The sequence below is a fragment of the Thalassophryne amazonica genome, chromosome 3 (genome assembly GCF_902500255.1).
Source record: "Thalassophryne amazonica chromosome 3, fThaAma1.1, whole genome shotgun sequence".
In the NCBI taxonomy this organism is placed as follows: domain Eukaryota; kingdom Metazoa; phylum Chordata; class Actinopteri; order Batrachoidiformes; family Batrachoididae; genus Thalassophryne; species Thalassophryne amazonica.
The window spans coordinates 109,617,707-109,689,795 of NC_047105.1; the positions used below are offsets into that span (position 1 = coordinate 109,617,707).

Below are 72,089 nucleotides of genomic sequence, written 5' to 3' on the forward strand. Positions count from 1 at the left end.
GGGTTCAAAACCCAAAAACTTGCTGAAAGATACTGCAGTCTTAACATTCTTTGACTTTAGTAAGTGTGTAAATGCGGGGCAACCTACAGCCAAAGTCTTACCTGTTATGCCATTTCAGTCTGATTCATCATTACAGCCTGATGAAAACTTATCTACATAACGCGTCCTGATTGTGGAAGACGATGTCTGAAAATAGTCCCTTGTCATGACTGAAGAAATTTAGCATTTTAAAAGAAGTCCCTCTGTGTTTTCATCCTTAATCAGAGAATGCTTCCACAAGAAAATTAACTTATTTTAAAAGTTGCTGAGTCACAGCTGCACCTCAATCATTCACGTGATGTCAGCGTTTATCACAGCCATCAGTCACCTCTTCCCGTGATGAAAATATATCTCATGTTCCACCGGCAAAAAAAAAAATGAAATGAAATCAACAAATGTTAAATTACTCTCTTTGCTGTCCGTGTAATAAGTGAAATAGGTGCAGAGCTTACGGCCTCCAGCTGTATATAAGCACATTACCCTACACACTTACTTCACGCTACCGGCCTGTAGTGTTGATTTATTTTTACGGAAAACATTTATTGTGATAATTATTAATAGAAAATGCAAATTTTGAAAATAACTGAATAGTACTTTTATTTACCACTAGGATGATACTATTATACCAAAAAATTTACAAGAGGTCCCTTTTAAACACCCCAACCTGCTTTCCAGTTTATTGAATTCACCGTTGTCCACATTACACTTTTTCACACCACATTGCTCTTATCTTACAAATGGACAAAGGGAAAGAATTAATAGAATGTTTCATCGTGGTGTGCTGTGGAAGGCTTTGAGAGTCACTCCTTCAGTCTGCCTCCGTGGCTCAGGATGCCCTGTTGAACCTGAAGTGGCACAGTTGTTGCTGTGTCGTGGTCAGTGTGTGTTAGTTCAACGCAGCAGCTGTGTCAGTGCTCACAGTCACCATACCGCCTCACCTGTCCACAGAGCACAGCTGCTGCCTGCTGTCCTCACACGCTCGCTGACAGAGACACAGACATGACATCCCCATGCTATTTTCACAACCATCTGTGTAACTGTTGGAACAACAAGACCCATTCATTAGGTTTTGCTTAAGACTGACATGATTCAGGTTTTATGAACATGACAAGGTGTCTTATGTTGCTGTTGGCTTCTATTTTTTGGTATTTACATCTGCATCTGTTAACATTACACATAATTTTACTTTGTGTTAAGGAACCTGGCAGCTTTCATATTTGATTACTTTGAAACGAACAAAAATACTGAAATGGAAGTCTTTCAGGAGACAAGGAAAAACTCACTTTTTCAGTGCTTGTGCACACATTTGGTTACTAGCCTATAAACTGAAACTAAACAGGATGTATTTATTTAATTTTGTTTTTTTTGGGGGGGGGGGGGGGGGTGTCTGTAGAAAACCAGAAAATAGTACATTACAGTAATCAGTTCTAGATTAAACAAAGGCACAAATCAATGTTTCTGCATCTACCGTAGACAGAATAGCTCAAATCTTTCCAATATTATGCAAGAACGCATTCTTTGTAAATTCTCTGAGTAGGTCATAGTAGTGTGCCTTGATAGTGGTGACATGATGAGTCTGGGGAAAAAAAACATGACTCATGTTGCCATCTTAGTTTCAAAATAGCATTTGCTGTTAATCTGTCTGCATGTAAATCCAGCTATTTTTTTTTATTTATTTATTCACTGGAAATGACGGGTTGCTGTGTATTTGGAGACACAAATAGACAAAGCAAGGGCTTCAAGATGTACAAATTCCCTTAAGATCCGAATAGAAGAAAAATTTGGGAAAATAAAGTCAGCTGTGTGGGATGGAAGCGACTTCATCATCAAAGTTTTGAGAGGTAAATTTATTGTTCAGTCCCATGTACAGTAAAACCCACCTAAACTGTCGTTGTATAAACCAGATATTCCCAATCACTGGACAAAAGAAGTCCCAAAGTTTTAGTATTGTTTTCCATATAATAAGCACCGTATATAACGGATTTTGTACAACGGATTTTTGCTCACATCAGATAAAATGTCCCGTCCAATTGCAATGTATTTCCATTAAAAACCCTGAGCAGTCTGGACGTGCACAGTAACAGAAGTCTAAATTAAAGTTCAGCGCTCTGACACTTACCGATTTGGGGAAAGTGGGACCGGAGTCATTTCTGTGACTAAAAGACTGACCGTTTATTTTTTCAAACCATGCTCAGACTCGGACCTGAAGCCTGACTTGTACCTGTTAAATCAAACACAAAAGGCTGTGATTTGATACATTTCTCCTTTCAATCCTTCGTCTCCCATCATATTATATAGTGCACACGCTGATAAATGGATCAGAAAAGTACACACATTTACAGCATGAAGTCGGTAAAAGAGGAAATTGTCCAGCTTACCTTTGATTTGGAGGTGATGATTGTAGAAAGAAAAGCTTGTTGAGGGTCAAATTAGTCCAGAATAAAGCATAATCCAGAGATGGAGAACTTTAAAACTGTCACACACGGAGTTACAGCTGTGCAGCTGCATAAATCAGGCTTTAATTAATTAAGTAAATCATCATAAATTGTAAATTTGATAGCTTAACTAGTTTTATATTTATTTTGATAGTACCTGTACCTGGATGTGTTGCTGTATGTGGTTAAATTATTTTTAAAAAATGTTTAAAACATTAAAGGTTCAGTGCAGTTGGGCCCCAACTGGCACCATGTTCTGAGTTGACGCCACTCTCTCTATCAGGGCACACAAGGTCAAAGGACGGCGTGGGATTAAAGATCATCCTGAGATTTTTTTTTTATTATTATTACTGTGATGAATGACACATGCAACCAAAGTTAATATTGTTGGACAGTATGTCTCATGGCCAATTTGCTACTTTGCTAACTTCATATATCCTTGTACAAATAATAATAACTTCATATCTACTCTGGAATGCCATGATTCATACTGTTCTTTTCTTCTATGCTACACAGTTTTACTTTTACACATATTTTAAATAATAAAACGTGAGCAGTCACCACATATAAAGGTCAAATGCAACATCTTTCAACCAATCACATAACTTTACTGATCCAGGGTGAGGGGAATGACCTGCCCATCTGGGTGCAGAGCTGGAGAGCAGGCGGATCAGTTTTTGAATATTAACTGATCAAATTAGTGTCTGTTTCATGGGACCAATGAATTTTCTAAATTTAACAGTATGAAATTACAGTGTGTCCAGTTTTTCACTGATGGCAGACAATTCCAAAATTCTATTTTTAGAAAGATTTGCATGTAAAGCTGTGTCATTAACATAACAATGAAATGTAATTCCATAGCAATGCAGTATCTGTCCAACAGGTGCCATGCAAAAGAGAGAATTGCAGAGGGCCTAATACAGTACCGTATATTTTACAGATGCGAGATGTGACATGTTGAGACTTGTTAGATAAATTTGATGTCAACCATGATAAAACTTGACCATTCATTCATTCATTCATTTTTTTTATACCCACTTACTCCAATAAATTGTCACAGGGGACTGGATCCTACCCTAACAGTCATAGGGCGTGAGGCAGAGTACACCTTGGACAGAATGCTAGTCTGTCAATAATACATGTTTGTACTCCAATGTGCTGTCATGTCAAGCAAGATGAAAAACTAATTACACTCCAGAGTCCTAATTTATACTTAAGATATTGCAGGTGTTTGTTGAACCAATGCATTTGTAACTTGGGGTTATGAGATTTAACAGTAAGTGGAGCAATTAAATCCAATAAATTAGTGAGTGCTGTATTCAGGTTATCTGTGAGACTGTCCACTGAGTGACCATGTTCAGAAAGAGACTCCAGGATCTCAGGTAATCCAACCCTAAACGCACTTACATAGAGGAACTAATGTGATGCATTGATGATGTACAGGTATCTGGTGTCATTGGGCAGGATAATGATACTTCAAACTAAATGACTGAATCATCTGAAATTGCAGACATAAGAGTGGCTATGTCAATTTCTGAAATGTAATACCAGGAGCCAGAATCAAATCAAAGTCCTACCACTGCAGTGAGGTAACCCGTAGACAGATGGACTAAATCCAAACATTTCCAAAACATACAAAAAGACTTTGCTGAAAGCGAATTCATAACTGCTCCATGCAGCCCGAGAAGGACAGAGAATTAGATGTTTGAATTAGTTAAATTTAGCACTCCTAACTAACTAAAATCTGATTTATAGATTAAAGCAGGAGTAGTTCCCGGGAATCTGGTGCCAGATAACAGCTGAGAAAGAGAATGAAGCTCTTTAAATGTCCAGAGGAATAGAGCTTTTTAAAGGAAGACACTGGAATATAAAAGTGTTGCCTGGGAGAATTCAGCTTGAGCAGGAACACTGTGATCTCATATTCATGCTGTATTCTGTTCCATGTGGATACATTCGGAGAGGACATACCTTACAGGCTCTTGTGTTTAGCCCGTTGGGCTTGAATGTTAAACTCCTGTCTGATTTGCATTTGTGTGATGCGCGCTGCAGAGCGGCTGCTCACTTTCATTGCACAATTCATTTACGAGGTCTATTAGATAATAAACCGACCCTTTTATTTATTTTTTTTAACTATATGGATTTGAATGACGTGCGATTACACCAATCATGCTTGAACCCTCGTGCGCATGCGTGAGTTTTTTCACGCGTCGGTAACGTCATTTCCCTGTGGGCAGGCCTTGAGTGAGATGTGGTCCAGCCCTCTCGGCTGAATTCCTTTGTTTCACACGCTGCTCGAGACGGCGCGCGTTGCTTTATCAACATTTTTTCTGGACCTGTGAGGAATATCCGAGTGGACACTATTCGAGAAATTAAGCTGGTTTTCGGTGAAAAGTTTAACGGCTGATGAGAGATTATGGGGTGTTTCTGTCGCTGTAAGGACTTCCCACAGAGCAGGACGTCGTGCAGCGCTTCCAGGCGCCGTCGTCGGCCTGTTTCGACCTGAAAACATCCTAATTTAAGGCTTAATTCACCCAGGACGTCGTGAGAGAACAGAGAAGATTCAGAAGAGGCCGGCATGAGGACTTTATGCGGACATTCCACTGTTTAAGGACATTTTTTAATGAAAGACGTGCGCGCAAATTCGCCGAGTCGTTTCCGTGACGACTCGGCAAATCTGTGTGCGCCGCGACAGGAAAAACACCTCCGTGTTGAAAACCATTTGTAAAATTCAGGCGGCTTTTGATGGCTTTCAACAAGTGAGTAACTGAGAAATTGTTTAACAGCTTGGGCATGTTCCAACTTGCCCGTTAAGGTTTCCAACGGAGGTGTTTTTCCTATCGCGACCCCCCGCGGTCGGGTCCGGCCCGACATGCGACTCTGCCCGCACGTTCTTTCATTACAAAATGTCCGTTAACAATGGAATGTCCGAATAAACTCCTCATGCCGACTTCTTCTGAAAGGTCTCTGTTCTCTGACGATCAACAGAGCCTGAAATGTGGACGTTTTCAACTTGAAATGGTGAGACGCTGCCACCTTGAAGCGCAGGTCGCCGTCAGGCGCCGTGGGCCGTCCTTACGGCGACACTACCAGACCAAAATCTCTCATCAGCCGTTAAAATTTTTACCGAAAACCAGCTGAATTTATCGAATGGTTTCCACGCAGTTGTGCCTTACAGTTTTGAAAAAATTTTGATCAAACAAAGCAGCAGTCTCTGAGCCATTCCTAAACAATGAAAAAACGACGAGAGGGTGGGCGACTCCTCACTCAAAGACTGCCCACAGGCGAATGACGTAACCGACAGGCGATATGGCTCCCAGAGTACTCATACCAACATGCAGATTCACTTTCTTACACAAGGTTTGTCAACATCTTTCTCAGCAATGTTTTGTTAACATCTATTTTCATCCTGTCTGGTCTCCTTTTGAAGCAAGTCTGTGATCTTTTCCTGTCATTTTGCTTGCAGGGTTCACAGTGGAATGTGATGCTGTCCAGTGTTGTTGTACCGGTACGTCGTGACACATCTGAGCACCAGATGTTTGATCAGTTACTGCTCGTCTTCATCCAGAGAGGACACTGATCTCAGGTGTGTTCTTTGTTTTACTGATAGTCAATGACTGTCACTCCTCTTCCACCCATTACTTTGTATTAAATCACTAATGCAGGGATTTTTGTAGAAAAATGTAGAAAGAATGGAGCGACCAAGAGGGCGGTCTAAAAACAAAAAGACAAATCGGACCGTTTTTAAACTGTCTGACGGCCTAAAAACAAAAAGACAAATCGGACCGTTTTTAAACTGTCTGACGGCCTATCTACCATGACTGGAGTAAAGTTTCTAAAGATCAGACACATTGTCATGTGGTGTTTATGTGACATTTTCTCAGGGAAAAGATCTTTTTTTAATAATAATTCAAGATTTGTAATTTTTTTAATTCATCTATTGTAAGAGCCTCAACTTGACCCAGTTTCATTATGTTGCTGTATTTCCTGTCATTTGATGTTATATATTCATCATAAATTATGTTTAAAATGTTAAAAACACAATATCAGATGGACATAGCGTTTGCTGCCAAGTTCGAAAACTTACACACAGTGGCTTTAATCTCTGAGCAGCAGAGAGCTGCGTCAGATGCTTTAACACCTTGAAACAGAGTGTAAATGTAAACTATTTTTTCATTGCATGTTTTTTGAATTGAATTATAGGTCTTGTCATTAGTGTTGGATGCATTTTCTCTGCAGCACTTTTTTTCTTTGACTAGTTCCACCAGACTGCCTTTAACATTTTGCCAATTTTAAGTTTAATTTTTGCACAAATTATGGCATGTTATAAATCAGTGGTGGGAAACTTGTTACAGAAAGGGCCAAGAGGGTGCAGGTTTTCTTTGCAGCCACTGACTCCACCAGGTGATTTCACTGATTAATATCACTTTGAGCAGATGGAATCAGTTAATCACTCTGTACAGATGCAAAATTATTGTAGGCAGCATCTCTATTTGAGGAACATCCCTTCCGCGAAATCTTAGACAGATTCATCACATTGTCTGTGTAAAATCACACATGCAGGGCAGTCTGGTCTAATACTGAAACTGTCGTTAACTCGTACACTTTGGCTTTTATGTTCCCAGTTTAGAAGAAAACGGTAAGCAAACAAATTCCATTTATTTTTTCAAATGTTCAGAGTGATGCAGGCTGCCACAGTGCCACTCTAGTTTTTCTTCAGTTTATGCGCACACCAGGAGCTCACTGTCTGCACTTCCTTAGGCGCCTGTGGAAGAGCAGACTGGAGCAGAAGTGTGGTTTGCCGGGAGTACAGCCACGGACAAGAATCATTGGCTGCCCCATCTTGAGAAGATAGCCACCTCCTGCTGTCTCAACCGATCTAGAGCCATACTCTCTGACCTCTCTCACCAAACACATCACCCATTTACCCTGCTCCCCTCAGGCAGGAGGTACAGGTCAATCAGAGCCTGAACCTCCTGGATGACAATTTCTTTCCCTGGGGTGTGAGAACATTAAACACTCATGTGCAATAACTAAAATCCTATACTCATACCAATATGTGCAATCTAATTTTCTCTGTGCCTTATCAGGATGTATATTTATTTTGTTTAACTAGCTTTATATATATATATTAAATTTATTTATATACCTATATTTTTCACTTGGTCTGTGAAATTACTTTACGAGTTATAGATGATGGGTTCTTTTTGTCTTTCTATTCTCAAACTCAGTTCTGGAGTGGCACCCCTAATATCGTTGTATGTGTATGATGACAAATAAAGCGTGTGTGCGTGTGTGTGTGTGTGTGTGTGTAAGAGGGCCCGTGCCGAGAGTAAGGGGTGCAGCACCCCTGTTAAGGCACCTTCACACTTGCACAAATTTCATCCCTGCACTTATTGTAAACTGTGCGTGAACTGTGTGCGGTTGTGTGCCAGTGTGCAAAGGAAATTTTGAAATGTTCAAAATTTCTGGCACACATAAATTTCGTGCAACTTGAGTGAACTAGTTGTGAACATTGCTCAACCTATTCGTAACACTGCATGTCAATGTGTGTCAATACATGTCATAGCGCTTGGGGCATCTGAACATGAAATTAGATTATGAAGAGATGTTACATCTATAACAACATACCTTATAGATACATTATCTAACTCATAAGAAGGAATCAAAATGCAACTGTTTTACCAATTCATTACTAATATATATATATATATATATATATATATATATATATATATATATATAATATATATTCTCTGCTGCACGACGTGCATGAGACAACCTGCAGCTGTAGATAATTTTCTCTGATTCTGGGAGGGAGAGAGAATGGTTTCATCAGTCAAGTTCTGAGAGCAAATGTGTCATTGGCTACGAAATTATATAGCACAGGTTTTATTTTATATAGCATGGCATCAAGCGGGACAGATTTGGCACGATGACTTGTGTAACAGTGTGGGGATTAAATCTGTGCAAGTGTCAAGGTGGCTTTACCCAGTTTAAAAAAACCCTTTCTTCTGCTCTTCCCATTTTAATGGATACAAGTATTCCATGCACTGAAGTTGTCTTCTTTTCTCTGCAGAAATGCTTCTCAAACAAAAGCTAATGGAAAAAAGATTTCTGAACTGGTTTATGCCGTTTCTAAATCTGGAATTGATGACTGTAATGCCTTATTGTCTGGCATGCAACACTAGTATCGGCAATGTTCAACTAGTTCAGGCTCCTGCTGCGAGAGTTCCATCCGAAAGAAGATCATTGGACCATGTTACCCTAACTTTAACCTCAGTTAATTGGCTTCATACATGAGAAACTGAAGGAGCTTCACACGCTGTGGGCTGTTTGAGAGGAAGTCTTTAATCCAGGCGCAGGCGATGTATAATCAGATTATAAGGTTTCTACTGTTCACATATGACATTCTGAAGAGCCCAGTGTTTGAGCTGTTGGCTAATCCTTCATTCTGAGGAAAACAAATTAAAAGCAGTTGGTCTCCTGCTAATATGAGGCGAAACAACAACAACAAAAAAGTCTTACTCAGTAAAGTCAGCTGGACAGATTAATGCAGTTATCACCTGTCTCAGGGATTTTTGCAATACAACTAAGAGATGAGAAATGTCCATTTTATAACGAGAGCGAAAATACAGCAGGTCACTCAGGTGGCATTTATCGTCATAGCTCTGCAAAGAAACCATCTTGGCAACAGTTCCATGATGTTGTGGATGCAGCAAAGTGCAGCACCAGCACATCCTCCTACACTTGACTTCTGCAAACAACAATTTTCTGGAATATATGGCTGTTACCCTTTTCTGTCTGTCTGTCCACTAATCTTGTAAGTGCAACTCCTCATAAACTGTTTGGATTTCTATAAAACATCCTACAATGGTATTACACCATATGAAGATGTGCATGCGGGAAAATAATTTCAGTCTGATATCTCCAAGGGGAGATAATTGTGATTTTGTATTTAATTGATGTATCATATTGTATGATACTGACTTCATAAGCGCAACTCCTCCTAAGCTACCTTATGGGGTTCAGTGAAATTTTACAGAATGGTAGTACAACACGTGATGATGTGCATGAAGGAAAATAATTGGGGTCTGACATCTTAAAGGGAAAATAATTGGACTTTTGTTTATTTTTATTACTATTTTATTTGTCAGTTACATATATAGAGGTTCGTCAGTTTGTTAATTCAAGAATCGCCAAAGATTTACTGCAACAAAGTACATGCAAGCACCTTGTATGGCACCGCTGGGTGGGATCAGGTCTCAGTTTCATTACTTTAATGAGCTCTTTGAATGGAGAACTGGTTTCAAATATAGATAACATTACTCTGTTACAGTACAATAGTGTCACTTTCTCTGTATTGATCCTTATAATGTAAAATGATTGAGGTCAGGTCTAAATGCTTGTCCTGAGCCATGTGTTATCCACATGGTCGAGGCAGACATCTGGTCCATCCCCATCTCTCAAAAGTGACCTTCTCCCTGCTGCAGCCAGGTGATATGTGGGTGGCATTTTGGCCTTCTTTAGCCGCTGGGATCCTCAACACTGAGTTATCTATATGTAAAAATGTCGTAAAATGCTATAAAAATAATCCCTTTTTTTCAACACAGAGCAGTCTCCATATGGCAACTATATCTTGTCTTCACACATAACGAGGATACACAGTGTTCCGTGTAGGTGGTAAAGGGCTTCACTGTGTGGTTGTGCAGGATTCACATTTGTGGCAGGTGGTTGTAACACTCCAACATGTATGTGTGAAAGGCTCAAACTTGTATGCTAACAGGAGGTCAAGACTGCAGGGTGTTTGCACAGTTAAAGGCGCAAGTGGTTATCGGGTCACATGCAGGACAGAAAAAAATGCAAGATAAGTGTGTCAAGAATGTTGCCAAGCAAAACAATGCTTTTAGTAGTTTATCTCAGGACAAATCCCCACCCGCTCCCCTTTAGTTAAGTGACTGTGTGTCAGAGGTTTAAGAAAGCACACATGGCATGAGTTCACAACAGAGGGCATTGTGCTGCCCCAAAGAGTGAGTTTTTATCATGTTTGTTTTTTTTTCTTCTGTTCCCCACAGCGGCCTGCTGGGACCACACCCAGACTAATAAAATACCTACCTAATTTTTCTGTGGAGTGTGCACTTGAAAGGAGTTTTTCCATGGCACGATCCCCCTGACTGCCATGTGATCAGAAACACACAACTGCGCAAATATTACTGACATGACTGCGCAATTGAATATTTGCAATTACTGCTGCAGCCCATCCCACCCAGGGATCAACCAAGAAAGAAGACTAAAGACTTCTTGAACATTAAGGCGATCATCAAGGAGGAGGAAGTCCTTAGCCATATACAAAGAAAAGACATCGTTGAACAACTCGGCCAAACCCAGAATCTTGAAGAAACTCTCGTTACCCTTGAAGGCATGAAAAACAACATAGCTCCCAGGGAAGACAACATTCCTGTTGAGGTCTTTAAAGAAGGAGGTCCCTTTCTCTATCAGAAACTCCACAAACTCATCAAAATCTGTCTCAAAAAGAAATACTCGCAGACCTGAAAGACTCAATGATTGTCACCATGGACAAGTGGAAAGGAGACAAGTCTGACTGTGGAAACCATTACGGCATTTCCTTGCTGTCTACTGCAGGAATGGCTCTTGTATGGATTGCCAACAACCGTCCGAGATCACTAGCAGAAATCATCCTTCCTGAAACCCAGAGTGGCTTCCGGACATCATGTGGGAGAACAGACATGATCTTCACTCTCCGCCAACTGCAAAAAAAAGTGTTGAGTGGAACATCAACCTCTGTTCCTTGCCTTCATTGACTTGACAAAGGAATTCGACATCTCATGCCTACTTCTGTGGAAGATCCTGAGCAAAACGGGCTGTCTGGAGAAATTCATAGCTTCTCCACGATGGCATGTGCACCACAGTTCTGATGAATGCCACAAAAGCTGAAGCCTTCAGTATTCAGTCATGAGTAAAGCAGGATTCGTGATTGCCCCTGCACTCTTCATCATCTTGTAGCAACAATTTTCCACCTGATTGAGGACAAGGTGCCACTATTAATTGATATCATGTGTAGAACAGATGGAAAGCTCTTCAGTCTGAGCTGACTGAGAGAGCCAAGAGGAAAATCACCACTACTTTGCTCCTGGACTTCCAGCATGCCAATGTCAGCAACATGGCATCCTTTACAGAAGAAAGTCTTCAGAAAATCCTTGAAACCTTTGACTAAGCCTACATGAAGTTTGGTCTTCACATCAGCCTGAAGAAGACACAGATCTTGTATCAGCCTCCACTGAACATTGTCAATCCAAATCTTTGTTCTGTGAGACTACACGGATGGGACTTGGAGAATGTGACCCACCTTCTATACCTGGAAAGCCTTGTGCTGTCAAACACTGACATCAATGATGAGATTCAACACAGACTCAAGTGTGTAGGAACTGTCGTCATTGGAGACATTTGGCACGTGATGACAATCCTTCTCTACATGCTGTCATTATGTCATTATTAACCCCGGTGTACAGATCTAAGTGCTGGACCACCTACCGCTGCCACCTGAAGGCTCTCAAGCGATTCCACCAATGTTGCCTGAGGAGTGTCCTCTGCATCAGTTAGGAAGACTACCATACCAACATCAGTATCCTGGCTGGAGCCAACCAAGCTCGATAGCATTGAGGTTGTTGTCGTCGTCATCATCAAGAACCAGCTTCAGCGGGTGGGTTATGATGTCAGGATTGATGACAGCCAACTTTACAAGCAGATTTTCCACACAGAGCTAAGCAAAGGAAAATGGTCCAGATTAGGGCAGGAGAAATGCTACAAGGAATCGCCAACTGACTCAGTTCTTCGCACGTTCTTGGAATGCAGCCATGCCAGCTGCTATAACAGCGATGTGTGACATCACATGGGTATGGAGGTTCATAACTCCACCAGTGTTGCTCTTCAGTATAGAAGGGACAAAGCACGCAGATGAGGGTGACTACCGCCGCCAGGTCGACGAGTTGGTGAAGTGGTGTGCCGAAAACAACCTCGAGCTGAATGTCGCCAAGACAAAGGAGATTGTAGTCGACTTCCGTAGGAATAAGACTCCAATTTCACCTCTGGTGATAAATGGCTCTGAGGTACAGTTTGTAGATACATTCAAGTTTCTCGGCATCCACATCTCCAACAACTTCACCTGGTCGGTGCATGCCGAGCACTGCATTGCGAAGGCCCGATGCCGGTTGTTCTTCTTGCGGTGGTTGAGGGGATTCGGCGTTGACAATGGTCTTCTCCTGAAATTCTATCACTCTGTCATCGAGAGCGTCTTGGCGCTCTCGATTACAGTGTAGTACGGAGGAGCTACCATTGAAAACCATAGTCTTTTGGATGCCGTGGTTTCCACAGCGTCAAGGATTGTGGGAGTGGAGCTTCCTCCGCTGAATGATCTATACTTGCAACGCATGGAGAGGCGAACTGGAAAGATTCAGGCTGACAAGTCTCATCCCGCCAACGAACTTTTCAAGCTACTCCCATCAGGTAGAAGATACCGGTCATTAGCAACCACTTCAACCAGAGCCTACTCTGGATTCTTCCCCTCAGTCGTCCGCCTGCTAACAAGCAAATTGCAGTAGAGTATTTACATATGATTTATATTTATTGTAAAATCATCTCGTGTCAATGTGGTGAATGTATTTATTATGTAATGTTGTATTTTATTTTCCAAGAGAGCGCATAGGACCAAAATGATTTCCACATTGTATGTATCTGTATATATGATGAGGCGAATAAACGATGAACCTGAACCTGTAAGCGTCAATCAACATCCCGGATTGGTATTGGAACCCGATACCGATCGGAACCTGAGTCCCTCACAGCAAGAAAGTCATGGGATTGAGTCCCACCTATGGCCTTTGTGTGGAGTTTGCATGTTGTCCCTGTGTTTGTGTGGGTTTCCTCCAGGTGCTCCGGTTTCCTCCCACATTTAAAGACATGCAGGCTAGATGAATTGGAAACTTTATAATTGTCCAGGCATCACTTGCAAGAGATGTCTCGAGCTCAATGGGACTAACCTGGTTAAATTGAATATTAAACAAAGTCCCTCTTTCTGGGGCCGAGTGTTGATGAAAAACTGATACCCACTCTCTTTCCTCAAAGGTTGTTGCAAAGAGAAAATAGTCGCTGGGGTTTTATTACATCCGCCAAGGACATAATAAAATCATTGCCATTTATTTATTTGTCTGTCTGTCTGTTACCAGGATTACATCAAAACTACTGAATGGATTTTGAGGAAAGTTTCACCACAGATGGATATTAAGCCATGGAAGAACCCATTACATTTTGGAGGGGATCTGGATCCAGATTCTGTATCAAGCTTCATTTTGTATAGGCTTTGAAGGATTACTGTCAGGATTATGTGAAAACTACTGCACAGATTTTGATGAAATTTCCACCACAGCTACATATCAGGCAGTGGTGGGCACTGTTCTGCTAATCTGCTAACCACTAATTAGCAAAGCTAACTTTTTTGTTAGCTATCTTCGAAAACCATCCGTGGACCAATTAGCTTCCACTAAATTTAGTTCCGCTAACTTTTAGTCCCCTAACATTTTTTGCTGGCATAGTGAGTAAAGGCAAACAGTCAAAAACATTTCTGAACCCTAAAATCATACATGTTGGTTCATGTATGTTATGTGTTTTGTAGCAGTCAGACAGCTATGAGGAGCCTAGCTCAACCCTACCCCAGCAGAAGGGGCCAGGTTGCCAGGCTGCTAGAAAAAAAGGCATTTACATTCAATATACACAACATACAGTGCCCCAAACTGTGGCAGAAGACATCTAAAGCAAAGCAGTTTTGACTTATGGTTTTGATTTATAAACTAAATTCCAGACAGTTTATTGAAATTGTCAACTCTGTCATTTTTACAAAGTGAAAATACCATGCATATCTTTTAGTTTTAAAGTAATGCGCTAATTCTGAAGGTTTGAGCATTAACAGAAACAGATGCCAAAACCAACACACACATTACAGTAACTTGTGTGTTGGTTTTTATAAATAAATAAACCAACCGACCAGTTATAAGAGGAGTCTCATTTTCCCATACTGCCTTTTGACATCTGTGTGTGTTAAAGCTAAAACCTTCAGAATTAGCACATTACTTTAAAACATACGTGCGATATTTTCACTTTGTAAAAATGACAGACTTGACATTAATGTTGATGAACTGTCCGGAATTAGTTTTGTTTATTAATCAAAACCATAAATGAAAGCTGCCTTCCTTTTTATGTCTCCTGCTACACATCGGTACTGTTCCATGTTGAAAGTAAATGACACTTCCTTACAGTAGTGAGCAGGGCGCACAAAGACAGACGCTCTGAATCATTGTTTGCGATCACTTTTGTTTCGGTTGCATCGGTGGTGCTTAAACTCAAAAGTGGCTTGTTGATAGCTGACAGTGTACCGGAGTAAATACTAAAAGTTAGCGGTTAGCTGTAGCTTCCGCAAAATGTTTTAGCGGACAGAACTGAGGTACAAACTGTTTAGATGCTTCAAACTAAAGATAAACTCCACCCGTAGTCAGCTACCAGTAAACAGCTTCTCAAGTACCACCTAACCTACAGGGTTTTTTTTTTTTTTTTTTTTTTTTTAATCTCTCCCTGTTCTGCCACATGCTGATGAGCTCTTTCAGGTGTCTTTTAGTACTTGGACGGCTGAGCACCCCTTGACTCTGCTCTTTGTATCCTCTCTACCCTTTCACTTTTCTTCCTGCTAATGTACTGATACACATGAGCTTCTGATGTATGAAAGTTCAGGTTTCTCTTCTATGCATTATTAATATCACTTGTCTGTTCTCATTTTCTTTCTGAGGGCAAATTAATTGGTTACTAATTAGCGCATAGTGCTAATTTTAGGTTGGAACTTGCTTTCAGACTGAATTAATGCTTGGCGAGGGGTGGGGGTGTATGTGGGGGGAGACATGTTCAGAGTGTTGCCTCAAGAGTTGTTAAATTTGAAGTTGGTTTGCATGTATAAAGAAGTTGGATTTAATTCTGTTGTGTTTGTGATGATTTGTGTAGATTATTGTTCAAAGTATTTTTTATTTTTTTTTGTCCAAAGTTTTAGTTCCACGTGTGTGAGCAGTCATTCTGTGGTTTCCTGTAACAATACCTGGGATCATCTGACACAGTCGAGATGTTCTGTCCCTGACTTAAAGAAATGCAACCACTGATTGAACACCAGAAGAAAAATTATGGCTGATGTTTCTATGGTGAGAGGGAAAACACTCTTTTATCGTACTGTGATTTGTTTTAATGCATCTGACATGTTAATAAACCCCAGTGTCTCTTAATGCAGGGTGGGCGTGGCTGAAAGTGAGAGTTGTAAAGTCCTCAAAATTACATCGCATGGAGGTCAAAGGACATTTGATAACATCCATGGGTTTGGGGGCTCCAGGTGAGTCATGACTTTTCATAATGTTTGGCAAATGAAAGCTATCTTTATATAACCCCGGGCGCCTAATGGTCCCCGGGCGCCTAATGGCGACTTCTGCTCCTAACTGGCAATTAGGATGGGTTAAATGCAGTAGACACATTTCATTGTGCAGGGATCATGTTCTTTTGTGCATATGACAGTAAAATTCTTTTGAATCCTTTGAATAACCAATACTAATGTTTATTTCAATATTGCTCTTAGAAATATCTCTCCATTGCTTCCGGACTCTTTGTCCTCCAGTCTGCACTTTCACAGGGTGTTGTTCTCTATGCACATTCCACTTGGCACAGTGCAAACACTTATCACATGTGCACAGGCAGTTCAACCATGGGAAATAATTATATATACGCACAGTAACACTTTGACTGCTCAGTAAAATCTGGCCTCATTACATATTTATTTCTCTGCACTCTGGTGCTGCGTATCAGCCACAGATGGCACAACTGCTGCTTGGCTGTGTAGATAGATGCGCACACTCTAAAGTGTGCAGTGTTCTATGGTTCTACAAAATGCGTGTTTTATTTATACAGTACTGTTACATTGTACCATTGTGAAGTGTGTAGCTGGCTTTAGTCTAGGCAGTCACTCGAGGTTTTACAGTTGTGTTGAGGAGGGCAGAAGTTTTGGTTTTTAATAGAAGCTTCACAGAGCAAGTGGTTTATTTTTGATGAGACGTGCAATAAAATGCACCCTCAAAATTGTGACATTTCATCAACATAACACTTTTGAGGTTGGATTTTGATTTTTTTTTTTCTGACAAACATTTACTGCATATGGCTAGTTCAAGGACTGTCGAAAATTTTAAAACTTTAATGATAAATTCTCTTTAAGGCCCCTTCACACATAGTGCAAAGTTTGGTTGAATACGGCGAAACAGTGCAAAACGGTTCTAATTAGCGCACCACAAAACATTGCGCCGACGGTCAGGCGTGCACGATCCCGATGCGAGGCTTCGTGCATGAGACGGTGTTTTTCGAGCAGGAACACAGTGCGAGGTGCACCACATCGCATTGCTTATGTGGAATAAATAAAACATAAAAACCAGCTGGTTCCTGTGGAACCACATCGCGCCGCTGATGTGGAATAAAAAAAAAACATACCAATCACGGTATTCGTACCTGCAGTTTACTGATTGCCAGCCCGAAACTTTACCACTGAGCTACCATCACTGGCCTGTAAACGGTGTGGGGAAATGCCTGAAATCAACAAAGAGATGGACGTATTTAAAAAACAGACACAGACATACAGTCATGAAATGACATGTATGAGAAGCAGTTTGCTCTTCTCATGTCCACATGTCCAGCCGGCCCGTGCGTGTCCTGCCCGACATGAGTGTGTTGTGGATGGCGCGCCAGAACTGACACCTCGTCATATGGAACAGAGCTCACGTGGGTGACGTGAAAGTCAGATTGCCTGCTGCGTATTCTGATCTGACGGTCCTTTCAGCCTGGGGGGCAGCCTGTCAATGGGCTGCAGCGAGGGAATGCCCGCACGCTGCAACCCACAGCATATACTGCCACAGCGATATATGTTTTTATTTTGGTCCACATGATGACTGTAAACAGACACACACGCGTTACAGTGGGCAATTGTTAGTCCATGTCTATCCAAACACAGTACGTGTTATCCAGCTGGGATGTCCAGATTGACAGATCTCCACAGCCACTTCTGTCAATGGCCACACCTCCTGTCAGTTCAGCGCACACACCAAAGCCACACTCGTGTGGGACTTAGACAAATTTCACTGCCAGCACGACAGTGATTGTCTGCAGACTGTTGTCGTGCCAAGAGTAGGAATGGGCACACATTTTCTAAGTGCCAAGCAAGCAGTGTACATGCTTTGTAATGCACAAAGCTTGTACAATCAAGATAAAAATGAGTGTTATCTTCCAATGTACACACAGTATAAAAAGCTCAGTATAGGTTTGAGCTGTCACTTCAGAAAGGATATAAAAATCAGTTTGACTTGAGAAAAAGAATTTTTGATGCCTACAAAGCAGGAGAAGGATATACAAAGTTATCACAGCGCTTCCAAGTTTCAAGAACTGGAGTGTGAAATATCAAGAAATTCAAAGAGAGACACATAGTACAGAACAAGCCTGGCAGAGGAAGGAAGTGAAGGATTTCAAAGACTCTGGAAAGAAAACTAGTGAGAGGTGTTGTCTAAAGAACCAGAAAAACTGCCAAGTCGGGAATTGTAGTCTCACAGAAGATCATCACTAGAGCCCTGGACAGGATTGGACTGTTTGGAAAAAGAAGGGAGAGGCGTAAAACCCAAAGAACACCACTGTTTTGTTTGTTCTTCACGTGATTTGGCCCTGTAATGTCTGACACAGCGAACTCAAAGTGCCTTTTATTTTGTGCAGATGTTGAAGGCTGCCAGGACGGTAAGCTGCAGGCTGAACGTCTTGCTGCTCTGCAAGAGAGGAGACAGGCCCTGGAAGCTCTCCTCAGCACCAGAGTGGGAGAGCTCAAACAAATCTGTTTGCAGGAGGCGGTCAGTAGCTCTCACTTTGTTTATGTGTTAAGCACCACATGGGCAGTCACACAGCAGGTCGCATGTAACTATTATTTAAATACAAAACGTTGATGTATCTATCAGCTTGTTAAGGGGCAAAGAATTATTTTTTCACAGATTCGTCTGCATATTCAGTTTTTATTAACAGCTGTTTAAGACATGCTTTTGTTTTCAGCCAAATGTGTCACTTAGAGATTTGCTGCTGTTACAGATTTTGAGGTTTGATGTACACTTTCAGAGTTATTTTGTATCTGCAGCACTATGTCTGCTAATACTATTTCATAGCATTTAACTATTGAGCAGACAGTTATATTATTTTATTTTTTTCATTAATTTATTAACCTGTAGTCATCTGGCATCAATCTGTGTTGTCATGTTATGCAGCACTTTGGAGCTGAATGAGACGACTGCCTTTAGTTAAATAAAGGGTAATGAATGTCCTCTGCAGGAGCTGACTGGGAAGTTGCCAAGTTCCTATCCCCTGGAGACGGGAGAGAAACCCCCGCTGGTGCAGCGCAGAGCTGGCCTGCCGCCCACCAACAAGGCAGAGGTACGTCAACACCTTGAATATCAATTATGTTTACGCAGCAGCTGTGTTTGTGAGTGTAGTGTAACGCTGCTGCGTGTCCCTGCCTGCAGGATGAGGCTGCACAAAGGAGGCAGATGAAAGCCATCTTTACTGGAGCTTTGCACAGACACACAGAATTAGAGCGAATTGTCCCCAACAGCAAGCGGACTGTCCATCGGGGGTGTCACACAGGTATAACTGAACAGGTCACATGTTACACCACATGGGCAGCCAAACATTTGTTGAAAATGGAATAAATGCATGCCGGTCAGGCTGTGTTTTGTGCATTATTTGCTCAATACTGTCCAGCAAACATTAAAATGTGCATCACCTGTGGGCTGAATGATGATGTCTTCCAGAGGACACAATCATGTCCGAGAGTACCAGTTCCATGTCAGATTCTACATCACATGATAACGGTGAGTCAATTATAGACCTATTTGTGCTTTCCAGTCAAAACGTCTGCACCCATAATGAGCTTAACGAGTGGAAAGTCTGCACTGTTTTAAAACAAGCAGCAAAGAAAGATTCCCTGCAATTTGTTTTAAGATTTGGAATGCAAAATCACTTTTAAATGCACAAGGCAGAATTGCCTTCTTGAGCTTTAAAAGTATATAGCCTTCGTTTTTTTTAAAGATTTAAGTCGGAAAAAGAATTTTCTTTGGCACCACTATAATTTTATTTATTACCCTTTAAATAGGTGATTCATAATATGACATTTCCAATACTAGAAGCACTCAGAGAGTGCAAACGTCCGCCAAGGCCATGGGGTCACTGACGCCATAACATCTACACGCTGTGGAATCATTGAACCTAAAAAAGTCTAACAATGATGTTTGCTCAGTAGTAAAAAAAAAAGTTTCATCTGCTGTGACTGGATAGCATGTATCCTTAGCGCTTGGCATCACAGTTTATTGCAACTTGCACCTTTCCCAGAAGCTACTGTCATCTGAGCACTGATATTGATATTGCATGTGCTTATAGACAAAAACAAATAAGAGACAGGGTTAGGGTTAACCCTAACACTTCTCTAAACAAGGCCATAGGGTCACTGACCCTAAAGAGATTCCCTCCTTGGCACAGTGATCTATTTCTTTTTGTTTGTTTCTCTAAAATTGTATATAATAATCATTAAATTATTAATATATAAACAAAAATAAATTTAAGAAATATTACAATTTGAAAACAAATGCACCCGAACGTGATGACAGCTGCAACTGCTTAATGCTAACTTTTAACATTGAAAATGCCATAGACATGCTAACGTGTTAGCATCGGGATCCAGATCGTGATCCAGATCACCACTAAAATTTAATCACTTGTTCCTCTTGTCATTTCCAACCACTCCACAAAATTTCATCAAAATCCGTTCAAACGTTTTTGAGTTATCCTGCTGACAGACAGACAAACAAACAAACAAACGCGACCAAAAACATAACCTCCTTGGGGGAGGTAATGATCAAAATGCACATTGCCTAGAAAAAAAATATATAAATTGTTCCCCTAGAGGGGAAAATTTCAAAACAACAGATGGGCTTGAACTACTTACAGTAGCAACACATACAGTCTTTGATAGCGATGGTATAGATCACATGGGGGCTTCCCCCAACTTGCACGAGGGATGCCGGGAAGCACATAGCAACAGCCAATCAGAGTAGACATGCACGTTGATGGCTGCTCTCTCGAATAAAATAATCCAACATAGCGCACTGGAACGGCTTATTTTGGCATAAATCTATTTCTTGTATATGTATTTTGTAAACGTTAGCAAGAAATAAACACTTCTAAATCTAAAAACTCTGTTTTTGAAACCAGATGACACCTCTGAAGTGATTTACAAGACATCTTATGGATGTTAGCATGCACGCCCCATTTATGCGCATTGTGCAAGGTCAAAGGGAACTTCCGGTAATTTCAAAACCTTATGTATGCACACACGCACGTCCTCCTTCAGACAGCGTTACAAGGAAAAGAAAATATTCCTTATGGAATTCCCTCAAGGTAAACATGTTCTCTTTATTAAAATGAGCTGTATAGGCCATGGGGCAAAAGCTGTATCTTGTCACTTCATGGTGACTCAAGGGGCAACATAATTTCTTTTTTATTTCAGAGAAAATGTGATTTTCAAGCAATTTTCAAAAAGTTCCCTCGTCAAAAGTTACTCTGAAATTTTTAATTAGCCCTTTTTAGTCTTACCAGTTAGGCTTAGTTTAGACTGTGGATAACAGGGGTCTATCTTAGTTCCCTTTTCCCACTGTCTTATTTCTCATTTTCAGCTATATACAGAGTATCTCCAAGCTTACTGAAACACTTGGGAAAGAAAAATGCAGAGCACTTCTTGGCTTCCACACATTCACTGGATGTGACTCAGTGGGTGCCTTCAAAGGAAAGGGCAAAGTAAAATCCCTTGACTTACTCCTGAAATCAGATGACTTTGTAACCTTGTTTGCCAAGTTGGGCACAGAGTGGGAGACTTCAGAATCTGTACTGCCAACCACTGACATTTGTTTGTGCAATGTATGCCCAGAAGGAATGTTCAGATGTGAATATTGCCAGGTATAATTTGTTTCGGCTAACGTGTACATCAGGTTTGCTGACTCCCAACCAGAATTGTCTACTGCACCATGTGAAAAGGGCAAGCTGTCAAGCAGCCATTCATTGTAGGTCCCTTCTGCCATACATCAATGCTTCATCTCCAGATGGTCATGGTTGGAAGATTGAGGGTGACACTTGTCTTTGACTGGATGTCAGGTGATCCAGCTCCACCCCCTGTACTGAAAACAGTGCACTGCAAATGCCAGAAGGGTGTTTGCAAGAGTGTGTGCTCTTGCAGCAAAATTAATTTGCTGTGCACTGACTTGTGTAGTTGTCTACCTGAGATTTTTAGTAATAGCAAACCAGAAAGTGAGACAGCATCTGATTCAGATGATGATGATTGAAGACATGGTCAAGAGGAGCAACTGCAGTTCTTAATTGTGTTCATTACTCAACAGCTCGGCACTTAAAGATTTGCTAATTTCAACTTAGTTTACCATTCCGGTCCACCTCTTGAGAGGGTATCTGGCTTTTTTTGGCAAACTGTTTCTAGCAGAAGCTATGTCCTTTTCCATTGATAACTTCTTGATACAATGTTTTTCTAACATTTTTGTCTTGGAACATTCTTGTGATTTGGTACACCACAATTTTGTCCAGGGGCATTTTGGAGCATATCCCTGATTTCCAATAATGTAATGTCCACCTTGCTTCAAGGTCTGTGGAATTAGATGTCTATTGTCAGTTTAAACCAAGGTCTAATGCATTTAACATTTACTAATAATTGGGAAGTCCACTGTGTCCTTCATGATATCACCACCAGGCGGCAGGTGTTATGATACATCGCTACAACACTTCAGTTACTTTAAAATGTGAATAACATGTTATCTATTGAGTCAAAATCATTCTTTGTATTTTTTTAGGCATTTTCGCATCTCATGGATATGCCACTAATTAACGGCTAATTACTATTTAAGGAGCAACTATTTTTGCGGGAATTGTGCATTTTCTGATAGTCCCGACTACTGCAGATCAAAATCAAGTGGAATTCTCTTGCCCCTTGAAACTCACCACAAACTCAAAACCTAAGCTCCGGACAGATTTTCCCCATGGCCTAGTAATTTTGAAATGCGTTTCAAAAATAAACTTACATTATAATGTTTGGATTTCAGTAGAAACCAGATTTTGTCAGTTTTGTGAAATTTGAAAGGCCGTCCAGCTTTAAGGCCTTGTTCATACTGCCAGTAAAAACCCAGTTTGTGCATATCCATTTTGAATCTGATTCTGAGCTGCAAATCTGAACATTCAAAAGTCGCATCAAATCAGTTTTTATTTTTTAATCCGTTTCAAGCGTCATTAGTAGGTAGTTTTGCAAATATGTGGTTATTCATTTCTCCCGCTGTTCACAGCCTCAGAGCCAGGTGACAGCAAATAAATAAATGATCTTGAACCTGAAAATTACCTTTAAAAATAACACTCAGCTAACGCCTCATGCCTGAAACATATTAAACATCATCTTGAACACACGTGCATCACACCTGCAGGAGTCTCGTGGGTTTGTCTATTTACCCAGCAGCTTTTCAGCTGCTGCTGTGCTCAGTCTGTCCACATTATATGTCTTTGTTAAAGCGGTTTATTGCAAATTGCATTTTGTGTGACCGTTTTTGGATGTGATATTTACAGTGCACATTCAGTGCGGTGTGTGGGTGTCTCTCTGAGATTTTCATTATTTTGTCACTTGCTATATATAAGACATAACTATACATAACATTGAGAATATATAAAAGTTAAAACTTTATTAAAAAGTATTGATTAATCCAACAACACAGCACAGGGAACAGTTTTTGCCAGCGCAAACTCAGTTATCCCTTGTAAATCTGTCCCTGAAGATGTGAATATGCAGCCTAAATATTTGACAAACAGGTCAGTTACAGAGCAGACACAAGATTTTATTCAGCTTATCTACTAACTGACACATGAGCCAAACCGTGCGAGAGGGATGGGTGATATATTGCATGGTGTTTTTTTTTTTTGTTTTTTTTTGGCAAGAACCAGACTCCCATAAAGAGTTTGTGTGAAATGGAGCTGGATGCTTGCTGTTTAAAATTCTCATAGTGGAGCTGATAATGGAAAAATCATGAAAACAGTGACACTAGCATCAAATTTGGCGCAATTGTTCTTTGGGACATGGACATCAAATCTGCAAGATGGCATCCATTTTTTTTTCCCCCCAAGCTGGCTGCCAGAATGAACCCACTGAACGGACTTTCCTAATAGGAAGAGTTACATTTACAGTTACACTCATAATTACACTTACAATGACACATGTACTGGTCATAATGTGTTTGATTTCCATTATGTGATCTTTTTGCTTTAGTGGCCACCTGAGAATTCAAGATGGCTGCCAAGCAAGCATGAAAAGAAAAGAGAAATGGCAGAAACACACAAAAGACAAACATGTAGCAGAACTTGTCCTGTCGTACGGCACTGTGATGAAATGCTCCAGGTTCCAGATGTCATTGTCAGAAACTTCGCTTGGAGTCTGAGTGTGACAAAGGTTTGAGTCACTTCATCACTCTTGTCCCAGATGAACCATGCAGATTTCCTGCCTTTGCCTAAAAGGCAGAAACATCGCACCCAGTGAACACATGGAAATAGAGGATCTCCAGTGTCTTGTGTGGACCAATTGCAGAAATTATGTCATGAACTGTTATCCATCTGATGGTAGGTCCTTGTCCGAAGAAGACCTACATCTTTTGAAGACCAAGTTCTTGAAGGGACGACAGGACAGACACTGCTATGACAAGCACATTGGTGTCATTGGGCTTGGTGACAGGAAATGGTTGCCATTGAGAGCTGCGTCTCGGGCATGCACAAAGTTGGGTGTCAGCTTCTCCATGGCTGCATAGGGAGACTGTTTCAAGGGACTTGTTGCTGGACTTGGTGATAGCGAGATGTCTCTTTGTAGCTATCACCAGGCTTCTGATTGCCTCAGTTCTGCAGATGTTTTCCAAAAGGAATTTAAACTAGAAGCACTCAGAGAGTGCAAACCTCCGCCAAGGCCATAGGGTCACTGACCCTAAAGAGATTCCCTCCTTGGCACAGTGATCTATTCAACAATTCAGTGTTACAACCAAAACTATGATACATACACTTTTCTTTCCTGTATATTTGACATCCTTGACCATGAAAACATACCACTAGAACTTGGAATCACTTTTATGTCTTTATTAGTTCAAAGTTTTGTATAAAAATGATTTTTCGGTAATGGCGGTTTTCTTCTGGATCTAGCTCATAACATTTGACGCTACATCAAATCTGATGACACCTTACTGAATCAGTACAGATTCAGCTACAATTTGGTGTTAGTTGTGCATCTCTAGCTTCATTTGTCACCTCACACTGACACATTTTCTATTTTCCCTATATTTTTGCATATTCTGGATCACCAGATCCAGAATCCGGATCCAATCATCACCAAACTTTGTTGTTTGATAGAACATTTGACCATGTTACAACCTAATTTTTTTTTAAGCCTTTCTGCCTTGTTTTTGTGGAGTTAGAAACTAGAATGTCAAAATTCCCCCTATCCCGCAATGGTGAAGAAGCCTTTAAAAAATTCCTGGATCCGGATCTTGATCTGGATTACCACTAAAATTTAATCACTTGTTCCTCTTGTCATTTCCAACCACTCCACAAAATTTCATCAAAATCCGTTCAAAACGTTTTGAGTTATCCTGCTGACAAACAGACAGACAAACAAACAAACGCGACTGAAAACATAACCTCCTTGGTGGAGGTAACAACTCAGTCTTGTTGCTGTCATCCCTGAGAAACCCTTTCCCGTCAGCAGCGGTTTTGCTTGTTGCCAAGATTCATCTCCTAATGCCCATTTCCCACTTTGACCTGGCCTCTGCTTTCAGGTTGTCCTTCTTGTAGACATCAAAGACTATGTCAGTATGGCGGTACTTTGCTCCATATGATTCCAGCTTTCAGATAACATCTTCTTGTGCATATGCATCAAAGTCTTTGATGCCTTGGAAGGGATAGTATTAATGAGCACAGATCTGTCAGTAATGATGGGATCAATGGGATCAACCTCAGGTTCTGTCTCAGATAGGGATGGGTACTGCTAAGATTTTATCTATCGATTCCACTTATCAATCCGATCCCTTATCGATACCTCTTGTGAATTTTCTGTGTACTAAAAGTAGGATTTAGAGGTTTTCTATGTCAACAACATTTTAAATTGGTCACTGGATCCTTGATCTCTGGACATAAATAAAATCTGTAGTGTTGTCAAAAGCATTTCCTTTCAGACATTTTGACATGAATGTCATTCTGTACCTCAGAGCTGAGCTCAGCCGGCTGCTGCACATTAGCACAGGACGTTTCATTTTGGGAGGAAAAAAAATGTTTTGATTGATTGCAGTTTGTTTGTATTACAACGTGTGGAAAGAGGTGTCATTTGATTTAAATGGTTTTGCTTTGAATTTATTAATTCCGGTTGGACTTTATCATTCTAACTTGACTTGGCAGAGCGTTTGGGCCCCCCCCCAAAAGTGCGCACCAGGGAGTACCTGCCCCTGAGAGTGCGTAATGAATTGGGTGCGCTCCTGGAAAGCTTGTGTATTTAGGCTACATTGTTATAAGAGACTGACTGAGTAAGAGTAAATTCCTGGGATTTGTCAAGTCCACCAAGCAAAAGGCAGATCATGTAGCACGACTCACCTCACCTCGACGACGCACCTCCGCCACGGCACGCGCACCTCCTCATCTCAACACAACACCGGCTCTGTGTGGAATGCAGGCGATCACTTGACCGAGGGTCTATACGTTCAAATAATAATAAAAAAAAAAATACTGTCATCACTCTTGGGCCTTTCACGTCAGACGCGTCAAAAATCAGTCTAAAAAGCATTGTTTTCAATGAGACGCGTTGCTTTTTAGCAAAAGCCGAGCTAAACCGACGCTTCTGATGGGAGTGCGCATTGCTGCTTGTCGGCAGGCTGACGTGGTCAAAGTTCAAGCTAATCCAACTTTCGACACTGAGCTGTGACGTACCTTCGTGTTGTCCAATAGGAATGACGCATCGGGCCAAAACACAGAAGACTCATGGCAGAAACCACTGATTGGTTCAATCCATTTTGTAGAGATCAGTGGTTTTCGGTGCAGAAACCACTGATCTGTACAAAACATTAACGTGTGACAGGACTGCTCATTTATAGAGCAGTTTTCTGAAGTTAAATCATTGGAAATGTTTTTTTGTTGTTGTTTGTTACCTCAAAATTTCTGATTACTGTTTAAAAAAAAGTTTAGAACACTTGTAATTAAAATAAATCAATAAATCAATAAATAGCTCTTTAGAAACCTTTCATCTGTAAATTAAAACCACCTGTTATTTCAGATTAGATAATTTCTTGTTTAACATAAGGAACCTTGGACATTTATTTTTAGAGAAATAAAATAACATGGAAACTTGTACATTTTTTTAAGTCTGGTAGATTATTTATATCTCATTTCAACCAGAAAAACAAACACTGAATAAATACAAATGTTTATTACAAATGCAAAAGGAAATAATTTAACAATGACTGCAGTGTGATTGTAAAGTAGGATTTCTATGTGACATAAATTTCATGATGAATTTTTTATATATAGTCATTTAAACTTGTAATTTCGTCAAAATATATGTAATTGCCTTTAATGTTGTTATCAGGACAGAGTCATTTCTAAAATATGAATTTGAGCACAATAAGTGGAGAGCTTCTACCTGTGCAAATGTCTTTGGACTTTGATTTGTGGACATTTTTAATGATCTGTTCATTTATTGTTAAAATATAAAATGAAACAGCTTTTTAAAAAAATAATAAAATAGTTGCTGTTCAACGAGCCTTTTATTTAGAAGCAGGTGATGTTCTGCTGGATTCTCGGGACCAGATGAAGGTCTCTTCTGCAGCTTTGAACTCTGGTGGTTTTGCTGAAAAGCAGAGATGTTTTCTTTCGACTGGACTTCGTGGTGTTCAGCTCATCAATGGAAGTTTGGTTGTCTGCACAGCAAATATTCCTGATTGGGACAAATAAAAATATTTCTTTAAATATAAAGAAACACTAAACAGTTTATATATATATATATAAAAAAAGGGAAAAAACGGCCAAAAAAAAAAGTTATTTAAAGTTGAGCTTTTGTGGTGTCTGAAAAAAAGCTGTAGCTTTATTTGGTAAAAATAAAAGTCTGAACCATTTAGAAATTAAAGCGTTCACTCAGATCAACTGTGCTAAAAAGCTAACGTTAGCCGATCATTACACCTTCACAGCAGTGCAGAAACGTCACGTTTTATTTTTATATTATTCTCACCTCGATAAAACTGCAGAACTAACCTCCGTTGGGCAAACTGGGTTTTCGCATATATCCAAAAAGTGGGAGATTTCGGACTGAGTGGGTTTGCTTCATCACCCTGGCCGGCTGCCTGCCTCGCTCTGCCCAGGAATGCGGGTCGGCACGCTGTCGCGGTTCGATCGATATCCTACCAAATCGTCGGTCCTCGCTCGGTCGGCAGCGTCACTCTGAAAAGTAGCTGAAAAAAAGCTTCCCCCACCAGGGTAATGGTAGAAACGTTCTACTGCTGTTTTTTAAAGCTTTTTTGTGGTTCAGGGCAGGCGACCCAAATTCAAGACGGCGATTGCTGAACTTTTTTCAGGTTGTGGAATCAGCCAGAGTGTGAGAAGCCGCAATCTCCTCCCCCTTGCAGCTGCCGAAGTGATGCGTCTGACGTCACGACGTGTTGGAACGCATCGGCCTATGGCAAGCCAACAGTGCCACAATTACACCACTTTCAGCCATATCAGCCTGGCGTTACGACGCGCTAGGGGGCGTGCGTCGCGCTGAAGCTTGCAGTGTGCCCTTAATATCCGAGGGGGCGAGGGTGATGACGTGAGGGGGCGTTGCCCCCAAACGCCCCCTCATGGTGCCGGGTGTGATTCCACTTATCGATCCGATTCCTTATCGATTCCCTTATCGATGTGAATTTTTTTGTGTACTAAAAGTAGGCTTTACAGGTTTTCTCTGTCAGCAGGTCAAAGAGCTTTTTCTTATTGTGCACCTGCTCTGTGGAACAGTCTTCCTGCGACCGTGAGGCAGTCGGAGTCCATGGACATTTTAAAGTCAAGACTTAAAACCTATTTTTATTCTCTTTCTTATGAATACTTTTTATTTTGTTATCTGTTTTATTCTTTTACTTCTCTTTTTAATTATGCATTTGGATTTTTACATTTTTATTTATTTTAATTTTTTATGTTGAACTGTTCTGTGTGAGGTGCCTTGAGACGGCTTTTGTTGTGATCTGGAACTTTATAAGCTGATAAGAGGATGGGTGGATGGATGGAGGGATTGAAATTGAACAACATTTTATTGAGTCTTAAAGTAAATAAATGTGAAATTGGTTACTGGATCCTTAAACTCTGGACATAATAAACTCTACATGGTGGATCCTTCATCTCTGGACATAAACAGAAATAAAATCTGTAGTTTTTGTCAAAAGCATTTCCTTTCAGAAGAAGAGGCCCAGTTAGTGACTTTAATCCACACAGAAGTGACTCATGATATTTTAATGGATTTGAGAGGGGTTAAGAAGCGGACTTACTGCTTCTGAAGAACAGCGAATCAAAGAACCAACAAGCCAGTGGATCGAAGCATTGCTTCATTGATTCACGCTTTAAACTGGAGTTGCGCTGCAGAAGCGGTTGATTGCAGAGCCGCTGCAGGGTCTGCAATCAACATAGAGGAATGATCATTTTCCTGACAAACACACTCAAAAACAATGGCTGCTCTGAAGGACCGATAAGGGAATTGTTAAGCAAAAAGGCTATTGATATCGGTGGATCGAATAATTTCTTAACGATACTCGAAAAGAACCTGTTCTCGATACCCAACCCTAGCGCTGTGTGAACACAACGGAGGACAATTCTCGTTTCTTTCTCGCAACAAGACAGGAGTCCCAGTTAGGGACTTTAATCTGCGCAAAAGTGACTCACGATTGAGATATTCAGGCACGAAAATGTTTGAATTCTATAAGCTCTGAAATGCAATCTGGGACTATTCCAGACAATAAACTGCAGTGAGTGCAGCATCTATTTTGGTGAGAAAAAAAACAACTTTCCTTATTTAAATTAATTCCAGTAATATTCTGCTCTTACTAGGATGCAGCAGTTTTCCAGCTTGGCAGATACTCCTGGAGGAAATCACTGAAGAAATTAACACATTGACAATATGGTTTGACCAAAACAAATTGTCATTAAACTTAAATAAAACAGGGATGAAGTGGAGGTGTAAGAGTCACTAGGTGTTCACAGGAAACATTTATTTCTGTATGTATTTATTTATTTTCATTGTTGGTTTTATCTTTTCTGTTGTGTTTTGTTTCATCAGGGTCTTTTTGTCTCTTTCTCTAAAATTGTAGCATTATGAGTTATTATGAGTTATTATTACAGTCACTTGCCCAGTTCCGGATCATTGACAGTTCCGGATCACTGCTGTAGTATTTGCGCCGCCGTTTCTCGTAATCAGCGCGAATAAGCTAATACTTGGTACCAATGGAAAGACTAATGTTTTTTTCTGCAACATTTCCACAACAGCTGCACTGATAAATTAACTCTACAGCCTGTTGATAAAAACTCTTATCAAACACCTCCGTTGGAAGTCTCACAGGACAAGTTTGAACATGCCCAGCTGTTAAACAATTTCTCGGATACTCACTCGACTGAAAGCCATCGAAAACCGCCTGAATCTTACGAATGGTTATCAACACGGAGGTGTTTTTCTGTGGCGCCATGCGATGAGCGGCTGCGTGCCGACGCGCGAATCCATCCGCACGTCTTTCATTACAAAATCTCCTTTAACAGTGCAATGTCCAGATAAACTGCTGATCCTGACCTCTTCTGAAACTTCTCTGCTCTCTCACGATGTCCTGGGTCAACAGAGGCTTAAATTTGGACGTTTTCAGCTCGAAACAGGCTGACGACGGCGGCTCGGGGCGCGGCACGCCGTCCGGCGCCGTGGGCTGTCCTTAAAGCAATAGTAACACTCTTTAATCTCTCATCAGCTGTTAAAAGTTTCACCGAAAACCGTCTGAATTTCTCGAATGGTGTCCACTTGGATGTGCCTTACATTTTCTGAAAAAATTTTGATCAAGCAAAGCGCCAGTCTCTCAGGAAGTTCTCAGACAAAGGAATTCTGACAGGAGGGGTGGACCAGTGCTCACTCAGCCTGCCCACAGGCGAATGACGCAACCGACAGGCGTGAAAAAACTCACGCATGCGCACGAGGGTTCAAGCTTGTCTGATGTAATCGCACATGATTCAAATCCATATAGTTTTTGAAAAAAATAAAAAGGTCGGTTTCTTTTCTAATAGACCTCGTAGTTAAACATGATTCATTTAAAGTGCGCTTCCTTTCACTTCATCTGCAGAGGTGGAAAGCAGCCAGTGGAGCAAACCACGTTTTAAAAAAATATATATACAACCCTTGGCAAAAATTATGGAATCACCGGCCTCGGAGACGTTGACTCCAGTTTCCTCCCATTCGTTCCTCATTTGTTTTGTTGTGCATTTTCGATTTTTGAGACATATTGCTTTAAGTTTACTGTCTTGACGCTTTGATGTCTTCCTTGGTCTACCAGTATGTTTGCCTTTAACAACCTTCCCATGTTGATTGTATTTGGTCCAGAGTTTAGACACAGCTGACTGTGAACAACCAACATCTTTTGCAACATTGCGTGATGATTTACCCTCTTTTAAGAGTTTGATAATCCTTTGATTCAATTGACATCTCTCGTGTTGGAGCCATGATTCATGTCAGTCCACTTGGTGCAACAGCTCTCCAAGGTGTGATCACTCCTTTTTAGATGCAGACTAACGAGCAGATCTGATTTGATGCAGGTGTTAGTTTTGGGGATGAAAATTTACAGGGTGATTCCATAATTTATTCCTCAGAATTGAGTGATTCCATATTTTTTTCCCTCTGCTTGGTCTAAAAAAGTAACCGTTACTGACTGCCACAATTTTTTTTTCCGATTTCTTATAGTGTTTCTTAAAGCCAGAAAGTTGCCATTTGAAATGACTTTAGTTTTGTGTCATGTCTGTGATCTGCTTTTTTCTACAAAATTAAACAACTGAATGAAGATCCTCCGAGGCCGGTGATTCCATAATTTTTGCCAGGGGTTGTATAAACACACTGCTTCACTTTAAATGCATAATAAGTCCGTTTCAGACGATCAGCACAGACCCTTTCTCTTAATAGGTTTTATTTTACTCAGCATGTGGCTTTGTAAACATGTAGCATCGCCTGCTACATTGATTAGCGCTTGCATTAGTTATGGGCATGCTCTACGGTCTTCTTCTCAGTTTTTTGTGGGAGTGTTACAGTGCCACCTACAGGCCTGACATATGTACTACAGCTTTAAACAAAGCTTCGAGGCAAAGAATTTGCCTCAAACATTTTTTGTAATCGAATTATTCGAATTACTCGATTAATCGTTTCAGCCCTACTTTCAATGTTTTTATTTTGAAGCACATTAAGGACCAGCGTTGTGAGATTTTTCTTAACTTTGCTTCCTGTAGCACCAGACAGGTGCACCTGTTTGCAGTTTTCAATTGAATAACATCATCAATTCATAAGAGACGTCACGTGCTGAAAGTGAGAAGATTCAGTGCTTGTTACCCAATTTAGAAAACTCTCTGTTCAACATGCATCATTCAGATTTAGTCCACTGGGTCAGTTTGTGTTCTCAACGCTCACACCTGTACTCGGGCACCGACGTCGCACTGATATGTGTGTTCAGACTTGGTTCTGTAGATACAGATGTTGGAGGAACCAGAGCTCAGTGAAGCTGACCCCCCACCAACGTAAAAAATCCACGCAAACACACTGAGTGGTCAGTGCTTCATTAGTGCACATTTGTGTCATTAAAATTTTTGTTTGTGCTGCTATGGTTTTTGAGATATTAAAGATTTTTTTTAGGTCATTCAGAGGTCATCATCCCCCCGACTTGCTCCAAAATGAACCAAACTGGTCTACTTTTTTAGTGCTTCGTGTGTGCTGATTTGTGCCGTTTAAAATTTTTATTTGTGCTGCTGGGATCGGGTCATGGGAACAACAGCTCTAGCAGGGGACCCCAAACTTCCCTTTCCTGGACCACATTGACCACCTCTGACTGGGGGATCCCGAGGCATTCCCAGGCCAGCGTGCAGATATAATCTCTCCACCTAGTCCTGGGTCCTACCTGGGATCTCCTCCCAGATGGATGTGCCTGGAAGACCTCCCTAGGGAGGCACCCAGGGGGCATCCTTACCAGATGCCTGTACCACCTCAGCTGGCTCCTTTCAATGCAAAGGAGCAGTGACTCCACTCTGAACTCCCCATGGATGACCAAGCTTCTCACTCTACCTCTAAGGGAGACACCAGCCACCATCTTAAGGAAGCCTATTTTGGGCCGCTTGTACCCGCGATCTAGTTCTTTTGGTCATGACCCAACCCTCATGACCATAGGTGAGAATAGGAATGAAGACTGACCAGTAGATCAAGAGCTTCGCCTTTTGGCTCAACTCCCTTTTCGTCACAACAATACGGTAGAACGAATGCAATACCGCCCCTGCTGCAATCCATCGCTTTCCTGCTGAACACCATGGCCTCAGATTTAGAGGCGCTGATCCTTTTACGACAGTGAACGCTGAGCCATTAATTATTATACAGAAAACAAATGCACACATCCCAGCTGTTTCACACTCAGCTGCGAACTGATCCAGCGAGTATTGGAGGTCACAGGCTGATGAAGCCAACAGGACCACATCATCTGCAGTGATGAGACCCTGAGCCCACAAAAGTGAAGACTCTTCTCCCCCGACTATGCCTCAATATGCTGTCCATGAATATCACAAACAGGATTAGAGACAAAGCGCATCCCTGGTGGAGGCCAAACCCACTGGAAACAAGTCCGACTTACCGCTGAGCACTCAAACACAGCTCTCGCTTTGTGAGTGCAGAGATGGATGGCCCTGAGAAGGGACCTCCTCACGCCATACTCCCGCAGCACCCCCACAGTATCTCCCAGGGTACCTGATCATACGCCTTCCCAAAGACCACTAAACACATGTAGACTGGATGGGCATACTCCCAGGCACCCTCCAGGATCCTTGTGAGAGTGAAGAGCTGGTCAATTGTTCCACCACCAGGTTGGAACCCACATTGTTCCTCTTCAATCAGAGGTTTGACTGTCGGCCGAACCCTCCTTTCCAGCACCGTGGAGTAGACTACCATGGAGCAGTGTGATGCCCGTGTAACTGGCACACACTCTCTGGTCCCCCTTTTTAAATATGGGGACCACCACCCCAGTTTGCCACTCCTTAGGCACTGTCCCAGACCTCAATGCAATGTTGAAGAGACGTGTCATCCAAGACAGTCACTCCACACCCAGAGCCTTCAGCATTTCTGGACAGATCTCATCAACCCCCGGGGCTTTGCCACTGCAGAGTTGTTTGACTACCTCAGTGACTTCCACCAAGAAAATTGATGATAATCCTCCATCAGCTTCCCGCTCTGCCCCTACTATAGAGGGCACTCCAGCCTGATGCAGGAGTTCCTCAAAGTGTACCTTCCAACGGTGGAGTACATCCTCAGTTGACCTCAACTGAGGATGTACTGACTGAAGAAAGAGTCCTTCAGGCAGTGGAGGTTTTACACTGGATTACTCCCTGGGCGAGACCGCCTCCGAGCGCCCCCCCCCCACCCCCCACAAAATTTTGCACAAACACCCATTTTTCATTATGTTATTATTATTTTTTTGATTTTAGAAGTGCCCATGAAATTGCCATTGAAATTGACACCACAAGACTGCAGGCTACAATAATAATAAAACATCCATGAATTGTAAATTTGAAGAAACAGGCCCTCACATGCTAAATATCTGTCATTACAAACGTTATGAATCTGTCTTTCAGGGAGGAACAATTAGCTCCATGGTTACTGCCTCAAATTCGATGCTTGGCACACTTATAATTATGACTGGTTAAACTATGCTTTGTCACAAATCAGAGTTGTAGCAAATGGCAAATGTTTGCCTTCGAAACTACCTACAGATATGAAAATACAGGTGTAATTACAGTCCAACATGAACCCAAATGATGGATATAAATAATAACTGAACTTGGAACAGATTTGTTACAAGCATGAGTCATGTTCATTTTTTTAGTAAAGTTAAAAAAAAACACTCCATCCATCCATCCATCCATCCATCCATTTTCTTCTGCTTCATCCGAGGTCGGTTCGTGGGTGCAGCAGCTCAAGCAAAGCCGCCCAGACCTCCCAATCCACACACACCTCCCCCAGCTCCTCCGGGGGAACTCCGAGGCGTTCCCAAGCCAGCTGTGAGACGTACTCCCTCCAGCGTGTCCTGGGTCTTCCTCGGGCCTCCTCCCGATGGGACGTGCCCGGAACACCTCTCCAGGGGGCATCCGAAAAAGATGCCCGAGCCACCTCAGTTGGCTCCTTTTGACGTGGAGGAGCAGCGGCTCCTCCCGAGTGACCGAGCTCCTCACCCTATCTCTAAGGGAGTGCCCAGCCACCCTGCGGAGGAAACTCATCTCGGCCACTTGTACTCGCAGTCTTGTTCTTCATTCATGAGTCAAATCTCATGACCGTAGGCGAGGGTCGGAACATAGATCGATCGGTAAATCGAGAGCTTTGCCACCTTGCTCAGCTCTCTCTTCACCACAACGGTCCGATACAGCGACCGCATCACTGCAGATGCTGCACCGATCCATCTGTCGATCTCATGCTCCATCCGTCCCTCTCTTGTGAACAAGACCCCGAGATACTTAAACTCCTCCACTTGAGGCAAGGACACTCCAGTGACCTGAAGAGGGCAAAGCACCTTTTTCCAGTCGAGAACCATGGCCTCGGATTTGGGGGTGCTGATCTTCATCCCGGACGCTTCACACTCGGCTGCAAACTGCTCCAGTGCATGCTGAAGGTCCTGATTTGACAAAGCCAACAGAACCACATCATCCGCAAAGAGCAGAGACGAGATTTTGTGTTTCCCAAACTGGACCCCCTCTACACCCTGACTGTGCCTAGAAATTCTGTCCATAAAGATAATGAACAGAACTGGTGACAAAGGGCAGCCCTGGCAGAGGCCAATATGCACTGGAAACAGGCTTGACTTACTACTGGTAATGCAAACCAAGTTCCTGCTGCAGTCGTACAGGGACCGGATAGCCCTTAACAAAGGACCCTGGACCCCATATTCCCGGAGCACCCCCCACAGGGCGCCTCGAGGGACACGGTCGAACGCCTTCTTCAGATCCACAAAGCACATGTGGACTGGTTGGGCCAACTCCCATGAACCTTCGAGCACCCGATGGAGGGTGTAGAGCTGGTCCAGTGTGCCTAGGACGAAAACCACACTGCTCCTCCTGAATCTGAGGTTCGTCTATCAGTTGAATTCTCCTCTCCAGTACTCTGAAATAGACCTTACCGGGGAGGCTGAAGAGTGTGATCCCCCGTAGTTGGAACACACCTTCCGGTGGGACCACCACCACCGTCTGCCAGTCCAGAGGCACTGTCCCCAACCGCCACACGATGTTGCAGAGATGTGTCAACCAAGACAGTCCCACAACATCCAGAGACTTAAGGTACTCTGGACAGATTTCATCCACCCCGGGAGCCTTTCCATGGAGGAGCTTTCTGACCACCTCGGCGACTTCGGCCTGGGTGATGGATGAGTCCGCCTCTGAGTCCCCAGTCTCTGCTTCCTCTTCGGAAGACATGACGATGAGATTGAGGAGATCCTCGAAGTATTCTTTCCACCGCCCGACAACATCCCCAGTCAGGGTCAACAGCTCCACACCCGCACTGCAGACAGTGTTGGTGGAGAGCTGCTTCCGCCTCTGGAGGCGTCGGACAGTTTGCCAGAATTTCTTCGAGGCCCACTGATAGTCCTCCTCCATGGCCTCCCTGAACTCCTCCCAGACCCGGGTTTGTGCCTCTGCGACCACACAGGCTGCAGCACGCTTGGGCTGCCGGTACCTGTCGGCTGCCTCTGGAGTCCCACCTGCCAACAAAGACAAGTAGGACTCCTTCTACAGCTTGACAGCATCCCATACTTCCGGCATCCACCACCGGGTTCGGGGATTGCTGCACCAGAGACCATGCAACCACAGCTATGAGTGGCCGCAGCGACAATGGAGGTGGAGAACATGGTCTACTCCATGTCTCCAACCTCCCCCGGGATCTGGGAGAAGCTCTCCCGGAGGTGGGAGTTGAAGACCTTGCTGACAGAGGGTTTCACCAGTCGTTCCCAGCAGACCCTCACAATACGTTTGGGCCTGCCAGGTCTGACCGGCTTCCTCCCCTCCCAGTGGATCCAACTCACCACCAGGTGGTGATCAGTCGACAGCTCAGCCCCTCTCTTCACCCAAGTGTCCGAGACAAGTGGCCAAAGGTCAGATGATATGACTACAAAGTCGATCATTGACCTCCGGCTCAGGGTGTCCTAGTGCCACGTGTATTTATGGACACCCTTGTGCTTGAACATGGTGTTTGTGATGGACAAACTGTGGCTTGTACAGAAGTCCAACAACTGAACACCACTCGGGTTCCAATCGGGGAGGCCGTGCTTCCCGATCATCCCCCTCCAGGTCTCACTGTCGCCGCCCACTTGGGCGTTGAAGTCCCCCAGGAGAACAATGGAGTCCTCAGTGGGAGCACTATCTAGTACCTCTCCAAGGGACTCCAAGAAGGTCGGGTACTCTGCACTGCCGCTCAGCCCGTAGGCCGAGACAACAGTGAGAGACCTGTCCCCAACCTGAAAGCGTAGGGACACGACCCTCTCGTTCACTGGTGTGAACTCCAACACATGGCGACTGAGCTGGGGAACAATGAGCAATGCTACCCCCGCCCGCCGCCTCTCCCCGTGGGCAACGCCAGAAAAGTGGAGCGCCCAGCCCCTCTCCAGGAGTTGGGTACCTGAGCCCAAGCTATGCGTGGAGATGAGCCCGACTATCTCTAGTTGGTACCTCTCAGCCTCCCTCACAAGCTCAGGCTCCTTCCCCACCAGCAAGGTAACATTCCACATCCCGAGAGCCAGAGGCTGTGAGCGCAGACCGGGCCGCCAGGCCACCCCCCCCCCTCGACTGCCACCCAGTCCTCTCTGCACCTGACCCCCATGGCTCCCTCTGCAGGTGATGAATCCACAGGAGGGCGGGCACTCCATGCTCCTAAATAAACTTTCAAGCAATTGCATTTAATATCTTATGATGACAGAAATGTGATTGACAAAGTAAAGATAAAACACAGTTCATTAAAAAGCTAAATCATTTATTAACATAAAAATATATTTTACAACAGAAAAACCCCTGTCATTTCCAATGGTACTTGAACGCAGCAACAGTGCACATGCCTACTCGTGCTGTGTGTGTGCCCGCCGTCTTCGCGCAAAATAAAACTTATATCTCAGAAACTGTAGCAGCACAAATGAAAATTTTAAAGGCATAAATCAGCACAAACAAAGCACTAAAAAGTAGACAGTTGGGTTCGTTTTGGAGCAATCCGGGGGGATGATGACCTCTGAATGACCTAAAAAAATTATTTTTAATATCTCAAAAACCATAGCAGCAGAAACGAAAATTTTCAAAGTACGAATCTGCACAAACGAAGCACTAACCACTCAGTGTGTTTGCTTGGATTATTTACATGGATGGGGGGGTTATCTTCACTGAACTAGGAACCCGTGTCATATGGGAACCAGGTTTCTGTGCCCAGTCCCATAAATGTGCTTCAGAATTATTCCTGCTAAAATGTGACACTTATGGAACAGTTAAAATTTAAAAGATTGTTCATGTTAGGGTTTTTTGGTGACATTCCACGTCCCAACAGCCAGGGGCTGTGAGCATGGACCGGGCCGCCGGGCCACCCGCCCACGACCGTCACCCAATCCTCTCTGCACCCGACCCTCGTGCCCCCCTCTGCAGGTGGTGAACCCACAGGAGGGCTGGCCCACGTCGCTCTTTCGGGCTGAGCCCGGCTGGGCCCTATGGGCTTTTTTAGGGTTTTTTTTTTTAGGGTTTTTAGGTGGGGCAAAGCTCTCGATTTACCGATTGAGCTACGTTCCGATCCTCACCTATGGTCATGAGATTTGGCTCATGACCGAAAGAATGAGATCGCGAGTACAAGCGGCCGAGTACAAGCGGCCGAGATGAGTTTCCTCCGCAGGGTGGCTGGGCGCTCCCTTAGAGATAGGGTGAGGAGCTTGGTCACTCGGGAGGAGCTCGGAGTCGAGCCGCTGCTCCTCCACATCGAAAGGAGTCATTTGAGGTGGCTCGGTCATCTTTTCCGGATGCCCCCTAGACGCCTCACTGGAGAGGTGTTCCGGGCACATCCCATTGGGAGGAGGCCCCGGGGAAGACCCAGGACACGCTGGAGGGACTACATCTCTCGGCTGGCTTGGGAATGCCTTGGGGTTCCCCCGGAGGAGCTGGGGGAGGTGTGTGTGGATCGGAGGGCTGGGCGGCTTTGCTTGAGCTGCTGCCCCCGCGACCCGACTCCGGATAAAGCGGAAGAAAATGAATGGATGGATGGATGGATGGATGGATGGGTTTTTAGGTACCTCAAAGTCAGAAACATTGTGCAATGATGTGAATAGAGTTTTAAAATAGCTACAGCATCAGAGGAGGCATACCTGCAGGTGGAGTGTCATCAACTCAACTCAACTCGAGCTTTATTGTCATGCACAGTAAAGAAACACGTTTCCATGCACAAGGAAATTCTTACTTTGCCACCCTACACTGAATGCCAAAAAGAAAGAAAGCAATATCAATAAAATAAATAAATCTAAGTATAAGTCTCAGGATAGAACATGTACATGAAGGATAAATAAGCAATGTACATAAACATAACTGTGCGGTGCACTACATTTGCAAAATTAAAAACCTATGTAAAATACTCTGTGCAATGGAATAAAATGAACATGATCAGGAAATCTCTCTATATCAATAGTGTTCATTATTTAAAGTGGGGGCTCTCGGAACAACTGTTTAACAGTCTGATAGCCACGGGGAAAAAAAGAGTTCTTGAGTCTGGTGGTCCTGCATCTCACACTCCTGTATCTCCTGCCTGATGGGAGAAGTGAGAACAGTACAGGCGCATGTCCTCTTAAAATGTTCAGTTAACATATAGGAATTCTTTTTTCGTGTGTATAAAAACTTACACAAATGTAGCTCCTGAACAAAAGTTCACTTATCTTATTACTAGGTTATTTCAGTTATTTTCATTTTGTCTGTTCCAACTTTAAATACTTAAAATCTGTCCATCAGCAGAATCATCTTCCAGCGTTGCCACTGACCAGCGCTCTCTGTCTCAGCCCCGCCTCACTGTGGGCAGCCCTGACCACAGCAGGATCAGCAGGAAGTTGTCGCCAGTGGAGATTTACTATGAAATGAGGACACGTCGCAACTCTGTGACAAGTTCTGTTAGGTACAGTTCTTGAAGTGGCCCTGTTCTGCTGGCCATGAAGTTGTCTTGATTTGTGTTTTGGGGTGATGAATCTTGCTTGCATACTTTTGTTGTGTCTCTCAGCCCAACTCACTCTTTACCCAGAAGTGCTTCTAATGTTGAAGGTAGAAGTGTTCCAGCGACTCCTCTCTTGGCGCGAACGGCTCCAATCAGTGTTCATGTCAGGTACCAGTCTTTGTGAGTTACACTCAGTTTCTGCAGTCGTAGAAACTGGGTTGGACCCATTAGTATACAGAACACTGAGATAAAAGCCAGTGCTTTGGTTCAGACATAAAAATTTCAATTTTCTATGAAAAGCAGTTATAGAGTTTTGATTACACTTAAGTTTAGTCAGGGTTTCCTTTTGTTCCTCTCACTCCTTGTTCCTTGTGCTCTGCTGTTCTTATAGGTCAGATGTGTCTGGGAGTAATGGGTTGAAGCAGTGGTCTGGCAGCCTGGATGTGCCATACATGGTTCCTCTGGCCCAGGAAGGCACTTCCTCTGACCGCCGAGGCTGCTCTTACAATTCATGTGCCAGGCGCAGTAACAGCTCCGAAGCCCTGCTAGATAGATCAAGCCTCCCTGATGATCCAGCACCCAGAAATGGGATGCCCCCCAGAGGAGGGCCTTTCAAGAGCTCAGAGACACTAACTGATGGCAAACTGCGACACATCCACCTGGGGAGCCCTGAGAGACACATTGATGGTTCGGTGGAACAGGCCAAGCTGCGTCTTTCTGTGGGTGGCAGAGGAACAAGCATAGGCTACAATGAGCTCCTAATGGACTATATATGGGGAAAGCAGCAAAGAATGCAAGTACAGAACCACCTCTACCAGTCCACAGGAAGAGTCTGGCAGGACATTCCTTCTCCACGCTCCTCAACTGCAGCAGTGACTCCTCATGCCAATGGCTTTTCCCATTCCCAGGTTCACCTTCCTAGTGCTGCACCCCCTTACAGCCCCATGGTCATCAGAGGGTCACAAGCTGAATTGCACAGGGTTAAAGTCACCAGAACCAAATCTTGTGGGCCCTTTATTCCTTTGCAACAACATCCTCAGGATGCTATTTTGCTATCAGCATACGAGTCTCCCCTTCCTGCCTCAGGCACCACCACATCCTCCATCCCCAATCTGCAGCCCTACCAGACAGAGATATCTGGCCCCTCCTTCAGCCGCAGAGCTCCACAGTTCTCTCTTCCTACTGTAGAAGACTCGACAAGAAGCCTCCATAAAGCCCTGGCACTGGAAGGCCTGAGGGACTGGTACCTGAGGAATGCTCTGGGTTACCCTCCTACTGCCTCAAAGGGCCATGAAGCAGGGATCTCTCGCCTCTCCCATCCCTACCCGCTGGTCCATCAGCCCCAGTCCACTCAAGGTGAACCAGCCAACCTCCACAGGTCACAAATACCGCAGTCAGCCAGTTTCCATGGCCACCCGCTACATGGACGGTCAGTTCATTATTATTGTTGTTGTTATAATTATTGTCCTGTACACAGTTGTCTCTCAGTTGTAACTGACAATGACATCAGAAAATGGCACGTAAGAAGTAAATGTCAAAATGTAAACAGCAGTAGGCTGTAATTTACAAATGAACTTGTATGAACACCTCAAATTAATATCATCTGTTATTATACTGCCCTGCAAACAATGATGTGTTTGTGTGGGGTGTGAGGTGGGGGGCATCCTGTCTATCTCTCCATGGGTCTTGTAAACACAATTCCTCCTAAACTGTTCAATGAATCATCACACAGTGGGGTTAATCTTTCCACTCTGTACAAACCAAATTAATTTGTGCAATAGTGATTTAGAACACAGAGTCATGGGCTAACCAACATCAGAAATTGACTTGCAATGCCTCTGGAGTGCAGCGCTAGTTTCCTTACATTTATTGAGGTAAGCGTATGCATATTTAACATGTTTACAGTCATAGGTGCCTTTTTTGTGTTACCAGATGCTTCGAATGACTGTTTAATGGCAACAAGAGGCGGTTTACTTTGAGTGTTTATATCCGGCCCCCAGCCTTTATGTTATATAGCCAGTTAGCCTGTGATGGTTTTTAATGTTCTCAATCAATATTGCATCAATTAATAAATTTTTTATCCCGAGTGGGGGAAAAGTAGCCATAAAATACAAAAAATACAGCCTAGGCTGAAAATCTCTCCTTTACTTAAGCTATGTATGGCTGTAGGTTTGTGGTACCTTGTACTTCATGACTCTCCATAACATTCAAAGTAATTTTATTCCCTGGAGAAATGTCTCCATTTGGTGAAAAATGTCAACATACCGTGAAGTAATTATCTCCACCATTTAAGATATGAGATGTGTAATGTCATTGGCTGTGAGGATGTATGAATCCAAATAATAATACTTGTGGCACAAGCTCAATATTTACACTGGCTGCCATGAAAAGTAATCCCTCAACATCCCGCACTGTTGTGCAACTATTCACAAGATCCCCAAAAACTACTTGAATTGACAATGAAGGACTCACTCGTGGGTGTTTTGAATGATCAGATTCCTTTTGAATTTGACTCCTTCTCAGAGATTTTATGGAGATCAAATGTATTTCTCTGTAATCTACAATAGTTAGAGCATGACTTGTGTTAGAGCATGACTTGTGTTTGAGCCTTTTGTTTTCCCTCTTTGGTTTTAAGCTCTGCATGTCCATTGTTTGTAGACTTTGGTATTGATTTGTTGCCTTCCCCAACAGATCGATGGAGTTTTCTCTCTACCAGGAGACACCTCATCTACAGATGCAAGAGGTGACCCCAAAGGAACCCAGTACAGACCCAGGCACCCTGGTCTGAAACTGCAGAAAACACACGCACAAATTCTCCATGGCCTCAAATACACACTCGTGCAGTCATGTGCACACACACATTCATACAATGTGACCTCAAGAGTAAACTAAAACAACCTCAGCAGAAAGAGACTGAAATAAATAGCAAACTGTAGCTGTAGTGTCAAACTGCGTTTCCTGGAATAATAACCGATCTGACAGCTGTGAACTTCAGATCCGGTGTTATGTGGCCATGCACTGGACTTACTTAGTATCCAACAGCAACATGGTCAAGAAATACTTCATGTATCTGTATTTCTTGTCCACCTTAATATCCCTGAAAGTCTCCCTAAATATAATTTTTTACAGAATATAGACAGTTCTAAATCGCTATTTTGTATCTTCCCAGGTATAAAGAACAGTCATACTAAAAGCAATTTATTGTTCATTGTGTGCTACAAAGATGTTATATGAGCTAATGCTGTTTTAAAAGTGTTAGGATGTACCAGTCAATGCTTGTAATCAGACTATACCATATTTTCTGGACTATATGTCACACTTTTTTTTTTACTTGTCTGACTGGTCCTACAACTTGTATTTCAAAGCGACTTGTCAAAAAAATGTGCTGCATTATCATCTGTGTCCACAGGATGGCACCATATACAGGTCTGACAAGCTGCCCCTGTATCAGAAGGTGGGAGTAATATAACATTAAACTAGATGCCAGCCACCATAAAACGTAGAGATCTGAATGAGGAGAATGTGCTGGGTCTTAGAGAATGAGTGAAATTATTCAATCATGCTCTCAAATTGAAAGGCCACACTCGTAAGTAAAGAGAGGGAATATAACATTCATACTAATCTGCACTTCACTTTTTGCACTTTGTGGGACAGCTAAAACCACAATGGAGGATGATGGCTAGGCTACGGTAAGGCTAAATACGTTTTCAAAATGTATGCTCATTTTAAAAAGTTTATTCACATTTAGTGAAGCAAACTTGTACATCATTAAGTGGTGACAAGAAGCAGTTTATGCTTAATTTTTTTGTCAGCCCAGTCTGATGCTTTTTTGTGCTTCTGTCACGAAATGAGTCACATTTTCGTGACAGTTTTTTTATTTTGCTATTTCTAACCCTACCCCTTCCCCTAATCGTTACTTTAACCATAACCTAACCCTCTCCCTTCCCCTAACCATAACTCCACAGACCCCACCCCCGTATCACCCCGCATTTTGTGCTCCCGTCACAGAAATGTGGTGCTTTTCATGATGGTATCATGAACTATGGATTAATTTATTTTTTGTGATGCCATCATGAAATGGCTTGGGATTGGGTTGTTTTTTGTGCCTCATACAGTAATATTAATTAGCTAATTAGTTTCTTCTCACTAACATGTTTGTTTTATAAATGTGCTGATTAAATTCATTTGTTTCTTGTTGCATAAAGCAGTACCACTATGATTTCAAAAAATAAATGTTTTTCCTCTTCATTATGCATTTTTAGACAGATACAACTAATATACTCCGGTGTGACATACAGTCCCGAAAATACGTTATAGAAAAAGAAAATATGTCTTCACCTGCCATCAGTTAGGTTCTTCTGAGATCCCTTAAGGAAGATGATGGAAGAAGATTGATTTCTTACCAAAATTTGGTACAGCCACTTGTTTGGTTTAGTCACAAGCTACTTCTTCATCACTGCATGCGTGAAAGTAATGAAGCGAACCCTCTGCATGAAGATATGACATTCATGATTTGGTATTGATATTTTGCACACACCAACAGTGTACTGGCATAGTCTATAATAGTTACTTTCATCCGTAGCATGTTTTGGGGATCGTGTAGAGTAGAATTACTTGAATCGGCTGTCCTGGCTATTATCCCAGCCTAACAGTGTGTCATTGAGCAAGGCAGGAGAGTAGCTGGAAAATGGGTTGTCCCAAGTTCATTTTGTGCAGCATCTGTCAGTACTCTCTGTTTTTAAAACTTACATTTGAAGTCACCAGAGGGATCTCAGAAGAGCCTAATTTCAGTCCTTTTGTATTCCTCATCTGATCAATGAAACAGGCTGTAAGCTGTAGTTTATTGGAGTCGTGGGGCCTCATTTATAAAGCTGTGTGAATTTCACACTGCAAGTTTACATTTGTGCTAAACAGGGGGAAAAAACTGATGTGCAGGAAAGCAGTTTCGTTTTTAAAGCTGTGTGTGCACGCTCGCTCTCTCATGCAAATTCCCCTTTATAACTCATGATCAACCAGGAAATATTCCCCCTACCCTCTTCACTCCCACACCATCAAACACTGAATGTGTGTGCTACTGTGTGCCCCCCCACCCCTAAAGCTTCTTTTATGACAGATCTGAATTAAACAATTGTGCTTTTATGTGAAAAATCAAGTTGATTTGATCTGCGTTCATGGAATTGTGCACTGGATTGAATGGGAGAATGTTAAATGATTTCAAAGTTTTACTCACAGTTCCCCTTTAACCATTGAGTCAGATTCTGTCGAGCCATCAGACTCGTCAGGATTTCATTCTTGCATCTGTGTGTTTATTTGACTCAAGAAATGTGCACACACTTTGAATTAATGGCCATGTGGGTACAATCAGAAAAGGTGGTATGAACAGCAACTAGTGAACACAAATTAAGAGGAAAATAATGCAGTGAGGATGAAGGGAGTGCCAGTTATCAAGGATTTGTGTGCCAGTGCAAGTCTTGGCCATCACAACGGAGGAGACACATCAGTTATGCGTCCAGTATCACAGCGCAAGCTATTATTCTGTCTCTGAAGTAACAGCGGCTCTGTCTCAATTCAGGGGCTGCTTCTTTTGAAGGCTGCATTCGTCACCCTCTTGTGTCATAGTGGCACGACCAAGCTGTCTCATTTTGAAGGCTCCTTGGAATTTGGTTATCTGTATGTGGTGAAAGAGTTTGACTTGTAGAGATATTCACTTATCTCGGTAGTGACGTACACGTCTCTGGGTCCTCTGCCTTTGAGATTGAGAAGCGCCTGGGAAGAGCTTGTAGAGTCATGAGGTCACTGGACAGAGGTGTTTGGCTATGCAGACCTCTCTGCAGTTGAATGAGGGTCCAAGTATTTAGGGTCCTGGTGCTACCTGTCTTGCTGTATGGTTGTGAGCCTTAAGGCTAAACAGTAACCTAAGGAGACAACAGGATGTGTTTGGTACTAGGTGTCTTTGAAGGATCCTTGGCTACTGCTGGAATGACTTTGTATCAAATGAGTGGTTACTAAGAGAGACGGGGATGAGGAGCATCACTTGCATTATGAGGGAGCTTCAGCTAAGGAGGACTCAGCAAGCAGGTGTCTGAGTGTTGAGGACCTCAGTAGCTGGACAAGGCCAAGGGTGATGCCCATGTTTCACCTGGTTGCGGCACACAGATAGGGGAAGTGATGGTCTAGTGGTTAAGCGTTGATCTTCAGACCAGGTGATTCTCTCTTCAAAACCCAGTCAGACTGGAAAATTGCTAAGAACCTTTGGGCAAGGTCCTTAATCCCCAAGTTGTTCCCGGTGTGTAGTGAGCGCCTTGCATGGCAGCACCCTGACATCAGTGTGCGAGTATCTGTGTGAATGGGTGAGTGTGAGGCATAACTGTAAAGTGCTTTGAGCTTCCGATGCATATGGAAAAGCGCTATATAAATGCAGTCCATTTGCCATTTAGCAGATTGTTATTTTACAGATGTGGGAATGGACCCAGTTGTCTGCGTGAGTGGTTGCCATCCAGGACCGTAGGTGGCTCCACAGTGTTGTGCATGTGGAAAAGCGCAGCACCAGCGCATGCTCTCAGACTTAACTTGGAATGTGGCCGATGAGTGCAGCCAACTTTCCCCTGAATAAAAAGGATACAACAGGTGTATCCTTCTTTGCCAAAACTATCCCAAGAGTCATTGTGCCCAACCACCATGACAAGTTATGTACAGTTATGAAATAAATATAAATAAGTATTGAAAAATGACTAAAACTACAGTTTAAGCCCACTACACTATTTTATCACATGCATAAACAAGCGTCTGTCGATGTTGCTAGGCAACAGATGGCTGGAGCAGGCCAATCTAATGATGCAATTGCAAAATGTTCTATGGGCTAGGCCTCTCATTTCAGAATGGTAGGTTTGGATTCAGTGGTCTGGGAAGGCCAAATTTTAGAATGTGGCCTTTGAAGGATGCGACCCCTGAATTGAGACAGTCTATTAGTCCACTTGTCAAAGGTTGTAGAGGAAATCGCATATGAAGAAGCTGTTTATTTATTTATTTTCTAAATGCAGCTTAAAGAAGACACTAATTTCTTTTCTTTCCCTTCTATCATTGGGCCTCATCCACAAGCTGTTTGTACTAACAGATTCTTCCAGAAATTGGTTGCCGGAATGACTGATGAGAACATCTCATATTCACCAGTTTTCTTGTATTTTGAGTTTTTCAAAGGTATGAACTAAATCTGAGTGGTCCAAACCTGCAGTCGGTCAGGTCAGATCAAATGTTTTCCATCTACAACCCCTGGCAAAAATTATGGAATCACCGGCCTCGGAGGATGTTCATTCAGTTGTTTAATTTTGTAGAAAAAAAGCAGATCACAGACATGACACAAAACTAAAGTCTTTTCAAATGGCAACTTTCTGGCTTTAAGAAACACTATAAGAAATCAGGGGAAAAAATTGTGGCAGTCAGTAACGGTTACTTTTTTAGACCAAGCAGAGGGAAAAAAAATATGGACTCACTCAATTCTGAGGAAAAAATTATGGAATCATCAAAAACAAAAGAACGCTCCAACACATCACTAGTATTTTGTTGCACCACCTCTGGCTTTTATAACAGCTTGCAGTCTCTGAGGCATGGACTTAATGAGTGACAAACAGTACTCTTCATCAATCTGGCTCCAACTTTCTCTGATTGCTGTTGCCAGATCAGCTTTGCAGGTTGGAGCCTTGTCATGGACCATTTTCTTCAACTTCCACCAAAGATTTTCAATTGGATTAAGATCTGGACTGTTTGCAGGCCATGACATTGACCCTGTGTCTTTTTGCAAGGAATGTTTTCACAGTTTTTGCTCTATGGCAAGATGCATTATCATCTTGAAAAAATAATTTCATCATCCCCAAACATCCTTTCAATTGATGGGATAAGAAAAGTGTCCAAAATATCAACGTAAACTTGTGCATTTATTGATGATGTAATGACAGCCATCTCCCCAGTGCCTTTACCTGACATGCAGCCCCATATCATCAATGACTGTGGAAATTTACATGTTCTCTTCAGGCAGTCATCTTTATAAATCTCATTGGAACGGCACCAAACAAAAGTTCCAGCATCATCACCTTGCCCAATGCAGATTCGAGATTCATCACTGAATATGACTTTCATCCAGTCATCCACAGTCCACGATTGCTTTTCCTTAGCCCACTGTAACCTTGTTTTTTTTCTGTTTAGGTGTTAATGATGGCTTTCGTTTAGCTTTTTTGTATGTAAATCCCATTTCCTTTAGGCGGTTTATTACAGTTCGGTCACAGACGTTGACTCCAGTTTCCTCCCATTCGTTCCTCATTTGTTTTGTTGTGTGTTTTCGATTTTTGAGACATATTGCTTTAAGTTTTCTGTCTTGATGCTTTGATGTCTTCCTTGGTCTACCAGTATGTTTGCCTTTAACAACCTTCCGATGTTGTTTGTATTTGGTCCAGAGTTTAGACACAGCTGTCTGTGAACAACCAACATCTTTTGCAACACTGCGTGATGATTTACCCTCTTGTAAGAGTTTGATAATCCTCTCCTTTGTTTCAATTGACATCTCTCATGTTGGAGCCATGATTCATGTCAGTCCACTTGGTGCAACAGCTCTCCAAGGTGTGATCACTCCTTCTTAGATGCAGACTAACGAGCAGATCTGATTTGATGCAAGTGTTAGTTTTGGGGATGAAAATTTACAGGGTGATTCCATAATTTATTCCTCAGAATTGAGTGAGTCCATATTTTTTCCTTCTGCTTGGTCTAAAAAAGTAACCATTACTGACTGCCACAATTTTTTTCCCTGATTTCTTATAGTGTTTCTTAAAGCCAGAAAGTTGCCATTTGAAATGACTTTAGTTTTGTCATGTCTGTGATCTGCTTTTTTTCTACAAAATTAAACAACTGAATGAACATCCTCCGAGGCCGGTGATTCCATAATTTTTGCCAGGGGTTGTATATATCAGAAGTTCAAAGGGCTTTACAATGACGACTCTCATTCACCCATTCACACAGACACACTCGCACAACGATGTCAGCGTACTGCCATGTAAATCGCTCACTGCACACCGGGAGCAACTTGAGGATTAAGGACCTTACCCAAGGGTCCATAGTGATTGTCAAGGCCAGACTGGCTTTTGAACTGAGGATCCGCTTGTAATTATGAATGTCTTTGAAGTTGTGCAGTTAGACCTGACACGCACTACAAGCATCATGGCTGTGTTTTGTGCTGATTTTCATTTTGGCTGGTGTGTTAACAGATTAAACCTTGTACACTGGCAGCATGAGGCACGCATCCCAGTGTACTGTGTCTGTCAGGTAGACTCCTATTAGTAGGCAGAAAAATGATTTTGATGTCATACTGGCTACGTTAAATAATTAACATCTTTTACTGGAGTTTCTATGACTGAAAAGAACTTGCATATTCTTTAATTTTCTATACCCACTTACTCCAATAAAGGGTTACAAGGAGGCTGGAGTCTATTCCAGCAGTCACATGACGAGAGGTGTGGTACACCCCTGACAGGACAGAATGTGTAAATACACACACGTGTGACTGACTGCTGTGTGTGACACACGTGTCCAACGTGATGCAGCCATTTAAACCTGTCAGACTCATACAGTCTATGGTCAGATCATGTGATATGGCTGTCGAAAGAAGCCAAGATCACCACAGATGTGAGCTTTTTAGTTTTTTTCCTCACACTTTGAATAAGTAAAATAAGTACATTAATACATGGGTAGCCTTAACACGTTCATAACATGTAATGAGCCCCCAACGCCAGTCAAACCAAACTGTTAGTGCAAACTGTACACATCCATCAAATGAGGATTTGATGTACTGACAGCATTTTGAAACTTCCTTAGAAATCAAAGCTGATGTTGGAAAATTAGACTTTACTTCGCATTTGCGTTGCTTTGCGTTAGCTCAGCATGTCTAATGTGTGGTCATTACAGCACGATTCAGTCCTCATATTTCTATCTGAACCCGATGCTGTTATTGTGTCTGTTTTCATTCTAAACAAATCTCTGGTCAGCGAACAGGAAGAACTGCTGTTAGATCCTGTATTACTACTTATATATACATTTTTTTAATCAACAATGAAATGAAGTTTTCATCATTTGAAACAGACCTGTTGGCAGCACACAGAAGTAAATGAAGTTTTTTAATCTTACCTGTTGGCGTTCTTTCTTCCGGGGTCATCCTCAACAGTCCTACGAAAACTGTTATCCACACAAGACGACGCCTGGAAATACTTTAATTCCTTATCGTGTAAACTGCTTGTGAATAACCGCAGCATTTTTAAAGAGTTCCCTCTGTGTTTATGCACTTATTTTAAGAACTGAAAGTCTTTTCTGCAATTATTTTATTAGTCACAACGGTCCCAGAATTCACAAGCATCTGCTGTCTCTCTAGCATTCTGCCCGCGACAAAAAAAAAAAAAAAAAAATCTCATTAATGACACAAAAAGGGGGAGGTGATAGTCTAGTGGTAAAGCGTTGGGCTTGAGGCCAAAAGATCCTCTGTTGAAATCCCAGCCTGACCGTAAAATCAGTAAGGGCCCTTGGGCAAGGTCCTTAATCCCCTAGCTGCTCCTGGTGCATAGTGGCAGCACCCTTACATCGGGTGAATGTGAGGCATTATTGTAAAGCGCTTTGAGACTCTGATGCAGATGGAAAAGCGCTATATAAATGCAGTCCATTTACAAAAAGAAGTATGTTAAAATACACTGTCTGGACTGCTGATGATAACATCAACAGTCCAAGATGGTGGCAGCGCTTCCACAGCATCTCAAATGCACCAAAGCTTCACCTGGTGGTACTACATTCTCTTTGAACTCATGACTCCTGTAATCCGATCTGTCCCATGTGGAAGAGAGACTTCAAAGGGGCAGCTGCATGTACCTTCTGCCCCTCGTTAAATTAATGTGACCACTCCACACTCCAAAACCATAAATGTTGTGTAATATTTTATTCTTCTCTGTGATGGAGACTTGCCCATGACCACTTCCCAAGGAAGTCCTTGAATAGTGTCTGTGAGACTTAAATATATATTTTTACATCATTTGTTCCCATTCATTGCCTTTAACAGGTTCCACTGTTCAGGTTGTAATTCATTACCCTTGTGAATAAGTTAAGGGTTTACACACAGGTGGGACTCAACATGTTTACCTGTCATTTACACAATTTTCTAAACTTACGATTGTTTCCTGAATCTAGTGCAGCACGTTCGTATGAGCTGATTGTATTTTTAGGAATTTTCATGAGATGTTTGCAAAGATATTATTGCATGAGGCTCATTATGTTCACAGGCTGTAAAACATCTGTAAAAACTACAGCTTGACCAATATATTGGTTGGCCAATAATATACATATATATATATATATATATATATATATATATATATATATATATATATATATATACCTATTTTTGATGATAGGAAAACGTTTTTATTTTACTGAATAAATGATAAAGGAAAATGCTTTGGCTAATGAAAGTGGTGTCATTACATAGTTTGTCCAACAGACGGCATTGTTTACACTGCTGCCAAGCATGGCTGGGATGCACATCACCCCCTTTGCCACGTTAGCAGTGCCAGCATATTTACTTACATTTGCCCCATACCACGAAAGTGCTGGGTCTGAACCAGACCTAGGTCTTTGTCTGTGTGCTTTTGTCTCTCTCTTTCATTCTGTTTTTTTTTTTTGTCTGTGTGGGTTCTTGACATCTACTCTGGAATTCCTACTACTGTTCGAAAACATGCTGATTAGACAACTTAATAATCCTAAATTTACATTGAATGTGAAACTTGTGTGTTGGACCCTGTGATGGTTTGGTGTTACCCAGGTGATGGGAGAAGCTCCAAACTCACTCATCCTGATTGATCTATACTGGATAAAAGTTTTGGCTTTAACCTGCAGACAGCCTATTGGTGTGTCCCACAGGAGAAAAGGCTACTGCAGATATGAATTGGTGGAGGGACAAGAAGGAGCTGTTTTAATCTGCCTGTTTTAAGCATCTGGCATACAGTGCCCTCCAAAAGTATTAGAACACTTGGTATTTCACACATTTGAATTTGTTTATGCCATTTCAAATACAAAAAAATACAAAGAAATTCTAAAATTATCTTACTTAAACTCAAAGCAAATCTCTACAACTTGAGATAAATTAATTCAAAATATAAAAGCCAATATGATGGGTTTCATAAGTAATAGTACCCTTTGGTATAGTACCTGGAAATAATGTTTTATTGGCAGTTTTCTTCAGACAAGTCAAAGTGAACTTTATTGTCTTTATTGTCAATCAAATTTTTTTTTTGCCTTCTTGCTCTTGGTCGGGATGGTCGCATTTTTCTCTCCTCCTCCCTCCCCAACTTTCCTGCTACTGTAGCGTGTTGTGTCTGTGAGGCTGCCAGCCCTGCTCCTCTGGAAAATGGCAAAATGGATCTGATCAAGTGGTCTCTGAACGCAAGTGATACTATTTTTTCCACAAGACACTCGGGAGCGGAGGACCCAACCTGTCCTGCCGGGACACACGTGGCGGGTTACGTGATGGACAGCTGGCGGAGGTGGCAAGTCATGTGCCTGTACATGTTGTCTGTGGAGGACGTTGAAGATGTTTACTTATTTGGAGCTGTGGTGACCGGGTTTCTGCTGTGTGGGGCGGCCATAGCACTGGTTTACCGGAAAATTAAGAAGGTGGAGGCGGCATTAATTGGCCCGTCCAGGCTGCCCCACACGATTGGTTCGATTGGAAGGGCAGTGTCAGCTCAGTCGGCGGGTGTCAACTGCACGTTGGAATCCATCTCGGGGAGAATGGCTGCACTGGAAAACTGCTTTGATCGTCAGTAAGACCACATCTCCTCTATTCAGATGTATTTGGGAGCCACTCTGAAGTTTCAGACTGTGGAATCTGCCAGGCGTCTGTTAATCTGGATATCTATTTGGTTTCCAAACACCAGCTGTCCTTCAAGGCCGCTGGGATAAAATCCTCCCCCCGAGGAACACTCCTGATAGCCTCGCTCCTCGTCTCCCCCCACCCCCTCGTCTTCCCCCTCCCTCCCTCCCTTCCCAGTCCTGAGATGTTGACTGTGGAACCTTGAGACTCTGGTGGACTGATTCAGGACTGGGATCCCCCCCAGGATGGACAGAAAAGGCCTGTCGATGGCGCCTCACGTGCAGCCTTCCGGGCTGTCTGTCTGGACACATCCAAGTCTCGGCTGTTGTCTGTCATCTGTTGTGATTTGTTTTTTGTTAGGACTGTTTTTCTGTGCTGTGGGTTTTTTTTTTTTTGCTTCAGTGGTGCTGCGTGAGTTCAACACAGCAGCAATGGAGGTTTTTCTTTTCCTGATTCTTTCCTTGTGTGTGCTTTTATGTGTGTTCATGTACCGGACCAGCTTATGTGTGTTGTTGTTTAAGTGTGTCATGAGGCCGGTCAAGGTTTGCTCAGCCCTGCTCGTGACCTAGGGCAGGGATATACATCTGGAGCTGGGTCCCCGGGCGCAAAAAAGGCGACCTCTGCTCCTAACTGGCAATTAGGATGGGTAAAAATGCAGTAAACACATTTCATTGTGCAGGGAACATGTTCCTATGTGCATATGACAATAAACTCCTTTTGAATCCTTTGAATCCTTGAATCAAGCCATGTAACAGTACATTACACAGAAGACTGAAATTGTGTTTCCCCAGACTCCAAATGTGCAGTAACAGAGGTTAAATTAGACATACAACTAAATATAGGCCGGAATGAGACATCACTAGGACATAAAATGCAAAGTCAGGGGGGATGGATACATGAACATTTCCATGTCACTGAATATGTCTTGTACTTTATTTTCATCAATTATGAAGAAAAACAAACAGTATGGCACTCTATGATAGTGCATGTTTTGTATTTTGTATCACCAATTATACAGCTTCATGATGAAGTGGTGTACAGGAAGATTTTCTTAAAAATAAGACCTGAAAGTTCAGCTACAATTTTCCAGAAGGTACATCTGAGATGCAAACGTTGATTTGATGTTTTGGTGAAAGAAAATCCACTGCCGGCAACGTGGCTGCTCCTGGTGTCACAGTCTCAAAGAGAGCAAAGAAGAGCTTTAACTGTTCTGCCCATGTGGCATCACCTTCAGCACCTCTGATGCCGGTGTCACAGACCGAACACCCCCCCCAAAAGTTGGTCCGCCCTGCCTTCACTGTGCATGTGTCATTTGGGACCACAGCAGCACGTCTGAGACTGATGTCGCGGCTCGTCTTTAGTCTTCTCGGGATGTCTTCTTTTAGATAACACAAACTAATTGCAAGTGATATGCTAGAAAAAGGACACAACACTTTAGAATAATTCAGCCTTAAGCAAGATAAAATGCACAGAGTTTTTAAGTTTATTTAAGCCTTCGACACAAAGCTTAGACAAACTGAGTCCTCTAGAGAGACTGAATATGACAACCGCGCTCGTCTATTTATTGGAGACCCGCGGGCATCGCTCCTCCTTCGACTTTTTTATTTATTTCATTCCCAAGACATGGTTTTCTATTCGAAGCGTCCTCTAGTGAACCCTAAGCAGGTGTTAGGCCATTATTTCAATGTGACAAACGCTCCCATTAAAACATGAAGGATTTACAACTGATTTTTTTAAAAGACCTTCAGCCACAGGTGCAGCTGGCCTGAGGCCCCCTCCGCACGTGGCCTCAGCCACACGTGCAGCTGGCCTGAGGCCCCTGCACGCGGCCTGCGGGAAAGCACCTAAAAGGCCTTGGAAAGCCCCTGACAGACTGAATGACTAATAGAGCCCTTTTTTTTTGGGTTGAACACCTGCTAGTTCAACCAGAGGACATACAGTTCGGATCAGGACACTTGATAGTTCATCACAGTTCAAATATGGACCTAAAAATTCTTCTACAGTCCCTCCTCTGGGACTCGAAAGAGTCCCATTACTTCAACTATACTCTTGGGTTGTTTACTGACAAGACATCTTCATTTGTGCATTGCAATAATAAAAAAGAAAAACACATCACTCGACTTACTGATAACTCTGGTGCGGATATGAATATCAGTGATACTTCACACGGTAAATATATTGCAGTGCAGGTGAACCTACATACTAAGGCACAAGGTGAGCAATTAGCCGGATTATATCAACGCCAGGTGACATTCAAACAATGAGTTTTGGTGTAATTCAAGGCACTTAAAATGGCCACATAAAACAAGTTACAGCAACTTCTTAATCATGGCAAAGTAAAGGCTTTACATTGACATCAGTGCAACCAATCATCTTCTGGTATCTATTGACTCACTCAACCAGAGGCTCCAACCCATTATACTTGGTTCTACATATTATTTTGTTAAAGCGTCACACATTTATTATTTAAATGCATCAAATAACCCCTACGCTACCACTATTTAGTCAACCAATCAAGAAACTATTCTAAGGTTAGCGCAGCTATGTCTAGTTAAATGATAAACACAATAAATGGTTTCCCTTCATGTCCGTCCTTAAGTCATTTGCCTTAGTCAATCATATAATGGTTTTCATTATAGGCCATTTCTCAACATTCTCCACTTTGTTTTTCTTCTTTTTCAGCTTGTTTTCTAATGCCCTTTTTGGCCAGACGTCAAATTTAGGCGATGCATGTCTCTTGAGGCATGCTATAATTTAAGAAAAAGGGGTCCCTATGGTGCATCTTTACTACTAAATCTACAAACACGCCGTGTAAGGGTCCCCTTTTTATAACTTTGCAATGTGATATCTATGTGTATGCATTTAGCTTTATCTGTGTTACGCAGATGATGGTAAGGACAGACATTTACCCAACTTTCGTTACTAACATATATCCTTCTTTGTTTTTATTTACACTCAGATTTCTGAAACTAGTCCGCAATTCAAACTCAAGAACCAAGATCATAGTCCGTGTTCAGTGCCATTACGTCAGTCCGCGCTCCTCAGCATTTACTCAGCATCTGAAGTTTTGGGAGAAGTTGGGGAACATGGGGAGGTTGGCCTTTCAGGGGTAGTGGGGGAAGGATCAGGAATTCTGGCTTTCAGACAGTCGTGCAGTTTTCTGATGGATCTTTCCAGCTCCTTGTGCTGCTTGGCCAGGTTGTACAGGGCCCCCAGAGAATTCTTGCCCACATTCAGGGTGGTGGTGGCCAGCCCTAGCTGTTCCCTTTCCATATGCTCCATCATGCAGGCTAGCATGTCCATACTAGACTGAAGACCACACAGTTGAGTATGGAGGCCCTCCTGAGCACAAGAGATGTTGGCATTGTCACGGTGTATCCTGAACAGGTATGCAGCTGTCTGACTTAGTTGTGGCATGATTTCCTCAAATAGCTCATGGGGAATGTGATTTGTGAGGGGCAGGAGCTGCTCCAAGGTTTTTGGAACAGACTCTTGTGGAAGACGAAGCTCTCGAACCAAGATTGCCATGTCCTGTGGGGTGACCATGACCAGATTAAGGTTGTGCAGTCCAGGGGACAGGAAGTACAAGGGGGAAGGCATTTCGTGTGTGGGGGGAGTATTGTTGATGTCGCACAGGCAAGTGGGTGGGACACTCTGGGCATTTAGCTGCCTGTACAAAGCTCCCCTCTGTCCTGGTGGGTGAGTTCGGCTAAGGTCTACCCCTGCTGATCCTCCTCCAGAGGTACTGGGCTGATCAGAATATCTCTCCTGCCTTGGGGGTGGAAAGCTGGGGACAGGTCCTAGCAGTGAATTGGGTCTAGGATGCACTCGGGCAGTTGCTGCATATGGCCGACCTTGGCTGCCTCCCCTGGAGGGTATCGTTGCCACTGGCACATGTGACTGTCTCCATGGCATCTGCGGAAGGGGTGTGTTCCTGAGTCCAAAGGGTCCTTCAGGTGATGGTGGAGTCCTCGGGCCGACTCTTGCTGCAGGCAGATTCTGTGAAGCCGTCATCGCCAGGTGCTGGAACGATGAAGATCCTTCTGTTGCCAACTGGTTTAGCTGCTGGATGGATGGCGGCTGTGGCGATCAATCATGTCTCGACCATCCCTCCTGTATATCCTCTTCTCCAAACAGTTCTGAGAGTCCAATCAGACTTGATAGAGGCAGATCAGGCATAGGTCCCTGATCAGGGGAGTCTGGTCTCTCAGCCATACTCCTGTGTCCTAGTAATATACATATACGTTCATTATTACAGCTCCATGTCATTCTTTCAGATATTGTCTATCCTATCCCTCATTTTTGTGGGTGCATGTGTGTGAATGTAAATGTGCGTGCATGTCTTCTTCCTCGTCTACAATATCACCAAGCACGGTCCGTCCCAGTCCTCCCTATCTGGGGTGTACGCCACAATATTAGGGAGCTGGGGGCTGTCGGGGAGGATAATTGGTATTTCATCCATTTCCATATATTCTGGTTCTCTGTCTGTTTCGTTTGTGCTTTCTTCCAGGGCTCGGATGGCTAACAGTGGGAGCTGTCCTACTGTGGATGAAATCAATTTATTGACCAGAAATTTTATCAAGGGAATACCACAACATATTACCAGCAAGACCGCCACCCCTGTTAGTGCCAAGATTACACCTATCTGGTATAACCAGTCTTTCCATGATATCCACCCTCTCCTTAGAGTCCCAAACAGTGAAAACAGTGGGCCAATATTCATTCCATTCCCTACAATGTATCCAGAATCGTCAGTTTCATTTCTCCCTCCTATGGAGTTACTTAACAGTTCCTGTTGCATCTCTTCAAGTGAGATTAAGAGCTCTGTCAAATTTCCGTCTTCCCCTGTACGCATGGGAATAGCTGTGCAACATTCGGTGGCTTTGATCATAATACAAACTCCTTGTTCATCAGCCATCATCATCTCGATAGCTAATCTATTTTGCATTGTCATTAGCGAGGTGGCGTGCAGTTGTTCGGTTAAGGCTCCTACTGCTGCCAATGTCCAGTTCAGGTATCTTTGCTGATTATACCACAAGTAATTAATCCACTGCACCTCCTGGAACCTAGAACGGATTTTTGGAGTAACCCCGAACAGAGCCAATGCCCATCCCCATTTATCCGCATCTTCATCTGCTTTAACTCTGCTACTGTCTATGGCTTCTAACTGTCGGGGTATCCCTTCTGGTATCCCGTTTCTTACTGTGATGTTGTAGTCTGTTTTAAACGTCATTATTCCTCTTTTCTTACGAAGTTTCTGTGGCATGGGTTGTATTGAATTCGGCATTTCAATTACTGTTATTGCTCCTGTGAGCATCACAGGAGCACAAAGGCCTTTCCAATTCGGGGACAGCGATGACAGGAGTTTCCTTTTTTGTCCGCATATCCAAAAGATGTCAGCTAAGGGTACCGTTCCCTTAGCTAAATTTGGAGTAGATACCCATGAAGCATGGGTGAGATTCAGTCCAATTACAGACCCCCCTGTGGCCAGTACTATTTGTTCACACTGTATGCCTGCTGCTGGCAGGGTGTGACAGACGGTAATGTTCCATGCTGTTTTGGCCGGTTTGTATTCTTGCTGCTTTTGCATACACTGTATGTGGTGTTTTGGCTGGGTCGTCCCTACCTGCCAATCGCTTATGTATTGTGCTACTAAGCCTTTAGCTATACAGAATGGGTGTATCATCCCTTTCTCTATTTTAATCATAGGTGGAACGGTTCCTTCTGTACTTAGGGGCACTGGACAAAGTTTACTGTCGGCAGCATATTTTTCATCACCTACTGCCATTTTCATAACACATTGTGTATAGCATTCTGCTTGGTCTGAGTTATGTTGGGGACTCCTATAACAGTTGTTGATATCAGGTAGGGGTTTAGCCTGAGGTATCACACCTTTCCGGTGACAGGCTATGCAAGGCTTTTCACTGATCTGCCTAGCCGAAAATTTCAACCATTGGTAAAATAAATTGGTCTTCAACCCTTGTGTGCGGGCTAGGTCTGTACTGGGATCCCATCTCCCTAAGTGACTGCTTGTTTCTAGGCTTCTAATTGTCCTCTTTTTCCTTGGTTTGATTTTTACCCATTTTGTGGCTTCATGTACTGTAACAGTTACGTCTTGCTTGGTTTCCCTGCATCCTCTTTTATCACAAATTACCTCTATGTTGAGTGTTCCCTCCTCTTCACATTTGATGCTACTGGCTTCGCCTAATATGTAATCCCCCAGCTTTCCCTGTATTCCTATGTTCTTGTAGGCTTTTGATTTAATGTATACCAAATTATATGTTTTTCCTGTGTTTAGAATGCCTTGTTTAGCTGCTATTGCGGTCATGGCCACGGCACAGTCCGTTGTATGTTTTGGATGTCTATTTTCTCCCATACTGACCACCAGTAGTATTGTCAATCCCTTGAATAATTCCTTAATCATTGCTCTGATGACTGTTGAGATGTGCTACTAGATGTGCTACTAAGTGAGCCGTCACTAGATGAGCTGTCACTAGGGATGTGTGGTGTATCTGTGCTTTGTCTGGGTTGTACTTCCTGCGGTTCTTCTGTCGGTAAATCTACTGAGTTGCTGTCCGAGTCTGTAATTCCTGTGGCCTGTCTATCTGTCGGTCTGTATTTCTGTCTGTCTGTTGGCCTGCGTCTCCAGTTGTTTCTGAGTCTGCATCTGAGTCTGTCGCTGCTCTATCTGGCAGGGATCCACTACTCTCTGAAGCTGTGCGTCGTCTTTGTTCAATCAGTCTCTGTGAGCGCCTTGGCCAGTGTTCGCCTGGCTGCAGGGAGGCGTGGCCTTCCCTCTGTGCTTCTTCTGGCTGCAGGGAGGCGTGGCCGTCCCTCGGTGCTGCTGTAGGGTCTCTGGCTTCTCCTGCTTCCCCCCTTGGCCCGGCGGCTCTGCCAAGACGAGCTTGCCGAGGCCGCAGGGGTGCTGGGCCACCAACCCTACAGCAGTGGTTTAAATGAAACCAAGTGTCCTTATCGTCTACTTTGACTGCTGTACGTGAGGCAAGAATAACTTTAAAAGGACCTTCTCGGCGGGGCCTGTCCCACTTCTTTTTGAACACCTTGACGTAAACCAGATCACCAGGCTGGATGCTCTGATTTTCGAGTGGAATCTCTGCTTCTCTGTCTTCTGTAGCACCTTTGACCTGCAAAAAGATAGTTTTGTGTATTTGGGTTAACTGTCTCAGATAATTATGCCATTCGTCTTGTAGCTGCTCCAGCGATGGTCCTTCGTAGGGTCCTCTCAGGTATGGAATAGGCATCGGCCGACCTGTAAGAGCTTCAAATGGTGTCAAATGGGTTAGTCGGTTAGTTTGTGAGCGCATTGACAATAAAGCAAGCGGCAACGCATCCAGCCAGGTTAGTTTGCCATTACTGTCTGCTATGATTTTTGCTAGTTTGTTCTTTAAAATGCCATTAGCCCGTTCCACCGCCCCATTTGATTGGGGGTGATAAACACACCCAAACTTCTGTTTGATACCCAATTGTTTGAATGTTTCTTGTGTAACCTTGGCTACAAAAGCCCTACCGTTGTCAGATGAAATAGTATCTGGAATGCCAAATCTTGGAAAGACGTCTCGGCACAAGAATTTGGCTACCGTTTTATGGTCTTGATTTGCAGAGGCTACTGCCTCAATCCATCGGCTGAATCTGCATATCACTACCAAAACATATCTCATTCGTTTAACTCGATTTTCAGCTCCCATGTCTATGAAATCCATCATAAGATGTCTGAATGGCCCATCAGGGACCGGAATGTGGGCTAAAGGGGCTGTGAATGATTTCCGGACATTGTACTGTGCACATACCTCACACTCATTCAACAAATGGTCCACTGTTGCTGCCATATATGGTGACCACCAGACAGCTTTTAGTTTGTTCATAATTTGGACTCGCGAACAATGATCGGGTCCGTGGGCCCAAATGATTGCATGTCGTAATAAATTGGTGGGTAACACAAAATGTCCATGACTACTGCGCCACAGCTTGTCCGCTGGCCCCTGACTGCGTGTCTCAGTAGCGCCTCGTTTAACCCACATTCGTTTTTCTTCTCCACTGGCCCTACTTTGAGCCACTATCAGTGCGTCAAGTGAAACCAGTGGGGCACAATCTTGGATGGTTAGCAGGGGAAACATATTTTCTCCTTGTGCTCCTTTGCGCGCTGCGTCATCTGCTAGGTTGTTACCTTGAGCTATGATGTTATTATTCTTTTGATGACCTGCACATTTAATGATGGCTACCTCAGACGGTAATTGGAGAGCTTGTAACAGTTGGGAAATCGCTTCTCCATGAGTGACAGGGGTGCCATCTGCTCTCAGGAATCCTCTTTGTTTCCAAATGTTTGCATGTACATGACATACGCCATAAGCGTAGGCTGAGTCTGTGTAGATATTAACACGTTGATCTTTAGCTATCTGGCAAGCCATAGTTAAGGCTTTGATTTCTGCCAGTTGGGCTGAACAAGGCTGATCAATTCCTTGGGACTCCAGTAATTCAAAGGTCTCGCCATCCGTGTTTAGTTTAACAATCCCCATACCCGCATGCAATCCCGCGGCATCCCGAAAGCATGAGCCATCCACGAACAGGGTTAGATCTGCATCTATGGCGTGATTATACAAATGTTCTCTGGCTCTCAAAAATTTCTCTGTCTCTGCCACACAGTTATGTGGAGTACCATCTAACGGTGTGGTCAATTTGGTGGCGGGATTCACCGTGTGACAACGTTGTATTGTTATTTCTGGAGCGGACAACACAACTTCATATCCAGTGCGTCTAGCTTGTGTTAAGACAAAACGTTGACTGGTTAGCAGGGCATGTAACTGATGCGACGTGTACAACGTTACTGCATGTCCCATGATTATGGATGATGCTTTTTGAAATGCAAAGGCAGCTGCTGCTAGACCCTGATAGCATGGTGGCAATCCTGTTTCAATGTTGTCAAGCTTTGTACTATAATAGGCCAATGGTTGTTTTCCTTCATTTGTTTCCTGCATTAGTACAGCACAAGCATATCCAGTTTTTTCAGTAACATACAAATGGAAAGGTTTCCCATAATCTGGGTTACCTAACGCGGGAGCAGATTGCATGTCTGTTTTTAGGGCCTCAAAAGCTCCCGTTGCCTGATCTGTCCAGACGAGGAGAGCTGCATTGCTTGTTTGCCCCACTGCTCTAATCATGGCACGCAAAGGTGCAGTTTTTATAGCATAATCACAAATCCACGGCCGACTGTACCCTGCCATCCCAAGGAATGAAAGCATCTGTCCCACTGTTTGGGGTTTGGGAGCCTTGATTATAGCCTCCACTTGGCTTGGGGCTATACATCGCGTGGTCCCACACAACTGTCTTCCCAAGTATTCTACTTGTTGTTTGCAGAACTGCAATTTGTCCTTACTTACTTTATGACCTCCATCTGCCAATGCATGCAATACAATTAATGAATCTTTTTCACACTGTTCTTGAGTCTCTGATGCAATAAGGAGATCATCCATATATTGCACCAATGTACTGGGTATATCAAGGTGTTGTAAATCTTCAGCCAGGACTTTGTTAAAGATGGCTGGGGACAGGTTCAGTCCCTGAGGTAGCCGTGTATACGTTAGCTGTTGTCCCAGAAATGTGAATGCAAACAAATGTTGTGAGTCTGGGTGCACAGGCACACTGAAATAGGCTGAACACAGATCGATTACTGTGTACCATTTTGCTCCAGCAGGGATGCTTGATAGTATAGTATGCGGATCAGGTACTATAGGTGCATCCATTTCTATTATTGCATTGATAGGACGCAAATCATGTACCAGCCGATACTCTTTGGTATTGTTTTTAGGGATAGGGTAGATAGGAGTATTGCATGGGCTTGCAGTTTTTATTAAAACTCCAGCTGCCATTAGTCCCTTGATTACTGGTTTTATGCCTTCAATAGCCTGAGGTTTTAATGGATACTGCCTTTGGTGAGGCAGTTTTGCTCCCGGTTTTACTTTTATTTTTACTGGTAAGGCTGTTTTTACTAGTCCTACATCTGTTTTGCTTTTGGACCACACCACTGGTGGTATTTGCTCTAACAATTTCTCTTGTTGGGTCGATAACACCATCTGTCCCTCTGATCTAGGATTGAGCTCCACTTTTTGAGCTATAGCCTCATCATTTACTTTTAAATTAATTTGTATAAACTGCTGGTCTTTTGACAGATGTACTTGTGGACTTTCCATGTTTTGCCATTCTTCAACTTCTGAGGCTGTCTTTACCATTGGACCTAGGTCATGGGATTCGTACTTTTCTGAGACTAAAAGGGTCACATGAGGCGTGGCATTCGGCACTTGATACCATTGTTGTTCAGCTGAAGTTAGCTTGACAGAAGCTGCGGCCCCTTGGGGGCCTAAATAAATTTCTGTGGTGGTTATGTGAAACAGCCGTTGATTCATCAATGCATCCCAGCAGCATGCATAGTCAGTTTGTTCTTGTTTGGCATCGAACATCAGGGTGACATGTAAAGGTAAACTAGGTGTACATACTGCTTCATAGTGTTGTTCTGCCCAGGGCTTCCATTTTTCCCATTCCAGTTGAAGATTTGAATTTTCTGGTTGTAACTTCAGCCAGTATACCATGGGTTGCACAGGTCGGACCTTGTTTTCCATGTCCATAAGCACCATAATGTTGGCGAGTGCTTCGTCAGGAAAGTGTATTTGCAGTCCTTGATGGGTACACACTATCTGGGTTTGTAGCTTACATAAAATGTCTCTTCCCAGCAAATTCACAGGTGTATTTTGTGAGTATAACAGGGGTGCTTCAATTGTTTTTCCTGCAATCGTTACAGGAAGTGGGCGTGTAAAAGGTATTATTTGAGTTTTCCCAGAGAAGCCGATGGTCTTAATTACAGACCCAGAGAGGGGGAGATGAGCGCCCATTTTCCCTATGCAAGAGTATGTTGCCCCTGTATCCACCATGAAAGGGAAATCTCTGTTTTGTATATTAACAGTGACGGTTGGCTCTTCCTTAGGTATCATCGAAATAGCCAATGCCACCGTTTCCCCCTCTGTCTTCTCTAGGCCCCCCTATTGCCAATAGGCAGAGGGTCCAACCCAAGGTCGGGCCGGACAGTTTCTCATTCGATGTCCAGGTTGTCCACAGCTCCAACACTCATTAGAGGGTTGATCCCCTATTGGGGGTGTTGGTCCCATAGGCGGTCCCGCTTGACTGTTCCTGGGAGCTGAGTTTTGGAATCTGTTTCCAAATGAAGGTTGGCGAGATCCTCTTCGCCACCCTCCTCTTTGACCTTGAAAGTTCCGTGACTCTCCTCTCCACCCATGACTGTAGGTAGGTCCATTTCCGGGTGTGCCAGTGCTATGATAGTGATAGTGATGCTCCACTGGTGCTGAGACTTCTCCTGTAGGAGTGCTTCCTGCTGCTCCTTGGGGGCTCTGTGCGGCTGTTACCACAGGTGCCTGTATGGTGGCAGCAGTGTTTGCCGTAGGGCCTGTGCTTGCCGACTCAGAAGGAACAGGGGTCATCATTGGTGCCTGGGTCTTTGTTTTTTCTTTCTTGACTTTGGTTAGCTCTCCCAACTGCATCTGCACCAATTTTTTCGTCAGGGATTTTGCTGCATCTTCTTCTTTTTGTTTTTCTTTCTTGTAGATTTCAAGATGGTGACAAATATGCTCAGAGTATAAAGCCCAATTCATTTTTGATAGTCCCACGACTCCATCTAGGGCTTTCTGAACCTCATCTGGTAGAGCCTTTTTTACAGTTATTTTAAACAGGATTTCAGTTGCTGGAGAATGGTTCCATGCATTTCCTGTTTCCTCCGCCCATCTTTTCTGGAATCGGTGCAGGAACTTCTTTGGGCACTCTTCAGGTGTCCACTCCTCATCATCCAATTTAGAGGGATCCAAGACCTCAGGGTACTTTCTTCTCAGTCCTTCCCACATGGAGTTTCTATAGCGATTAAAGGGGACTTCATCATGTTGATTAGTGCCCATCATTTGTGTTAGTCCAACCTTTCCTGCTAATTCTTCAGTGTCATGTTTTCCCATGACATGCATTAGCAAGGCTTTTATGTCACCTAAAGACAAGGTTACCCCTGCAGTGCCTTCTTCTAAGGCAGTTATCCATCTCCCAGCTCCTTGGGTGATGTCTGGCAGTCTGTTGGCCAGCCCCACCATGTCTGTCCAGCTCCATGGGGTATACACATGATGACCATTTCTAACCACCAATGGGCATATGAGGTCTTCGTCCTCCTCTTCTTCTGTGCGGGCTCCATACTGTCTTCCAGATCGAGTGCGACTGACTGGTTCCAGGCAGTCCATCCAGTCGGTTATATTCTGTTCTAAAGCCGCTATGTCTTTGGCTACACATTGTTGTCTTTGCCTGAGTCGGGCCTCTTTTGCACTCTCAATGATGATCTCACCAGAAATTTTTCGGGTGGGTGGCTGTATAATGTGATTCCCTTGATTGGGCGTCGACTGTTGTAATATTCTTCTTTCCTCGGTGTCCCTATGTCTTTGTATTCTTTCCTTCGCTAGCCGAAGTTGCTCAGCTAGTTCTTCATTATCTCTTCTGGCCAGATCCAGTGTGTCACAGAAGCTCTTGTGCCACTCTTCGGAGCCTCTATAGCCTGTGAAGGTCCAGTCGGCTGACTTATGGTGGGAGGGGACGGTTTTCAGTGGACCTCGATGTGCAGGCGGAGCCTTCAGGTCTCTCTCTTTATCCTCGTCTGCCTCCGTGTCACTGTTATTTGTGGCCCCCCCTGCTGGTCGTGGTGAGCGACCACTTACTTTCGGACTTGGAGACCTTGTATGATCCATTTGACAGACTGAGGACCTGTCTCCTTGTGGCTCTCGAGCTTTTAGTGTCAGTGTGAATTTGCCCTCCACATCCATGCCTTGGTCCTCTTCACGAGTTCCTAATACAAATTGTCCAGCTGTCTTTCCCATATCATGACGTTTATATGGGGGTGGCTCTGATTCCCAGCTCGGTGCACTGGCTTTAGTCTCTTTGGATCTTTCCTCTGTCATTTTTTCTCTTTTCTGCTGTAGCCTCTGTGCTTCCTGCTTGAACAAGGCCAAAACTTCTTTTTCTTCAGTGCGTTTTTTGTTGTTATTTACGTTCTTCTGCTGATCTTTAATTTCTTTTTTCTGTATTTCTACCGCAACTGCTTCACACATCACCGGATCAAATGATCCCTCCAAAGGCCATTGCCTGCCCCCATGTGACCTTTTGTGCCACTTTCTCATACATTGGTTGGCCTTAGTGCGTTTTCCTGGATATTTTCTTAGTACTAAGTCTAGCGGGGTACTTTCCCGACCTTGACCTTGAGAGTTACCCATGTAACCCTGACAAACGCTATGTGAGGTGTTTCTATGGTGTTCTGGTAGTCCCTCAGGGGCTGTCCTGATCCAGACCAATAACTTGCTGGCTGTAACACCTGTTTTGTATTTTAAACCCTTAAAAGGATTGAATTTCCAACTGTTATGCCCGTCTTCTTTTTCTTTAACTAAATACGAAAATTTACCTGTTTCCCACCGAACCTTCCTTGGGACCACAGTCAGAGTCAACCTAGGAAACAGTTCTTCACCTGGATCGGCTGGCAGTGTTATTAAATGATTTAATGGTATGCTAAGTTCTTTATTAGGATCAGCACAAAGCAGCTCCAGCCACGGGGTTAAACCCTGATGCCACAGACGTCTTATCAGCAGCTCCCAATTAATTAGAGGGAATTGTTCTTTCTTTTGCTTCAGATTGATTACCTTAGTAATCTGCCATAATTTCTGATTGATCTCTTGTTCGTCCTGCCAATGTTCTGCTCCTACCCTGTCAAAATAGGTCCTTTCCAGCCAAAAATGTGTCCTGATTCCCTGGGTTTCGATGTCTCCGTCAGTCAAGTAATGTTCTGGGAGTATTATTTCATCATCACTTAAGTCTCCCATCAATGACTGTCCCAAGCATTGATCAGTCTGTCAGCTTTTTCACTATAATCTAAGCTTTAACTCTTTTGATTTATAACCAACTTTATTTATTTAATCCTCTTACAACCCTAACACCTCCTAATGTCTTTGCTCCCGACTTTCTATTTTCCTTCTAATTTTTTAACTTTCTGCTTCTCGTCTTTTTCTGCTATGTTTGTTTATTAGTTTTCTCTCTTTGAAATAATATCTACCTTCTCTGTATTTACATAGCACTCTTCTCCTGTCTTTTTCTTCACTGTCTCTGTTTCACACTTTCCTCTCTGCCTGTCATGCACCTCCCAAGTCCTCCTGTTGGGTCTAAATACCTCCCCCTCGTACTCTTTCACATTAATCTTGTATGTCAGCCAACCTGCAAGTTCTCACAGCTTTACACAGATTACTCTCCACTCTCCCACACACCAATCTTTAAAAGCTTTGTACACAAAAATTATTAAAAACAACTTTCTATATATCTCTATCTAGACTTCTGCCACTTTTCACTCCGCGGCTTTAAACAACCTTTTTATTCACTTAACACCAATGTGTTCTGTTTAAGCATGTATCTCTTCTTCACGTTAGACAGCTTCTCCGGCGCTGTCAGCAACTTCATATATTACTTTTTTACAAGCCCTCTTTGAGCGTACAATATTTCATTTACTTCTACGCCTTACCGCACCTCGCGTGCGTATCCTGTGCTTAATATATTATTTTTCACCAGCTCCTTTCTGAGCATACAATATTTCATTTACTTCTACGCCTTACCGCGCCTCGCGTGCGTATCCTGTGCTTACTATATTATTTTCACAAGCTCCTTTCTGAGCATACAATATTTCATTTATTTCTACGCCTTACCGCGCCTCGCGTGCGTATCCTGTGCCTTTCTGCACTTTCTTCTACCTTTTTTTTTTTTTTTTCCACTTACTGAGCTCCTCGTGAGCTTAATGTGCCTTTGCACTGAAAATACTCTCTTTTTCTTTTCTTATAAAAAAAACTCATATTACTGTGTACTTAATTACTTATTCTTCTCCCACGCCCCACAAGCGTGTATCTGGTGCCTTACTGCACTATTTTCTGCTTCATTAATTCTCATGTATTCTGCACTAACTCTTCATTCATTTTATTTTTTTTTTTTTATAGTTTTTCTCTTTTCTTAAAAAATGACGTCCTTTATTGAGCTCTTTTACTTACTGTCAGCTGTGCTACTTTGCACTTTCTCTTTAAATCTCTTTATCACGTACGGTATTTCTACTGCGCCCCCTCAGGCGCTTATCTTGTGCTTCCTCTGCACGTATTCTCTGTTAAACTCTTTTTCTCACTTATTTCACTTCAGTCTCTGTTAAACTCTTTAAATAACCTTGTATTACCTTGTATCTATTTGTCAGTATACTCCCCTAAATTAACCCCTACAGCGCATGCTATCAGCCGGCACGTTAGTAATGAATTTCAACACCAATTATTCCCCAAGCATTCCCCAAAAAAACATCCAGGTTAGTTCTCCACACATTCTTTTCCGCACCAGAGTTCATGAACATTCCTGACCTTTCACTCACACAGACATTCTTTTTCCCGGGAACACACACACCTTCTGAGCATTTTATCTACAAGGCCTGATAATTTTCAATCTTATCTTTTTTTAGTCTCTTATCAATTTTCTTAGTCCAGGTTCTTTTGGGTAAGAGGCAATTAAAAATATCACCTGTCAACTTGGGCGGAAATCCCAACTCACTCCTCCAGATCGTGCAGAAATTATAAAAGGTTTCTGCTTACCTTTTAGTCGTGATCACTGTTATTTACGGTCTGGAGGGATGAGCTGGACTGCCCCAGGCTGCCGGAATGCCCCTGGACCCTCCTGAAGCTGGCTCGCCAAGTTCTGTCGCGGCTCGTCTTTAGTCTTCTCGGGATGTCTTCTTTTAGATTACACAAACTAATTGCAAGTGATATGCTAGAAAAAGGACACAACACTTTAGAATAATTCAGCCTTAAGCAAGATAAAATGCACAGAGTTTTTAAGTTTATTTAAGCCTTCGACACAAAGCTTAGACAAACTGAGTCCTCTAGAGAGACTGAATATGACAACCGCGCTCGTCTATTTATTGGAGACCCGCGGGCATCGCTCCTCCTTCGACTTTATTTATTTCATTCCCAAGACATGGTTTTCTATTGGAAGCGTCCTCTAGTGAACCCTAAGCAGGTGTTAGGCCATTATTTCAATGTGACAAACGCTCCCATTAAAACATGAAGGATTTACAACTGATTTTTTTAAAAGACCTTCAGCCACAGGTGCAGCTGGCCTGAGGCCCCCTCCGCACGTGGCCTCAGCCACACGTGCAGCTGGCCTGAGGCCCCTGCACGCGGCCTGCGGGAAAGCACCTAAAAGGCCTTGGAAAGCCCCTGACAGACTGAATGACTAATAGAGCCCTTTTTTTTGGGTTGAACACCTGCTAGTTCAACCAGAGGACATACAGTTCGGATCAGGACACTTGATAGTTCATCACAGTTCAAATATGGACCTAAAAATTCTTCTACACTGACTCTCTACACCCAAAGCGATCAAAGGGAATAATGGGATTATTAACTATCAGATGACAAGGTTTTAAATCATTCTAAAGTCAGTTTTAAGCAGAAACGAGGCGATAATCGGTGAGTTGCTACTGATGCTTTGAAATGACGGAGGTGCAGTGAACGCAGCAGCAGCTGCCGCGGCGCTCTGATCGCTTACTCTGTCTTTTATTATGAAAAAATGCTGTATTTATGTGGAAATGATTGTTGTACAAAAGCTTCAGATATCTGTCGCTGAGATAGATGATGACTGAGTGCAGTTTTAAGCAGAAACGAGGTGATAATCAGTGAATCACTGATGTTGCACAGGCAGTGCAGACCGAATTTTAGGGGAGACCGTTCAGTCGATGACACTGGGTTTGTAGTTGGTGAGGTGCTGGACTGCTTTCCATGCCTGCTTGCTGTTGTTGCTCGCCAGGTGATCGTTGATCCTCCTCCTGAAATCCTCCTTGGCCTTCCTGATGCCTCTCTTCAGGTTGGTGCGGCCTGTGCTGTAAAGAGCCCTATTACCAACTTTAAGGCGGAGTTTCTCTCCTTCAGCAGCTGCTTCAGCTCCCTGGTCATTCAGGGTTTCTGACTGGGGTAGACCCGGATGTGTTTCTCCACTGTGACCGTATCTACACAGTTCTTAATGAAACACAGTACAGTGTCTGTAAATACATCCAGGTCCTCATCCTTAAAGGTCCCAAAGATTGCTCGTGTCTTTTTACCGCTCCACCGTGGAGAGCATCCTCACATACGGCCTCTGTACGTGGTTTACCAGCTGCATGGGGGCAAACAGGAAAGAGCTCCAGAGGGTTATCAAAGTGGCAGTGAAGATCACTGGGTGCCCTCTAGCCACACTGGGGAACCTTCATGGCTCTTACTGTCTCAGGAGAGCCAACACCATCCTAAAGGACTCATCCCACCCTGACCACTCTCTGTTTGAGCTACTGCCATTGGGCAGATGGTACAGGGTCATTAAAACAAGTACAAGTAGATTGAAAAACACTTTCTACCCAACTGCTGTTAGAGCTTTGAATGTCACTGGAACCAAATTGCCATGTCACATGCCACACTTGAAATGAGTGCAATATTTGTTTATATGCAATATCCACTGCCACTGAAATATCCACAGTTTTGTACATACTTTTCTCTTTTTTTTTAAATATATGGAGTGTCTTTTTTCCTGCTATGTTCTTATTTTTTTCTTTTTTAATTTGCGCTCTGGACATGCCTTTTCATTTGATTAAACTGTTTATTTTTCTTTTCTTCTCCAGACCTTTCAAGTAAGCATGTGGTTTATTCAGGTTTATATTTGCACTGAAAGGCTGCACCTTACCTTTTGTTTTACTTGTTACAGTGACTATAAGTAATCTGTTATCTGTCTGTTAACTATCTACTCCATACAGATTTATCATAGAGTGCTATACTGTTTGTATTTCTTCATAAACAAAGACCAAGACATAGTCAGTGACTTGGAAATGTTCATGTATCCATCCCCCTGACTTGTCTGAAGAAAACAGGCAATAGAACAGATTATTTAAAGATATTACAGCAAAGCGTTCCATTACTTATTCAACCATCATCTTGGCTTTTAAACTTTTATATATCAAGTTGTAGAGATTTTACTTTCAGTTTGATTTTAAGGAAGATAATTTTAAGAAATTTTTATTATTATTATTATTTTTTTTTTTGTATTTGAAATGGAATAAACAAATTAAAATGTGTGAAATATCACGTGTTCCAATACTTTTAAAGGGCACTGTCATTCTGGCTGGAAATTTGACCACTGTTCTAGAAATTATTGTATTAATGAAAAGGACAGACCATTTCAGGATCATTTTTACATTTTTATGAGTTCCCACACAAGACTGGTGTAGCTGTCAAAGGGTTGATGCAGAGTTATAAATTTTGCTGGGTGTCACCCCTCCCTGATTTAAATATCAAAACATGGGGCTACTTGGTAGAGATTTCAGTTCTGATAGACATCACAGGGAGTAAATAACCTTAACAGTGTAGTCCCTTTTTGATTTTTTTTTTTTTATTACAATGTAATTCACAAAAAGGATTTTCCTTGGCACTACTATAATTGACATTTTTTTTAGTATTCAGATAATTGAGCTTGTTTTCAATGCAGAAGGTTCCCGGTTCAAAGCCACCACTGCCCATCCTCCATGTAATGTGGAGCTGCATCAGGAAAGGCATCAGTCATAAAATGTGTGCCAAATCAACATGGAGATCCACCTCGGATCTGCTGTGGCGATCCCGAGTGAAACAAGGGAGCAACCGAACGAACTTGTAAAGGGGTCTGACTTTTACATGGGCAATTTATCAAAATTCACCTCATCTGGAAATAACTGAGAATTGGACAGTCAACATTATCATCATGAAGGTGAGAGAATGCAGTAGACCTCCAATTGAAGTAGAAAGTGCCAAAACAGGCAAAATTGAAAGGGAATGAAAACCACTAATAGCACCAGTAAACACTGGCTACAGTTACATTTTAGCTTGATTTGCCAAAATGAGTCAATAGGGAGACTAATGTGTTTTCACAGCTTTGTTAGATCCTATAAATGTATTTTTCCCTCACTGGA

The 72,089-nt window shown here is 42.9% G+C and overlaps 1 protein-coding gene across 3 annotated transcripts; it reads left to right on the plus strand.

Annotated features, from left to right (window-relative positions):
• The first annotated feature begins 15,788 nt into the window (after window positions 1-15,788).
• ccdc120 (coiled-coil domain containing 120) lies at window positions 15,789-43,483 on the plus strand. Of its 3 annotated transcripts, none has more exons than XM_034167292.1 (9): window positions 15,789-15,909; window positions 18,315-18,445; window positions 18,915-19,016; window positions 19,106-19,226; window positions 19,394-19,453; window positions 39,933-40,089; window positions 40,192-40,305; window positions 40,517-41,554; window positions 42,817-43,483. In XM_034167292.1, the coding sequence occupies exons 1-9, from the start codon at window positions 15,861-15,863 to the stop codon at window positions 42,911-42,913; spliced, it is 1,869 nt and encodes a 622-aa protein (XP_034023183.1). In that variant the 5' UTR covers window positions 15,789-15,860; the 3' UTR covers window positions 42,914-43,483. The 3 variants fall into 3 exon arrangements, with proteins under 3 accessions (XP_034023183.1, XP_034023184.1, XP_034023185.1); XM_034167293.1 differs by having other exon boundaries at window positions 40,192-40,293; XM_034167294.1 differs by lacking the exon at window positions 19,394-19,453.
• The last annotated feature ends 28,606 nt before the right edge of the window (window positions 43,484-72,089 follow it).

Coding starts and splice junctions, on each gene's coding strand:
- ccdc120 (XM_034167292.1), top strand. CDS start 15,861: ATGGAGGTCAAAGGACATTTGATAACATCCATGGGTTTGGGGGCTCCA. Junction 19,227..19,393: donor CCATCGGGGGTGTCACACAG/GTATAACTGAAC, acceptor GATGTCTTCCAG/AGGACACAATCATGTCCGAG. Junction 41,555..42,816: donor GGCCACCCGCTACATGGACG/GTCAGTTCATTA, acceptor CTTCCCCAACAG/ATCGATGGAGTTTTCTCTCT.